The 72,089-nt window shown below is 44.9% G+C and overlaps 1 protein-coding gene and 1 long non-coding RNA gene across 2 annotated transcripts; both read left to right on the top strand.

The window, feature by feature from the left end:
- The first annotated feature begins 9,984 nt into the window (after positions 1 to 9,984).
- On the top strand, positions 9,985 to 10,870 carry LOC122938063. Its single transcript, XR_006389970.1, has 3 exons — positions 9,985 to 9,998; positions 10,380 to 10,504; positions 10,819 to 10,870. It is a non-coding gene; the product is annotated as an uncharacterized LOC122938063 (long non-coding RNA).
- Positions 10,871 to 10,945: 75 nt separating this feature from the next.
- LOC122925088 (oocyte zinc finger protein XlCOF8.4-like) lies at positions 10,946 to 42,649 on the top strand. The gene is made up of 7 exons (XM_044276605.1): positions 10,946 to 10,998; positions 11,082 to 11,205; positions 17,207 to 17,298; positions 17,435 to 17,555; positions 38,136 to 38,227; positions 38,364 to 38,484; positions 41,462 to 42,649. The coding sequence occupies exons 1-7, from the start codon at positions 10,975 to 10,977 to the stop codon at positions 42,397 to 42,399; spliced, it is 1,512 nt and encodes a 503-aa protein (XP_044132540.1). The 5' UTR covers positions 10,946 to 10,974; the 3' UTR covers positions 42,400 to 42,649.
- Positions 42,650 to 72,089: the final 29,440 nt, after the last annotated feature.

Here is a 72,089-nt window from a genome sequence, read left to right on the forward strand (position 1 = left end):
TTTATGTGATGGATCAGAACACAATAGTCTAAGTCGGTGAAGTGAAATGAGAAAAATATATAAATAAAACTATTGTTTAGAAATAGAAAACAGAAAATTGGTATGTGCGTATGTATTCACCCCCTTTGTTAGGAAGCCCATAATAAGCTGTGGTGCAACCAATTACCTTCAGAAGTCACATAATTAGTGAAATGATGACGCCTGTGTGCAATCTAAGTGTCACATGATCTGTCATTACATATACACACCTTTTTTGAAAAGCCCCAGAGGCTGCAACACCTAAGCAAGAGGCATCACTAACCAAACACTGCCATGAAGACCAAGGAACTCTCCAAATAAGTAAGGGACATTGTTGTTGAGAAGTACAAGTCAGGGTTAGGTTATCAAAAAAATAAAAAAATCTTTGATGATCCCCAGGAGCACCATCAAATCTATCATAACCAAATTGAAAGAACAATTCACAACAGCAAACCTGCCAAGAGATGGCCGGCCATCAAAACTCACGGACCGGGCAAGAAGGGCATTAATCAGAGAGGCAGCACAGAGACCTAAGGTAACCCTGGAGGAGCTGCAGAGTTCCACAGCAGAGACTTGAGTATCTGTACATAGGACGACAATAAGTACGCCCCATAGAGTTGGGCTTTATGGCAGAGTGGCCAGAAGAAAGCCCTTACTTTCAGCAAAAAAAAAAAAAAAAAGGCACGTTGTGAGTTTGCGAAAAGGCATGTGGGAGACTCCCAAAATGTATGGAGGAAGGTGCTCTGGTCTGAGGAGCCTAAAATGTAACTTTTCGGACATCAAAGAAAAAGCTATGTCTGGCGCAAACCCAACACATCACATCACCCAAAGAACACCATCCCCACAGTGAAACATGGATGGGACTGGGAAACTGGTCAGAGTTGAGGGAAAGATGGATGGTGCTAAATACAGGGATATTCTTGAGCAAAACCTGTACCAGTCTGTGCGTGATTTGAGGCAGGACAATGACCCCAAACACACTGCTAAAGCAACACTTCCTGTCTTCAGTCGGCGCAGGCGCACTGAGAGGCGGACGCTCGCTTGTCCGCTCCATCCTCAATGCGCCTGTGCCGATGATGTCACATCTACACCCGGCACAGGCGCAATGAGGAAGGAGCGGCCGAGTGATCGTCCTCCTCTCAGTGCCCCTCCGCCAACTGAAGACAGGTACGGCGCAGGCAGAGCCAGCCAGAAGACGAGCGCGTTCGCTGGCCCTGTCAATCAACATGAGGAGGGGGCGTCTTTATGAAAGGAGGATGCGGCTGCTACCAGCAAGTAGCTGCCCTACTTGCTGGTAGAGAGGTCATTTACATATTATAAAAGTCAGTTTTTTGAAGAAACTGCTGAAGGAAAATGAGTAAGAGCATTATATATTGATATATCGCAGTATAAGGAATTTAAGTAGCCAAAAAAAAATATATGACTTTAGCGGGGTGACAGAAGCCCTTTAAGGGGAAACATGTAAATGTGTTGGAATGGCCTAGTCAAAGCCCAGATCTAAATCCAATAGAAAATCTCTGGTCCTATTTGTTGTTTTCTTCACAATAAAAAAAAAAACACATCTTTAAAGTTGTGGGCATGTTCTATATATTAAATTATTCAAATCCTCAAACAATCCATGTTCATTCCATGTTGTGAGGCACCAAAACACGAAAAAAGTCAAGAGGGGTTAATACTTTTGCAAGGCACCGTAGTAAGGGCTTAGAGATCTGTTAGGGATAGGAAAGCGCCAGGAGGGGATGGATTACCATTTGAGATATGTAAGGAGCCCAAATACTCTTACCAAAATTAAGGAAAAGCCTTTGTAAGGCCATGGGGCAGAAAAGTTGCCAGACTCAATGGATGAAGCCATTATTGTCTTGATTCCCAAAGATGGTAAGGATTTATTAAAAACAGAATCATACAGGCCTTCATCTCATTGTTGAATACTGATATAAAACTATTTGTGGAGGTTTTATGAAACATAATCAAAACTATAGTAAGTGAAGATCAAACAGGTTTTATTACTGGGAGATTGATCAATTCTAATATTAGGAAGGTGTTCACTAATATAGAGGGAAATAAACAAAAAGATAGTAAAAAAAGGTATATTGTCTCTGGCTGCAACTAAAGTGTTCAATTGTATAGAATGGGATTATTTATGGGGGGTTCTTTGGGGATCGCTTTATAAACTTGATCAAATTAATATATTCACATCCTAGAGGTAGAGTATCGGTGCATGGGGTTATGTCCCTGCCTTTTGCCCTTTCGAGTGCTAGTGCATTGGAGTCTATGAGAACAGCAATCTAATGATTGCATGTTATAGTTCCCTCAGGGAACTATATAAAAGTGTAAAAAAATAAAATACATAAAAATTCTAATTGCCCCCCTTTTCCCAAAATAAAAAAATGAAATAAATAAAAAAAAATACACATCATGGGTGTTGTGATGTGCGAAAGCGCCTATAGTATAAAACTATAAAACTATATTCCCTATACGGCAAACAGCAAAACAGAAAAATGCGTCCAAATGGCCGATTCGCCATTTGCGGTCGCTGTATTTTCTACAAAAAAATAAATAAAAAGTGATCAAAAAGTCATACACAACCCATAATGGTATCAATGAAAAGTCCAGGTTGCCCCGCAAAAAATGAGCTCCAATACAGCTCCGTACACATAATTACAAAAAAGTTATAGGGGTCAAAATATGGTAACAAAAAAAACTAATTTTTTTCCCCCCACATCAATCGCACATCAAAATTTTAAAACACGTAAAACTGTAGTGGAATAGCTTTTTTTTTTTTTTGCAATTTCACCCCATTTTGAATATTTTTTTTTAATGGCCTCCAAAAAAAAAAAAAAGTTATAAATGTAATTCTAATCCTGACTGTAAACGTACTTGTGAGCTGGCAGATTTCTGTGAAGCAGTAACACACCTGCTGACAACTTCCCACTGTGTAAGGCCTTCATTGTTGAAGCATAGGTGTCTCCAGAAATTGTTGTCTTGTGTGGCCAGAATTCTAGTAATAAAACGTATCCAAAAAAACTGTTGCCATGATATTTCCAGCTGACTGCTGCACACAAACATTCTTTGGAATTGGTGACCCCTGTGCTTCCATTGCATGGACTCTTGTTTGGGCTCTGGATCATGGTGGTGTTTCATCACCCATAATATTTTGTGAATAGAAGTCTCCTGGATTTTCTGTAAGCATGTCTAAATTATCTTGGTTAAATTGCTGACAAGTTTTTTGCTCAACATTTTTTGCATTAGCATTTGTGGCACCCACCGGGAACTGACCTTTGACATGATCAAAACATCATGAATGATACTGGAAACTGTGCCAACTGAAATGCCTAATTTGTAAGCTATAACACCGGCTTTAACCCGATGATCTTCCAAAATCATGGCCTCCACTTTACAGCAAATTTCATGTGAAGATGCTTCGATAGTGTAACGTGCCGGAGGCCCAAGGCAGAGCTCCGGGGCGGCATGCAAACAGGACACAGGCAAAAACAGACCAAGGACCCACAGAGAACTTTATTACAAGTGTAATAAAAGCACATGACAGTCAGCAGGTTAGGCAATAGTGGTAGCACTACCACAGAACCAGGTGCACAGGTAGACCAGAGGCAAAACCCAGAGAGCGGAGAGCCAGTGAACCCCGTTCTTTAACTTTCTTTATTAAATTTCCAATAATAACCGACAAAATTATTTTTTAAACATATATATATATATATGATCCTTATTTTCCAGCCCCATATAACCCAACCCAGACCCCTCCCCATCCCAGCCCCAGATGTGTCCTCCTTCAGCACCAGTCCTCCGTAACCCGACCGAGGAAAGATGTAGAAGGATGGAGAGCGAAGGAAAATCTATCTATTCCAATCTCTCCAAATTTTACTCCATTTTAATTCAATATCTCTTTGTTTATACAGGATATGTTCGTATCTCTTATTGGTATCTACCAATTTTAACCATGTATTAATACTTGGAGCCGGTCACGCAAACCAAGAGCGCGCTATTAGGAGTCTTGCCAGGAACATTATCTTAATCAGAAGATTTTTTTTATATTGATAACAAACCACCCTGGCAAGATCCCCCAATACCCAAACATCCCCCATAAAAGGAATCCGCACGTTCAATTTACTCTGGATATAGTCATGAACAGACCACCAATATTGTTTCAACTTTGGGCATGATCAAAACATATGCAAATAGTCCGCGTCCGGAGCCTCACACCTAGGGCAATTGGCATGACTCCTAATACCACATCTCCTAAGCCATTGCGGAGTAATATACAATCTATGTAGAATATTGAACTGCACCAAAACGTGATTAAAATTATGTGAAACCACTTTAAGATCCTGAGATACCCTCTCTTGATCCTCCACGTGAGTCATTAAGGAATCATTTTGCCAAGCCCTCTGACCAGGAGATAAAATATCACCGAATCGTGCTATAAGTAAACTTTTATACAATTGAGAAATCTTCATCCTTTGCCCCACATTCTCTACCAATTCATTAAATTGTGTAAAAGCGTGAATTTCAAGCCCATGTTTTTCTTTAATAATTCATAGTGCCGACCTTAGCTGTAGGTACCGGAACCATGATAGTTTGCGTACATTTTGTCTTTGTGATAATACCGTGAATGAAACTATATCCCCATTCCCTATTACCTGTGTCAAATACAAAATATTACCTTTTTGCCAATATACATCTCTATTAAATTCAGCTAAATTTTGAAAGTGCTTATTATACCAGAGTCTGATCGAATACCATGACTTCATAAAGAGGTTCCTGGCCGATTTAAACTCTCTATCGGAGTTGGTCAATTGACCAGACTCCAATAGTGTAAAAAAGTTGTCATAAGGAGATCCATTAACGAAATACTTACAGAGTGGGCTATCAGTCCACTCACGAAGAAAGCAGAATTGTGCGGCTAAAAAGTAACCCCTGAAGCAGGGGAGATTAACTCCTCCTCTCTCCAAGGGATTATACCAATGCTCTAGTTTAAGCTTTACGCGTTTTCGCCCCCAGAGTAAATCCCTAATCATTCTTTCTATTATTTTAAAAAATCTATCCCCAATCCAAAAGTGAGCCCCGTTCTTCACAAAGACCCTGGTGGTGGGGATGAACTGGGCCGAGGACTCACTGTTTGCACCTCCAGGAAGGTCCCGGTCAGGGCTTTTTTTTTTCCAGAGAAAAGGTGGTGGAACTCACCCCCGCTCCCCTGGCCACGCCCCTACCCACCCATAGGGCCGCCCCCTAAAACCACCCCTTTAGAGAACAGGGATGCAGGTAAAATTTGGGGGGCTATAAAAGTCCAGGCCAGCAAAGAAACCCCCCAGATGGGGGTGGCACTGTTAATGGGGGATCTGGGGATGGCACTGTTAATGGGGGATCTGGGGATGGCACTGTTAATGGGGGATCTGGGGATGGCACTGTTATGGGGTGGAGGATCTGGGGATGGCACTGTTATGGGGGATCTGTGGATGGCACTTACAGATCCCCCATCCTATAACAGTGCCATCCACAGACCCCCCCCCATCCTATAACAGTGCCATCCACAGACCCCCCCTTTAACAGTGCCATCCACAGACCCCCCACCCCATAACAGTGCCATCCACAGACCCCCCCACCCCATAACAGTGCCATCTACAGACCCCCACCCCTTGAATCATTATTATTTGAATTACACATTTTATAACTGTACTGGAGCGGCAATGGGGGGTCTGTGGATGGCACTTACAGATCCCCCATCCTATAACAGTGCCATCCACAGACCCCCCCATCCTATAACAGTGCCATCCACAGACCCCCCACCCCATAACAGTGCCATCCACAGACCCCCCCCCCCCACCCCATAACAGTGCCATCTACAGACCCCCACTCCTTGAATCATTATTATTTGAATTACACATTTTATAACTGTACTTGAGTGGCAATGGGGGGTCTGTGGATGACACTGTTAAGGGGTGGGGGGGTCTGTGGATGGCACTGTTAAGGGGTGGGGGGTCTGTGTATGGCACTGTTATGGGGTGGGGGGGTCTGTGGATGGCACTGTTATGGGGTGGGGGGGTCTGTGGATGGCACTGTTAAGGGGTGGGGGGGTCTGTGGATGGCACTGTTATGGGGTGGGGGGGTCTGTGGATGGCACTGTTAAGGGGTGCCAACAAGGTCCAGCCAACAAGGTGACATGTGCCACCCCATGCCCAGCAGTGAGGGTCACACGGTACAGACATTGTGCTGCCCCCGTACACAGACTGGCGCACACATGTCGCATCACAGGACACAAGTATCCCCGACACTACGCCCCCCTGCAGGGCCGGACACAGCCCCCCACTTCTCTCGTTCTCACCCATAACCTGCACCCTGCACGTGTCGCACTCCACGTCCCAGCTCCACATCGCCACCGCGTTCCATTTCTTTAGAGAAGAAAACATCTTGACACAAGGCCGGGTGAGCTCCGCCCGCCGATCGGCCATACCGTTAAGAGGCAGGACGTGGTCTGCCCTATGGAGCGGCGTAGTCAGACGAGGTGACCAATCAGCGATGAGAAATGGAAGAACCGGAACACTGGACGGGGAGAGCAACCAATCAGGTGACAGGAGCATGCAGCATTGTTTTATAGGTCCAATGACAGCGAGGGGCCGGAGCACAGTAAACGCACCGGCCCGCAGCTCCTCCTCCCAGTCCCTCCCCACTGATACATCGCAGCCTGCGATGCTGGAGCATGGCAGGCTGCAATGTCAAAAGGTGGCGGAACGCCGTTCCGGTGCATTCCGCCAGAAAAAAAGCCCTGCGGGACACTTGGTCCCTACCTACAGAGAACAACATCATAGACCAGGTAACAACAATTCATTACCAGGCGACACCACACAAAAGGGCAGAAGGCAAAAAAAAACTGGGCCAGCAGCGAGGGGCTACACCCAGTAAGGCACAGGACAGAAGATAGACTGACCTCAAGCCCCACAGCTCACAGGTAGATAAAGCTGGATAACTAGGGCACCTGATAAGCCACAGTAACGGACCAGGGGAAGTTAACCCCATAAGAAACAAACAGGGAGGGGGGCCTACATGAACAGGGAAGTGAACACAACAAAAAAACATCCATACTAAGGCCATGTTCGCACACAAGGCCGCAGCCAGCACGCATCCCAGAACCAGCATGCATGGGGAACCCACAGCCAGTAGACAAAGCGCATGCAGCCAGCCTGCACGGCACCAGAGACATGAGCCACAGAGATGCAGACACAGGAATCCACAAACACAGTGCTATCCTGCCACTTCCAGTGCTTCCATCAGACTGAGCTGCTCCTGTGTGCGCTGCGTGTCCAGACTCAACCTGCACAGACAAGCTCAGCTCTCTGACACTGACAGAACATGCTGGGGTAGATCACTTATTGGACACCCCTCGGATACCAAATTTCAAGGCAATTGGTGCAACTTTGGTTTGGGAAGAACCAAATTGGGTCCGAACTGAACTTTTTGAAAAATTTGGTGAACCTGAAACTAACCGAATGTGAAAAGGCGCACTTATCTCTAATTCACATCTTTCCGATATTTCTTTTAAACAAGGTATTTTTTCTGTTGTAATAATCTGGATTATGTTGTCAGGTTCATTACAGAAAATCTATATTAAAATCCCTTTTAATTCCAGGGTGTAAAGCAACAAAACAGCTAAGGGGGGATGGGGGGGGGGGGGGGGGAACATTAGGCCCTGTATGAGCAGATTCCTGTTGTCTTAACTATGGGCACAATGAAATACTGATGAACCGCATTACAGTGACCGGCGTTCTCCTCTAATCTGCAGTGTTTCAGAGGCCACATAGCAGCAGATTTCCTGATCCTGTCTAATTGTAGAACTGGTAACCTCGCCCCAGACTGACCCCAGCAGCTCATACTGGGAGCTCTGGTGCGGGGGACACACGTTTCTCAGACTTCTACCAACTCCTGGTCGGCTTCTTGTGCTGCGAGCAGGCGCAGGGGGTTTCTATAAAACTGCCCCGAATATGACCGGACGCGGCATCACTGCGGCACATTTCACTACAAAGGCCGATGTGTGGAGCACAAGTCACCGCTGTGCACAGGACTAGAGATGGCTTTGCGGTTTGTCCGGCGGTTGTTTCGAAGTGAACTTTGCTCGTTTGCGATTCCCTGAACATATGGAGATAATTGCACGCGCCATATTGTTTTGCATAGCGCCGAACTTTCACCCATCAGGTGGGACAGGACAGCCAATTGAGACGTTTCAGCACATGGACACATCCCCTACCCTATAAATAAACCTGATCTGGCCGCCATTTTACATTCAGTGTTTTGCCAGTGTAGGGAGAGGTCGCTGTGTGGAGCAGGGACAGACTGTTAGGGACACCAAACGCTAGCTAATAGGGCCACAAAAGTCCCTTTAAGGACTGGTATAGGTGTGCTGTCAATATGTGTGATACACAGAGGGGTGAGATATAATTATAATATACTTTCTAACATAGACTTTATATTATAGTGCATTTGTATTGTGCAGCAGTTGTGTGCGGTTCTGCTGCGATACCGCAGCTATACAGAGGGACAAACGCTATTGGAATAACTAATTGCAATGGGTGTGATATACCTGTTTCCCCAAATAAACTGCTTGAGGGCTGCGATATACCTGGTTCCACAAAATCCTGATTGAGGGGTGCTATATACCGGTTTCCGCCAAATACTAGGGCTGGGTTCACATCCTATTTTTGCCATCCAATTAATGCATACCAAAAATGTCTGCGTTAACAGATGCCTCAGACTGATGCCGAACAGTGGCGTCCGTTCACCATACAGTTCCATAGTAGAAATTTTTTTTACGTTAATGTACAGTATGTATTTTTTTATGGACTCTGCAGGATACAAAAACGTGGAGTGCTGCACATTTGTATACATCAAACCGATAGGAAATAAAAAATGTTCTAGGCTCCGGGAGGGCACATTATTGAGAGTTCCCCTTTAATATTGGCCCCGAATAAAATACATATTTTTTGTGGTAATTTTTGCCAATGATCCCCCCCTGGTCACTGTCCATGTTGTGGGACTATTTGTGCACTTCTAGTAAGTGTTTGCTGCCTGCAAATATGAGCTGAAGGTTTTTCAGGTTCGCCTACCATTAAAGTCAACAAGTGTGATGCGAACGCGCGTTCGCGAATCGTCCCGGCCAATGTTTGTCCATCACTACACAGGACGTCTCGTCTCCTTCTAGAAGATATGAAGAAACCAGAAGGAGCGCACAATCCGATCCTTCTCCTCCGGATCTGACACAACAGACACACATTGTACTAAATACAGAACTTTCCGGGGGCGGAACCTGCACAGGAAGGACAATGTAGTCAGAGAGCGACTCCTGATCTCTGACTGTGACCAGTGACTGAAGGAGCGCTGCAAATGGGAGACATGTCTATGAGAGGCCCATCCATCCCATCACTGAGGAGCTCACACTGCGAGGTCTGCCCCCTACAGGAGACGCCGAGAAGATCCTCCTGAAGTCATGGAAATAGTCACTAGAGATCCTCACTGCTCCACACAGAGCCCAGGAGCTCCGCCCCTCATGTCACATGGTCATTATACAGTACTGAGCTCCGCCCCTCATGTCACATGGTCATCATACAGTACTGAGCTCCGCTCCTCATGTCACATGGTCATCATACAGTACTGAGCTCCGCCCCTCATGTCACATGGTCATCATACAGTACTGAGCTCCGCCCCTCGTGTCACATGATCATTATCCCAGGCCCTTTACCACCTCTTATCCAATCCAGTGCTAAGCCCCGCCCCTGCACTGATCACATGACGGTGACATCATCCCAGGTCCTTCCAAACTTCTCTTCACTGCTAAGCTCCGCCCCCTGCACTGATCACATGACGGTGACATCACCCCAGGTCCTTCAGCTCTGGCAGTGCAGCAGATACTGGGCAGGTCCTGGTCGGTAGTCAGGGCTCTTGTTCTCTCTGGTATCAGCCATTCCTCCAGCCTGCAGGTAAGATGAGCTGTGAGGAGACAGTGTGGTGGAGAGCTCAGACATGTCACCTCTGGAGATTCTCCTCCATTACACACAAGGAATCCTTCTCCGCTCCTCAGCTTAGTATGATGGGGGGGGAGTAGTAGTGTGGATAGTGGGGGTTGTCATCATTCTGTAGTGGATGAGAGAATCATCTGCTCTGTGTGAATTAGGTTTTTACCGCCAGGAGCTTAGATACACACTGCACTGCCATGAGCTTAGATACACACGGAGCTCAGGGTTTTCCCGTCAGTGCAGCTTTATGAGGGTCTGAGTTTTGCGGGATGAGTTGTACTTTTTCTCGGCCTCATTACAGGGGACATGGGACTCACTGATTAACCTTTATTTCTGTTTTTAGAGGCATCATGAAGAAAACCATCAATACGAGCCTTCTCCTGAATGAGCCACCAAGGATGGACAGGAAGGAGATCAGCAGAAGAATATTAGACCTCACCTTGGAGATCATCTCCCTGCTGAGCGGAGAGGTAAACTTTTCTAGATTTCTCTCCTCTTTATTGTATTCTGTAACAAGTCAGACATCGGGAAGGAGAATCCATCACAGGAAGTGATGGGAAGAGTCCAGGGTCCTGGAGAACGGCCTCCAGACCTTCCAAGTGATGGAGAACCTGAAGATCAGCCCCCAGTATGGTGAGTGATGTGTCATGTGACCAGTGACCAATAGTCATGTTGTAGGAGCCATGAGAAGGTAAGTAGGCACTTTGTACCAGGAGGAAAGGGCCGGAGGAGAGCACATGGCCCCTGAAGGGTTTATTCCCTAAGTGTCTCTCTCCATCCACAGGAGTACACAATAGTGAAGAAGACATCGGGGGACTGTGTGACTCCCATCATCCACCTCCAGGAGTCAGGAGGGCAGAGCAGGACCCCTCACCCCATCACAGAGCCTCCCCCTCACCCCTTGATACATGAGCAGAAGATCCTAGAGCTCACCCACAAGATGATGGAGCTGCTGACTGGAGAGGTGACACTGCTGGGAATGCTGGGAAATTCTCCAGTAACAGCACTGGAGGGGTCTGGGTGATGACGGTGTCATTGTGTTGTCAGGTTCCTATAAGGTGTCAGGATGTCACTGTCTATTTCTCCATGGAGGAGTGGGAGTATATAGAAGGCCACCAGGATCTGTACGAGGAGGCCATGATGGTGGAGCACCAGCCTCTTATATCACAAGGTAAGAGCCGTCATGTGCAGTGTATACACGTGTGTGCAGTGACATGTAATGGAGGACCACCAGCCTCTTATATCACAAGGTAAGAGCCGTCATGTGCAGTGTATACACGTGTGTGCAGTGACATGTAATGGAGGAGCACCAGCCTCTTATATCACAAGGTAAGAGCCGTCATGTGCAGTGTATACACGTGTGTGCAGTGACATGTAATGGAGGATCACCAGCCTCTTATATCACAAGGTAAGAGCCGTCATGTGCAGTGTATACACGTGTGTGCAGTGACATGTAATGGAGGAGCACCAGTCTCTTATATCACAAGGTAAGAGCCGCCATGTGCAGTGTATACACGTGTGTGCAGTGACATGTAATGGAGGATAACCAGCCTCTTATATCACAAGGTAAGAGCCGTCATGTGCAGTGTATACACGTGTGTGCAGTGACATGTAATGGAGGAGCACCAGCCTCTTATATCACAAGGTAAGAGCCGTCATGTGCAGTGTATACACGTGTGTGCAGTGACATGTAATGGAGGAGCACCAGCCTCTTATATCACAGGGTAAGAGCCGTCATGTGCAATGTATACACGTGTGTGCAGTGACATGTAATGGAGGAGCACCAGCCTCTCATATCACAAGTAGAGAAGAGCGAATCAAAGTTGACAAAGTGGAAATTGAAATGAATTTCCGTAAAAATTCAATTTGTACCGAAGTCGAATTTCCTCGCGCTTCGTGGTAACAAATCGTAGTTTTTCCTAAAATGGCTGCTGCACATGTTAGAAAAGGGAACTGAGAACTCTGGGAACGAGGGATCGCCCACAATGCCATGCATGCAGCCAGCCTCTGTGATGTCACAGCCCTATAAATAGCCTCAGCCATCTTGGTTTCCGCCATCTTCCAGTGTACTTCGTGCAGGGAGAGATGTGACGGGCGCTGGGACAGGGTTTAGGAAAGACTTTATTCTGAAAAAGAAAAACGATTGCACAGTTCAGGGAAAGATCATTCATAGTGCAGGGAAGGGATAGGGAGGCATTACCCGCACTATAGGGAGAGAGCAGGGGCCAACAGGGGAGTGTAAAGCCTGGGTAATAGGAGCGATTACTATTACACCTTGCTGCACTAATTGGGGATCCACATTGCTCTAATACTACTGCTTTTAGGCTGTTTGCACTATATGATACATCAGTAACTCCAGCAATCCTTGCTTGTTATTGGGGTGAAAGTGCTGTGTGATACAACCAGTTTTGGGATGTATTAATAGGAAATATACAGTTTCAAGAAAAAGTATGTGAACCCTTTGGAATGATTTGGATTTCTGCACAAATTGGTCAAAAAATGTGATCTGATCTTCATCTAAGTCACAACAATAGACAATCACAGTCTGCTTAAACTAATAACACACAAAGAGTTAACTGTTACCATGTTTTTATTGAACACACCATGTAAACATTCACAGTGCAGGTGGAAAAGTATGTGAACCCCTAGACTAATGACATCTCCAATAGTTAATTGGAGTGAGGTGTCAGCCAACTGGAGTCCAATCAATGAGATGAGATTGGAGGTGTTGGTTACAGCTGCCCTGCCCTATAAAAAACACACACCAGTTCTGGGTTTGCTTTTCACAAGAAGAATTGCCTGATGTGAATGATGCCTCACACAAAAGAGCTCTCAGAAGACCTACGATTAAGAATTGTTGACTTGCATAAAGCTGGAAAGGGTTATAAAAGTATCTCCAAAAGCCTTGCTGTTCATCAGTCCACGGTAAGACAAATTGTCTATAAATGGAGAAAGTTCAGCACTGCTGCTACTCTCCCTAGGAGTGGCCGTCCTGTAAAGATGACTGCAAGAGCACAGTGCAGACTGCTCAATGAGGTGAAGAAGAATCCTAAAGTGTCAGCTAAAGACTTACAAAAGTCTCTGGCATATGCTAACATCCCTGTTAGCGAATCTACGATACGTAAAACACTAAACAAGAATGGATTTCATGGGAGGATACCACAGAGGAAGCCACTGCTGTCCAAAAAAAACATTGCTGCACATTTACAGTTTGCACAAGAGCACCTGGATGTTCCACAGCAGTACTGGCAAAATATTCTGTGGACAGATGACACCAAAGTTGAGTTGTTTGGAAGAAACACACAACACTATGTGTGGAGAAAAAAAGGCACAGCACCCCAACATCAAAACCTCATCCCAACTGTGAAGTATGGTGGTGGGGGCATCATGGTTTGGGGCTGCTTTGCTGTGTCAGGGCCTGGACGGATTGCTATCATCAAAGGAAAAATTAATTCTCAAGTTTATCAAGTCATTTTGCAGGAGAACTTAAGGCCATCTGTCCACCAGCTGAAGCTCTACAGAAGATGGGTGTTACAACAGGACAACGACCCAAAGCATAGAAGTAAATCAACAACAGAATGGCTTAAACAGAAGAAAACACGCCTTCTGGAGTGGCCCAGTCAGAGTCCTGACCTCAGCCCGATTGAGATGCTGTGGCAGGACCTCAAGAAAGCGTTTCACACCAGACATCCCAGGAATATTGCTGAACTGAAACAGTTCTGTAAAGAGGAATGGTCAAGAATTACTCCTGACCGTTGTGCCCGTCTGATCTGCAACTACAGGAAACGTTTGGTTGAAGTTATTGGTCCCAAAGGAGGCTCAACCAGTTATTAAATCCAAGGGTTCACATACTTTCTCCACCTGCACTGTGAATGTTTACATGGTGTGTTCAATAAAAACATGGTAACATTTAACTCTTTGTGTGTTATTAGTTTAAGCAGACTGTGATTGTCTATTGTTGTGACTAAGGCCTCTTTCACACTTGCGGTGTCCGGATCCGGCGTGTACTCCACTTGCCGGAATTACACGCCGGATCCGGAAAAACGCAAGTGAACTGAAAGCATTTGAAGACGGATCCGTCTTCAAAATGCGTTCAGTGTTACTATGGCAGCCAGGACGCTATTAAAGTCCTGGTTGCCATAGTAGGAGCGGGGGAGCGGTATACTTACAGTCCGTGCGGCTCCCGGGGCGCTCCAGAATGACGTCAGAGCGCCCCATGCGCATGGATGACGTGCCATGCGATCACATGATCCATGTGCGTGAGGCGCCCTGACGTCACGCTGGAGCGCCCCGGGAGCCGCACGGATGGTAAGTATGCTGCTCCCCGCTCCCCGCTACACTTTACCATGGCTGCCAGGACTTTAGCGTCCCGGCAGCCATGGTAACCATTCAGAAAAAGCTAAACGTCTGATCCGGCAATGCGCCGAAACGACGTTTAGCTTAAGTCCGGATCCGGATCAATGCCTTTCAATGGGCATTAATTCCGGATCCGGCCTTGCGGCAAGTGTTCAGGATTTTTGGCCGGAGCAAAAAGCGCAGCATGCTGCGGTATTTTCTCCGGCCAAAAAGCGTTCCGGTCCGGAACTGAAGACATCCCGATGCATCCTGAACGGATTTCTCTCCATTCAGAATGCATTCGGATAAAACTGATCAGGATTCTTCCGGCAAATTTATGACCAATTTGTGCAGAAATCCATATCATTCCAAAGGGTTAACATACTTTTTATTGTAACTGGTAAGTACATGTATTCGCCCTTGGGGTGGAGTTCTCTGCGTCAATCTGCAGTTCAGGAGGTGGTGGCAATGGGCAGTGTGATGCAGTCCAATTTCTTTTACACGGAATCCGGTGCATCAATCGGTAGTACATCCCTGCTTCTGGGAAGGGCGTACAGTCTAATACAAACCGTTGTGTGGAATATAGTTACCCAAAAAAAAATAAAAAATGTAATTAATAAATAGTAAATGAACACCCCTTCGTCTAACTGTTGTAGGAGTGGAAATTCTTTCAACCAATGGTCCTCTGATAGAGGACGTGTGAGATCCTGAACGGCAAGTACATTCTGATACAACCAGTTTTGGGGTGTATTTAGGTGAAAAATTAACTATTTCCATTCACCCTTGCTTCTGTAAGGAAAGTGCGGTATGATGCAGACAGTTTTGGGTGTATTAATTGCAAATCTTATTGCGTCCACTCACCATTCTGCAGTGAAATTACATTGTGAAACAGCCATTTTTGAGTGTATTTGTTGCAAATATAAGCACATCCATTCGCCCCTGGGGTGGAATTCTCTGTGTCAATCTGCAGTTCAGGAGGTGGTCCCGAAAGAATTACGGGTTCATGGAGGCAGTCAGCTCGGAGTGATGTGTGGGAAAATGCCATATTCTTCGGTGTGTGTAAATTTTTCATCAAGCTGCCGAGGACGTCACGTCAGTGCGACCATTTGTAGAATCAGTGGGCAGAAGGTGCAGCGTGGCCAGGGTGCCAATGTTGGCACAACACCCCTGCGTCATTATAAGCAGCTTCACCGTAACGTAGTCTGGGAAAACTGTTGCTCCAATGTAGTGGTACAGCCTGACAGCAACCGCTGCATCACCCAGTGGCCCGCACCCCTTTTCCTGCAGTCAAGGCTCCACCACCTTAGCAGAAGGGGGCAGTTTCCTTCCCATCATGTACTGGTCCTGATGCTTCTGCTTCTCCTAGTCGCACATTTCGTCAGCAATAGTTCACAGAAGCGATTGCAAAAACACAGCAGTACGCGTGCACTCATAAACTTTTCATTTTCACAGCCAAGTGTTTCCAAATTCCTTAAAACACTTAGAGGGCTAAAGTGCTCAGTACACACCTTTTTAATATATTCTTTGAGGTGTGTAGTTTCCAAAATGGGGTCACTTTTTAGGGGTTTCCACTGTAGGGGGTCTCTTCAAATACAAAATGGTGCCCAAAAACCATTCTACCAAAATCTGTCCCCAAAAACCATATGGCGCTCCTTTCCTTCTGACCACGCCATGTGCCCCGACAGCAGTTTACAGAAATACCCCATATGTGGTAGTAAACTGCAGAATCGGGGTAATATATACGTTAATTCTTGTGGAACACCTCAAGAGTTAACAACGTTTTTAACATCAGTTTTGAATAATTTGAGGGGTGGAGTTTATAAAATGGGGTCATGAAGTACAATGTGTCATGAGAAAACTGTCTCTGAATGGCTTGGATAAGTAAAAGCGTTCCAAAGTTCTTACCACATTAATTAATTTGCAAAAATCGGCCTGGGATTTAAGGTGAAAAGTGGCTCCGTACTTAAAAGGTTATGTGACGCGCACACAACTGTCCACATGATGTAACGTGACACCGGCTGTATTCTTCAGTTGCTCCTTTTCTGATGCTCAGGTCACATTTTAGGCACATTTAGTAGTGGACAGGGTTCAAATCAATGAGCCTTTTGCACATAGACCTGTCACTGGTCAACTGGTTGTCCTGCCTTGGGACACTTTTGGTAGACAGTATTAACCAGCCCATATCTAGAACACTCCAAAGACAGGCCGCTCTGGAGATGATCTGACCCAGTCATCTGCACATTACACTTCAGCCCTAAAGTCGCTCAGATACTTACTCTTACAGTCTCCAGATAATTAGTGGTATCAATGTTGTGGTTGATAGGTGTATATACTGAGAAGGGAGTAACTGTCCTTGGAATTAATCTTCCTACAGAGGACAATGGGGGTTTAAGTGATCTCACAGGTTCCTGTTCCTGTCCAGCAGGACGACAGTCTCTCTCATGGTGCCATCATGGGCTCACAGAAAATATCCAGTAAATATCATCTGATATTTTTCTTTATTCCCCATAACGGCTCCTTAGGATAAAGGAATAGTCTTCCCAGGGAAAGGAGATTTGGAGGAGGAGATAAATGTAGAGCTTTCTCCAACTCCTCAGTGCCTGGGGAGAGGAGACTGGGAGTAGTTGTTTTACTTCCTCCATGTACTTTGACTGATAAAGGTTTTCCCTGTGAGCTACTTCATAAGCAGGGTGTCATTTGCTTCTGTAAGGTGCTCCTAAAAGGACCCCTTTCCCCTTCCCTGCCATATCTAATTGTATCCTCATCCCCACAATGTAGGAGCTGACCTATATACAGGAGGCCATGTATTCAGTCACTGTGTGCTTGTGTCTCCACAGATGGATCCAGGAGGAGAAATCCACAAGAGAGATGTCCCCGTCCTCTGTATTCCCAGGACTGTCCAGAGGAGAAGGTCCCGGAGAACCCTCAGGTAGATGGAGCTGAGCCCTATACACATCTATATAGGGGGGTCCTGCAGTCATAGAGGGGTCATAGATTGTGGGTGTCTCTTATGTGGCTCAGTTAGATTTCCCACCTGTCTGCTGTATCATAATGAATTGTTACAGATGACAAATCGTGGGAAAAATCCAACTGAAATTAAAGTGGAGGATGAAGAAGAGAGGATGATGGGCGATCCCCCATGTCGGACCGAGGTGGAGGAGGACATTCCAGGGGATGTTACCACAGGTATGGAATCATGAATGAAGAAAGTGACTTCAGATTCTGTCCTTGGTGCCTTCAGGGCAGGAGGAGAATCTGATCACCGGCTGGTGTGTTGCTCTCTGATTGGAGATGTCCCCATCACATCATGAAGTGTTCCCCTTATCCAGCTGACGGCGATCTCTGATCAGATTCTTCTCTGATCCCGGCTGTTCCTGCAGGACATGACGGTCAGTCACATCCACACACCCACTGGGGATTATGCGGGCACAGCTTTTGTGCCTGTGCGGTTATGATGGACTACATGTACACTCAGGGCCGGTTTTAGACAAAATCAAAAGTGGGGCTCCAAATCTTGTAATAATGTACTAATAACACAGTTGCATTCTCTCGCTTCTGGCCCTCCCTCACAGATTTACACCCCATAAAGCTCCTCACACAGATTTGTACCCTCATGGCCCCAAAATATGCAGCATCCCCTTACAGCAATGAGTTCCCCTCATTCATTGCATCTGAGAGTGTTAAAGGCCGGAAGCAGGGGCTTTCTCTTCAGGTACACTTTCCCCCAGAGGAGATCGGGGAAAGCACCCTGTTCTAAAAATGAGCCACAGCCTGTACTAGGCTTCCAGGCTCATTGCTATTATATCCCAGTTCAAGCCACTAGGTGGCAGCACTGAACTGTGATACAATGATTTTTATACAGAATAATGGAGCAATTTCCATTGATTGCAAGTTGTGGTCCACTTGGGGACCTAATAAAAAATAAAAACTGTGAAATTATAAAAAAAAATTAAAAGTAAAATCACCCCACTCTCCCAAAAATAAACAACAAAATAAAATAACATTATGGCATCGCCGCATGCGAAAACGCTGTACTATTAAAATCAAAAAAAAAATTTGCCCATATGGTGAATTGCGGGACAGAAAAAAAATAAAAAAACGGCTGATTTTTCATGACTTTATCGCCCAAGAAAATGTAATAAAAAGTGATCATCATACACAACCAAAAATTGTATTTTCAAAATCTACAGATTGTCCCTGCAAAAAATTTGCCCCCACTCATCTCCGTAGATATAACTATAAAAAAGTTATGAGGGTCAGAATATGGCAGGGCTAAGAAAAAAAATATTTTTTTTACAAAGTGAGTCCTGATAAGGCTTACTGAGGCTGGGCTTGCTGCAGTGTGTGGGGCCTATAGAGATCCTGAGCGGGGGTGCTGCTGGGTTGCCACCTTTCCCAACAAAAAAATACTGGATTATTACGGGTGTTATTTGATAATATTTAACATTTTGTATCATTTTATATATTTTTCTAGTAATTACATATTTATTTTGTTCTATATATTTATTTTTTACAATTACTTGACTACTACAAAATATAAAATAAAATACTTCTTGCCTTTAATGTAGATGGTTGTGAGTTCGAACCCCAACAGAAACATAAAAAAATGTTCATAGCACTGACTCCATATATGGACACAGCCATATATGGAGTCAGAGCAGGGACTCCCGAACTCTGGAGTCCCGACTGTGATCTGAAGCAGGGGGCCCCTTAGAGGATCTTGTCCCTGGGTAATTGCCCAGTTTGCCCTCCCCTTAACGCCGGCCCTGTCTACACCAACTTTTCCCATTTTTTTTATACAAAGTTGGCATTTGACCAAGATATTTATCTCACCCAGCATGGGTATATGTAAAATGACACCCCAAAACACATTGCCCAACTTCTCCTGAGTACGGCGATACCAGATCTGTGACACTTTTCTGAAGCCTAGTTGGGCAAAGGGGCACACATTCCAAAGAGCACCTTTAGGATTTCACCGGCCATTTTTTACAGATTTTTATTTCAAACTACTTCGCACACATTAGGGCCCCTAAATTGCCAGGGCAGTATAACTACCCCACAAGTGACCCCATTTTGGAAAGAAGACACCCCAAGGTATTCCGTGAGGGGCATGGCGAGTTCCTAGAATTTTAAATTTTTTGTCACAAGTTAGTGGAATATGAGACTGTTAGAAAAAAAAATAAAAAATAAAAAATCATCATTTTCCGCTAACTTGTGACAAAAAAAAAAATTCTAGGAACTCGCCATGCCCCTCATGGAATACCTTGGAGTGTCTTCTTTCCAAAATGGGGTCACTTGTGGGGTAGTTATACTGCCCTGGAATTCTAGGGGCCCAAATGTGTGAGAAGTAGTTTGAAATCAAAATGTGTAAAAAAATGACCTGTGAAATCCTAAAGGTGCTCTTTGGAATGTGTGCCCCTTTGCCCACCTAGGCTGCAAAAATGTGTCACACATCTGGTATCGCCGTACTCAGGAGAAGTTGGGGAATGTGTTTTGGGGTGTCATTTTACATATACCCATGCTGGGTGAGAGAAATATCTTGGCAAAAGACAACTTTTCCCATTTTATTATACAAAGTTGGCATTTGACCAAGATATTTCTCTCACCCAGCATGGGTATATGTAAAATGACACCCCAAAACACATTCCCCAACTTCTCCTGAGTACGGCGATTCCACATGTGTGACACTTTTTTGCAGCCTAGATGCGCAAAGCGGCCCAAATTCCTTTTAGGAGGGCATTTTTAGACATTTGGATCCCAGACTTCTTCTCACGCTTTCGGGCCCCTAAAATGCCAGGGCAGTATAAATACCCCACATGTGACCCCATTTTGGAAAGAAGACAACCCAAGGTATTCCGTGAGGGGCATGGCGAGTTCCTAGAATTTATTTTTTTTTTGTCACAAGTTAGCGGAAATTTTTTTTTTTGTATTTTCTCACAAAGTCTCCCTTTCTGCTAACTTGGGACAAAAATTTCAATCTTTCATGGACTCGATATGCCCCTCACGGAATACCTTGGGGTGTCTTCTTTCCGAAATGGGGTCACATGTGGGGTATTTATACTGCCCTGACATTTTAGGGGCCCTAAAGCGTGAGAAGAAGTCTGGAATATAAATGTCAAAAAAAATTTACGCATTTGGATTCCGTGAGGGGTATGGTGAGTTCATGGGAGATTTTATTTTTTGACACAAGTTAGTGGAATATGAGACTTAATAAGAAAAAAAATAAAATAAATAAAAATAATAATTTCTGCTAACTTGGGCCAAAAAAAATGTCTGAATGGAGCCTTACAGGGGGTGATCAGGGAGTCTATATGGGTGATCACCCCCGTGTCATTGATCACCCCCCTGTAAGGTTCCATTCAGACGTCCGTATGCGTTTTGCAGATCCGTATCCGTGGATCCTTAAAAATTATACGGACGTCTGAATGGAGCCTTACAGGGGGGTGATCAATGACAGGGGGGTGATCAGGAAGTCTATATGCGTGATCACCCCCTTGTCATTGATCACCCCCCTGTAAGGCTCCATTCAGACGTCCGTATGTGTTTTGCGGATCCGATCCATGTATCCATGGATCCGTAAAAATCATATGGACGTCTGAATGGAACCTTACAGGGGGACGATCAATGACAGGGGGGAGATCAATGACGGGGGGGGGGGGGGAGATCAGAGAGTGTATATGAAGTGATCAGGGGTTCATAAGGGGTTAATAAGTGACAGGGGGGGTGTAGTGTGGTGTTTGGTGCTACTTTACACAGCTACCTGTGTCCTCTGGTGGTTGATCCAAACAAAAGGGACCACCAGAGGACCAGGTAGCAGGTATATTAGACGCTGTTATCAAAACAGCGTCTAATATACCTGTTAGGGGTTAAAAAAAATCACATCTCCAGCCTGCCAGCGAGCGATCGCGGCTGGCAGGCTGGAGATCCACTCTCTTACCTTCCGTTCCTGTGAACACGCGCGCCTGTGTGCGCGCGTTCACAGGAAATCTCGCGTCTCGCGAGATGACGCGTATATGCGTGACTGTGCGCAGCGCTGCCACCTCCGGAACGCGAATCTGCGTTAGGCGGTCCGGAGGTGGTTAAAGGGAATGTGTGACCGAAATATTTTTCTGTCAGTTAAAATCAGATATTGACCTATGTCCTTTTATTCTAATCAGTTTTTTTGTGATTGAAGTTTTATTTAATTTTATTTCTTGAACATGATTATGGAGGCCACAAACCTGCCGGAGCTGTTCTTAACAGCCTCTAGAGAGATGCTACAGCAGCCACCATGGGCCATATTACATATAACAGTCAGAAGGGCAGGGGCTTCTTCAGGGTCCTGTATAGGGTTGTCACGATACCAAAATTTTGATTCGATTTCGATACCATAAAAAAGTATTGTGATACTCGATACCATTCGATACCACGCGAAAAAAATAAAATGCCGAAAAAGCTGCATGCATTCCACATTTTATGGAACGTCCGGCCCATAACAGAAGAGTTCTATACTATTTTTCGAGGGACAAGGTGACAAAAAATGGCAAATCGCTGTTTTTTTTTTTTACGGAGTTCAGGCGTGGTGATATATAATATGTTTATTTTTTTATTGTTCATATATTTTGTATGTAAATTGGCAAAGGGTGTGATTATATTTTGGTGTTTTTATTTTATATATTTTTTTAACTTTTTATTTAAAGGGTATTCCAGTTAACATAAATATAACTTATGTTTTAGACTAATTCATCATCGATAATTGCCTAATATAATGTAAATTTCACATATTTACCGTTCAGTAGTTATAAAAGTAGTTTCCTTCCTCTCCAACCCACTATGTTTCCTCATGGCACTGACCTGTAGCTCTGAGCCTTTGTTAGGTTGCGCATGCTCAGTGTGTTCCTATCAGTTCTTGATGCAAATATCTCAGAGATGGTGATTCTCTGGGACTGGGGCCTGATTTCTGCAAGCAGGTAGCACAGGTAGCTCCCCTCTCTTCCTCAGCAAATACTAACATAAACTAGATGCGGGCCTAAGTCCATCTCCCAGCTTCCTACAAGCGCAGAGTCAGGATTGTTAACCCTGAATTATCCATACAAAACTATGGAGGAACAGTAGAAGATATCAAGAAACAATTTAACAGGTACCCTATTTTTGGGTACTGCAATTGTATCTTGAGGGATGTCTAAAGGTGATAAATAGAGATGAGCGAATTTCAGGTTATGAAATTCGTTCATGCTTCGTTTACTGGTAAAAGGTGAAATGCATTATGGATTCCGTTACCACGGACCATAACGCAATTCTTAACCTTTTACCAGTAAACGAAGCATGAACAAATTTCAAAATATGAAATTCGCTCATCTCCAGTGATAAATGTCATTCTAATCTTCTAATCCTGACTGTAAACGTCAGTAGATAACTGCAGTAAAGTGATCTGTACAGAGAAAAAAGAGGCGCCTATTACTAGGCTTAGTCGCCATTGTGAATACCGCAGGATTTTACCATTTTTTTAAAATATAGATATTGACATGGAAAATTAAAAAATTGCACCAAAAATTCTTAAAAAAGACATTTAACATAGACATGATTTAAGCAACAGTTCATTTTCTGATGACACATTCCCTTGATTTGGTGGAGGTCCCAGCTCTGAGACCCGCACCGATTGCTAGCTGTGTGGTCAGAAGCGCTCAGCCGAGCACTGCTTCACAGAAACTGTAGATGGTCTCAGCTTTTCTATTGATACCGTCTACAGTCTTGCGCTCTGCAGCAAAGGGGGAGGCAGCGCTCGGCTAAGTGCTTCTGACCCCTCGTTCTAGCAATTGATTCCTGGTCTCAAAGTTGGGACCCCACCGATCAACACTTTTGATATGTCCCTATGACATATCAAAAATTACTTGCTATATCATTGTGAAGCCCACTTGGCATTAAAGGGCCAAATGTATTGGTAGAAGGCAGGCTTGTTTGGCAGAGGTTTTTCTAAATTTTGTTTGTTAAATATGTATTAAAAGTGGTGACCGGGTGTACAGCAGAATTCTGAACTTTATCAGAGAATTATACAAACCCTTCTAAGGCTGGAATCACACGTTTGGTTTTTGGTGCAGTCTCTTTTACTTCCCATTTCAGCTGGATCCACTTCCAGCCTAAGGCCTTATGCACACAACTGTGTCCTTCTTGCGGCCCACAATTTTGGGAATCCTCAAAACACTGCTGCCGTTTATGTGCGATGCGCATTTTGTGGAACAGAATGTTCTGCCCTCAATAGAGAAGTCCTATCCTTATCCACAGGCCATGTTCTATTTTGTTTTTTGTGGGGCCTCGGAGTGGATGTTACAGAGTACTGTCCGTATTTTTTGTGGCTCTATTGAAGTGAATGGGTCCGCATCCGACCCGCAAAAAATGTGGCTCAGATGCGGACCCAAACCATGGTTGTGTGCATGAGGCCTAATAGGAATGTTAGAAGTTTGTCTACTCTGTAGATTAAAAAAAATACAAATTTCTATTTTTAACAGAAAATCCCAGTAACAATTCAGAGGGAAACCTCATGTTATCACTAAATTATAAAGCAGAAGATGAAGATATCATGCAGTGCTCTTCAGGAGAAAATGTACATCCAGGACTTCACAGTACAGATCTATCAAGTAATCTCCCTAATAATGAGGGACCTTCTCCTGACCAATCATGGACTGTTACAAGTATAGGTCAGAAAGGGTGTAAAATGTTTCACTGTGATAAAGCGTTCACAAAGCGGTCAAGACTTCACACAGGAGGGAAGCGATATTCATGTTCAGAATGTGGGAAATGTTTTACACTGAAATCACACCTTGTTACACATGAGAAAATTCACACAGGAGTGAAGCCATATTCATGTTCAGAATGTGGGAAATGTTTTACACTGAAATCAAACCTTGTTACACATGAGAAAATTCACAAAGGAGTGAAGCCATATTCATGTTCAGAATGTGAGAAATGTTTTACCCGGAAATCAAACCTTGTTACACATGAGAAAATTCACAAAGGAGTGAAGCCATATTCATGTTCAGAATGTGGGAAATGTTTTACACTAAAATCACACCTTGTTTGCCATGTGAGAATTCACACAGGCGAGAAGCCATATTCATGTTCAGAATGTGGAAAATGTTTTACAGAGAAAACAAGTCTTGTTTGCCATGAGAGAAGTCACACAGGAGAGAAGCCATACTCATGTTCAGAATGTGGGAAATGTTTTAAAAGAAGAAAACAACTCGTTACACATATGAGAATTCACACAGGAGAGAAGCCTTATTCATGTTCAGAATGTGGGGAATGTTTTACAAATAAATCAATTCTTGTTTGCCATGAGAGAAGTCACACAGGAGAGAAGCCATACTCCTGTTCAGAATGTGGGAAATGTTTTACACGGAAATCACAGCTTGTTAGACATGAGAAAATTCACAGAGGAGAGAAGCCATATTCATGTTCAGAATGTGGAAAATGTTTTACAGAGAAATCAAGTCTGCTTTGCCATGAGAGAATTCACACAGGAGAGAAGCCGTTTTTATGTTCAGAATGTGGGAGACGTTTTACACAAAAGCCAAGTCTTGTTGCACATCAGAGAAGTCACACACGAGAAAAATAGAGAAGAGAAAATTACTTGAAATATGTTTTACCGTGTTTTACGATTTATAAGACGCACCTGATGATAAAACACACCTAGGTTTTTGAGGAGGAAAATAGGAAAAAATATATTTTGAACCAAAAGATATGCTTTTGGTGGATTTTGAACTAATGGTGGTCTGTGGATGACGCACTGTTATGGGAGATCTGTGGATGACGCACTGTTATGGGGGATCTGTGGATGACGCACTGTTATGGGGGATCTGTGGATGACGCACTGTTATGGGGGATCTGTGGATGACGCACTGTTATGGGGGATCTGTGGATGACGCACTGTTATGGGGGATCTGTGGATGACGCACTGTTATGGGGGATCTGTGGATGACGCACTGTTATGGGGGATCTGTGGGTGACGCACTGTTATGGGGGATCTGTGGGTGACGCACTGTTATGTGATTATAACCCCCATCATCCTAAAGAATACACTGATGTACTATTCATTGGTGTATTCTTAAGGGTACACTGTACCAATATTACCGTAGCTTACTGTAACTGATATGACTACCGTATAACCCCCCCACCCCTCATCCATAGGAATGAACCCATATACTGCAGTACATGGGTGCATTCCTATGGGTGAGGGGGGGTTATAGTCATATTTAATATAGACACATGCCAATTAGAGAAAAGTGTTTATTTTAAATATGACTATAACCCCCCACATCCATAGGAATCCACCCATATACTGCAGTACATGGGTGGATTCCTATAGATGAGGAGGGTTATAGTCATTTTAATATAGACATATATGTATATAGCTGATTCGTGGAGGCGATGGGGGGGGGGAGCAGGATGCGCTCCCCACCAATCAGCTGGATGGCCAGGCAGCACAGAGGATAAGGTGATCCTCCTGCTGCGCTGTGGTGTGCATATAGAGAAGCCGCCAGTCCGCCCAACTGAAAGCGCGGGCCGACGGCATCATTCAGCATTTAGTGAAGCCGCCCGTCAGGTGCTGTTTAGTGCCGCAATGTATGCGCCGGCTGCCAGCCTGCACTACTGTAATTCCCGCCCGCCCGCACTAAGTCCCGTCCGCCCTCCCACCCACAGTTGCATGGCAGCTTAGGAGCCGTTAGTGAGAGCTTCTGAGCTGCCGCAGCCTGCACGTTTGGGGTCATCTTTCGTTTATAAGACGCACTGACTTTTTCCCTCCACATTGAAGGGAAAAAAATGTGCGTCTTTATAAAGCGAAAAATACAGTAATTAGGGTACAAATAAATTCAACCCAAATGGAAAGTGCTAAGATTGCGTGTTCACAAAGACATGATTAAACGTTTGACCGTGCGCATCCGCCAGAATGGAGGACACATCGAACACGTCTTGTAAAGACTTTTTAGGACACCTTAAACTGTCTTATATGTAGATATATATCACAAACTGTAAATTTCAGTGTGTTTTGGTAACTCTAGCCAAGGTTGACATAGCACATGACCTCCTTCCCACTGGAAAAGCCTGAGCTGAATTCAGTATAATACATTTCAAAATAGTGGTCGAACACCAAATAACGCAGCCTTTCTACCAACTAATACTTTTATAGATTGGAAGTCAATTTTCAATAAATTGCACCATGGACTGGGTAGACATTTGTCTCACCCTGTACTTAAAAAAAAATAAAAAAAAATAATACCTTTTGGGTGGGGGAAGTCTTTGGCGGTGTTTATGCACGCATGGTGGTGTCAGAAGAAGCAATGTCTTGTTTTGAACAAACATTCAAAAAATTCTTTTTTTGGGGAGAAAAAGCTGTATTGACCTCGATAGACAAGGTAGGAGATGTGCGTGTGGGGGTAGTACTAAAGGCAGCAGTATAATATGGATGAACAAGGCAGGAGATGTGTGGATATATAGGGGTAGTAATAAAGGCAGCAGGGGCAGTAGTAGCTGCAGGGGCAGCAGTACAGTATAACACCTGATTAACAAGGCAGGAGATCTGACGCTGTGTAAGGGTAATAGTAGCCACAGCAGTACAGCATAGAACCTGAGGTACAAGGCAGGAGATGTGCGGTTATATAAAGGTAGACATAAAGGCAGCAGGGGCAGTAGTAGCGGCAGCAACACAGTATGAAACATGACAAACAACGCAGGAAATATGCACCTGTGTAGGGGTAGTAGTAGTGGCAGGGGCAGTACTAGCTGCGGCGGCAGCACTGTATGGAAAATGGAAAGGCAGACAGTGGCAGTGGTGCCAGTGATAAATAGCCACTAACAGCAATGGCAGATGTAGGCAGTAGCAGCAGCCAAAGGTGTATGATAATCCTTATGGATTTTCACAAGTGTAATGTTTTCCACACTTTTGGGGGATAATTTTGTCAGCTTTGGTGCGATACTGCCATCTGGGGAGCTGAATACCCTCTATGACAGCAAACTGGGTGCTGGACAAGACAGTACACCAATAACAAACTGGGTCCATTCCTGCCACCCAGAAGTCTATGGGGCCAGGGTAGGTGCTTAAAAAAAGAGCACAGCCCAGGAACAATGGACCCTGGTTGTTTAGGTGATGCCAGTCAGTTTGCTGATGTGTGCTAGGTTGGTGCAGCGGTTGAAAAAACGGTTTCATCCTATTCAGCAAATGATATTGGCTTCTTCAGGGCAAGGTGGTCAGCGACATATGGACTGGTATATACTAGCTGACCCTGTGTGCTGGAGAACTGCACCTCCCTGACTATATTTACACTGACTGCAGTGAGCGCTGACAGCACTTCTCTCCTCTGTGTGCCCGCTGGCTGGTTGGTTAGTGAGCGCACCAGGGAGGTAGATGACAGCAGCTTTACATTATATAGGGGCAGTGTAATGGATGGATGCAGTAAGGAGAGCACCTCACAGTGAGCCGTCTTCTGGGTAAACTGGTGAATGAAGTACCACTGCACACTCAGAGTTAGATGCAATTAAAATATCTTTTATTTTTACAGTATATCCTCCAAATAAATTGTTATATTAAGACAATAATACCTTTTTAGCATAGGTGACTTCGGTCTATATCCAGACCTTGTTCACAGAGTTACTGTGAGAGATAGAGAACATATAAAGAGAACAAAATGCACAATATGATTTGCAAGTTGATAAGTAAATAAAGACAATGGGTAATAGGGAAAGGGGGCAATGTAGGTAGAGACATAATCAATGTCAGGAGGGCATATATGCGACATAAATGAGGCCAAGGTGGGTGACACAATGCTAGAACATGCACTTACAAAGCTAAGTAGTACAACAGTAGCTGAAAACCGCAGAGGAGCTGGATATAGCATCAGAGTAGATATAGGCATTATGCATCTGGGGAAATGATCTCAACATAGAGATGGTAATGGTGAAGAAGGAGACCATGGTGTCTGGAGGGATAGTGATAGTAGCATACTGGTCTAGGGAGGGGAGCAGCCCCAGGGCCGGCATAAGAACTTACCAAACAGAGGAGGCAGAAGTCATGGGGGATCCCCCGTGCTGCGGGGGAGACTGTGTGTCATGCACGCTATGTGTAGGGATTAGTGTTGATCGAGCACTAAAGTGCTCTTGTGCTCTGGCTGAACACATCGGTATGCTCGTGTGTTCTAATGAGCACAATGGGAGAACCCCAGGCACCCCCTGCTCAGAAGAGAAGAGGGTGTCTAGTTCACAAAAAAAAGGTTAGAAATTGATGGAAACCCCATTAAAATGGTTTGGAGACAGCATTAAGAGGATAGCTGGATGTGTCTTGGACTCCTATTATTTATGACATACAATAAACAACCACACAAAGGCTATATGCCCAAAGCCAGGTATATTCAATCCATGAATCTATCCATGAGACAGATAACAGTCAGCATACCTTACAATGGCAGCCTTGTGCACTTTGAGACATTTAAAACCAGCTCTCATCTGACTAAGAGCCAGTAAGCCTCAAAGTTACTTCAGATCTGTTGGATGGCTTGAGTGGACCTGCGCACCTCGATCAATATCATTAGGGAGACAACGTTTTCTGATTGTCCTAACATAATATTCAATAACCTTTCTATACAGTTTTGTCATGTAAAAACTAATTTGCACAAACATGGGCATAAGGGAAAGACATGCAATTCAGCTGAATCTGTCTTGTTTTTCAGCTGAAAAACCATTTGCATGGAAAATTTGTGATCTGCACTACTCATGAAGAGCGCCATCTATTGGTTTCATAGTCTTATGATGAGTAATAGTAGAAGAAACGCCATGTGGAGGGGGCAGAACATAGGATACAAATGGTAGAAGCTCAGGAGAGAGTTGAATAAGCAAATGAAGAATGGAAATGTTAGTAGAGGAAGAATAGGATGTATGTTCCAGAGAGAGAATGAGCAATAGAGGATTCAAGGGCAGATGGAGAATTTGTGTGAAGAAGATTATGACTAGAAAAGGAGAGAGAGAGGGGGATGATGTATGTGGAAGTGGGGATTGTATGGTGTAAGAAGAGAAACTGGTGAGGAGGGGAGAAGGAGAAGAGGACAGTGAAGAAAGCATAAAAGAAGGAAAAAAGTGTGTGATGTTAGGGATAAATGAATAATAAAAAAAATATATAATAATGACAAACTACAGTGCGCTGAACACAGGTTTTCCTTAGCAAGACTCATTCAGATTACTCTTACAACTTCTAAGCCATTTTTTTTGTTTGTTTTTTCATATAAAAAAAGGGACCTATATTAATTAAAGGGAATCTGTCCTTAGGTACCTGTTACTAAAACCAGCTGCATGTTTCCATGTGCACCAGCCATATACAGCGCATGTGCCGAATGCACTGAAGGACTTTAGGGCCAGGTATGAGTATGTCTACACTGCCTGGTCCTGTCAGGACATCAAGGCAAGTGAGCGAAGCTTCCGGTGCAACACTGACACCTTTGTTTCACCCATGGGCTAATCTGCAAACAATGTAGAGCATTATTTCTCTGAACTGGGGGTATGGAGATGGATGGGACATGAGTATTACACTCACCGGTAATCCGATTCCCTGGAATACTCATTTCCCCGGTCGTCTCCATGACGGCACATCCTGAGAATTAACAGAGAACCAAAAATTTGGGAGAGGTTACAGCACAGAGAACCTTGCGCACAAATTGAGCTTTGGGCTGCAGAACTGGATAAATAAGTTTTTGTTAACTCTCCAACTTTTTGTTGCCTCTAAATGTTGTGGGACTGTTTGTCTGACATGTAGGTTATGGAATCAGACTTCTTGTTCACTACTAGGATTGGCACAAAAAGAAGGTATTATGATGTCTTGAGATCTATGAAAGGAGGTAACTTCCTCCGGTCTAGTTTGAAAATTTATTTTTAGTCAAAAACTCTCAAGAAGGGCTCCTAAATGGAAAGGGCTTGGAGCTCAGACACGTCTGGCTGAATATATTGGCTATTAATTTGGCCTTAAAAGTAAGCCACCCAATGGAAATAGCATGTAAGGGCTCAAAGGGAGTTGAAGTTAAACCTAACAATACCATATTGATGTTCCACAGGGCTACAATGTTTTTTATTCTAGGTCTTAGCCTATCTGCTGCTTTTAAAAATCTGGACACCCAAGATATATCAGAGAAGCAGGTATTCTACAGAGCACTCGGAGCCGAGACCTGAACTCTAAGCGGGTTTAGGGCAATTCCCAGGTCTAAGCCTTCCTAAAGGAAATCCAGAATGAAGGGAATATTAGGAGATGATTGGTTAAAACTCCCACCACACCAGGATGCAAACTTTTCCCATACTTTTATGTAGGTTTTAGATGTGTTTGATTTTCCGCTGAGTGACAATGTTTGTACCACTCTCTCAGACAGACCTAATCTAAGTAGGATGTATTCTTCATAGTCCACACTGATTCCTTGAACATGCTGAGATTGGGGTGGTAAATTGGTCCCTGACATAATAGGTCTGATCTTTGGTTCAGAAAAATAGGGTCCTCCCAACTGATGGATCTCAAAAGGGGGCCACTAGAATCAGAAACTACTAGACCAGTTTAAAGGTCCAGTTGTGACTAAAAGCATCTACTGCCGCAGGAGAATCCCTGGGATTGAGAGAGAAGGTAGGAACATGGAGAACATCCACCATTAGGGTGCGACTCCGGGGACAGGGTTTATGATGAGGGTTAGATAGGGACAAATATATACAAACCCTCTCTCCCCCCTCCCTGCCCAGTTCTCTATGGTTTTATCACCATTTTTTTGTATCATCAGGGCTCTTCTTGCTGTGCTTTAGAAGCTCTTATAACTTGTTTGGCCTCTCTCTGCCTAATCTTATAAATTTGCCTGTCATCCTCGTGTGTTTTTTTTTATAATTCCTAAATGCTTTCTTTTTGTTTTTAATGATTTTGGCCACTTCTGCTGAGTACCACAGTGGTCTCTTCCTTTTTTTGCTTTTACTGACAAGCCTAATGCAATTTTCTGTTGCCTTCAATAGTGCCACTTTTAAGTAGTCCCATTTCTCTTGGACTCCAATGAAACTGTTCCAGTCTGATAGGGACTCGTATACCACTAATCTAATTTTAGAAAAGTCAGTTTTTCTAAAATCTAAAACTTGTTTTTGTGTGGTGTGACTCAGTCACTGGACTTATAGTAAACCACACTGACTGGTGATCACTAGATCCCAAGCTTTCCCCTACAGTAATATAAGATACCAAATTCCCATTTGTGAATACTAAATCTAAAATGGCCTCCTTCCGGGTTGGCTCCTCCACTACTTGCTGTAGAGATAATCCCAGTAGGGAATTTAGAATATCTGTACTCCTGGCAGAACTAGCTATTTTGGTTTTCCAGTTTACATCTGGAAGATTGAAGTCTCCCATAATGATAACTTCCCCCTTCAATGTCATTTTAGATATTTCCTCAACTAGTAGATCATCTAATTCTTTGACTTGGCTAGGTGGTCTATATATCACACCTACACTAGTTACCTTATGATTATCAAGCTGCTAGGTAACCCAAACTGACTCTGAATTGTTCTCGCTAACTTGTATCAAATTAGATTTTATGCTATTTTTCACATACAGGGCCACCCCTCCCCCTTCTTGCCTTCTCTGTCTTTCCTGTATAGAGAGAACCCTGATATTGATATATCCCAGTCATTACTCCCCTTGAACCACGTCTCAGTAACAGACACTACATCTATATTCTCAGATGCCATTATAGCCTCAAGTTCATTGATCTTATTCCCTAGCTTGAATTAAGATGTGACAATATCTTGTTTATTCTTTGGTTGCTTTCAAGGCTTCCCAAATAGTTTGTAATTTCTTGTAACCAGGTCCCCTGAAAGGCCTCTCGAACTGTATGGGCTCCCCAGCCCATAGAAATGGCATCTATTGCCAATGAAAATATATTTTCTTGTTTCCAGAAGATTCCATTTTATTTATTTTATGCACTTATATTGAGCTACTATATTCCGCAGAGCTTTACAGACATTAGCATCACTCTGTACCCAACGGGGGTCATAATCTAAGCTCCCTATCAGTATCTCTTTGGAGTGTCGGAGGAAGCCCACGCAAACATGGGGAGAAAATACAAACTCCATGCAGATGTTCTTGGTCAGCTTTGAACTTAGGACCCCAGCGCTGCAAGGCACCAGTGCTAATCACTGAGATTCTCCAGATTTCTTTTCAGGAGCCACCAACTCTGTGATCTCTTGACATCTCTGCTTAGGACAATCTTCTAATCCAGAGTTGTGTGAGATCTGTTCCATCTTTTGAGAACAAAATACTGTAGAGGTCTCATGTAAAATTGAGCCCAGGTCTTAGCAGGAATACATAAATAGAGATTCCCTAAAATCTTCATACCTTCCCTGATTGGTAAATATTGGCCTGCTTTGGAATTGGCTTATTCTACTCTTTAGGTCCTGAATCTTCTGAGGAGGCAGAAACAAACTCTGGAGAGTGGAGTCTAGCAGAATACCCAGACAAATCTTCCAGCTGTCTGGAAAGAGATTGGACCTCCTAGTTTATTATTCAACCTAAAGACTGTATGTAAGATAAAATAGTCTGCAGATGATTGTGGAGAAGATTTTTGTTGTCTGCCGCTATCACAAAGTCATCTAGGTATGGGATAACTAGTATCCTTTTTTGCCTAAGGGTTGCTACTACCTCTACCATAATATCCGATATATACCCCAACCAGGGGATGATTACTTATACAAGTAATTAGCTTAAGCCTATGGCATACCACTGTAACATATAACCTACATAGAAAACGCCAGACCGCTTATAATGAATCGATACTTTATTACAAAAATCACAAATAAGTTGACAAACCTGATTAAAAGACAATGGTGCAGGAGATAAAAAGCGACATCACTGGAGGAAACATACAGAGGATATAAGTCCATGTACAGTCCATCATGGTATTGCAAGAATCAATAAAGTGCAAATGCAAACAGTTCATTAAAGTCAGAGGACATCGGACAATTACCCATACTGTGTCTCCTCCAGGATGGCGCCAACCCCAACCTCTACCATAATCTCGATGAAGATTCTGAGTGCAGATGAGATCCTGAACAGAAGACAAATGAATTGAAAATGATGAGTGTGACCCTGCATCTGAACTGCAAACCTAAGAAAACGCCTTGACTGAGGATGGATTGGGATGTGATAATACGCATCCTTTAGATCAAAGGTGGCCATTACTGCCCCCTTTTGGATTTATTTGACTGCAAACTTCACTGTCTCCATTTTGAATTTGTGATATGAGATGAATTTGTTTGGCGGCTTCCGATTCATAATACTCTTGAACTTGCCATTCTTCTTCTTGATTATGAAAATATGATAGTAGTAAAACGCTATTATCAGCGTAACCATCCCACTGCTATGTCTACTCAAACGATCGCTGCTCACAATTAAGGACGACGCTCTGAATGTAGCAGATGAGGAAATGGGGGATAACATTACACAGGGTGATAGCCAGATCACCCACAGTTCGTATTCTCAGCGCGAATTGGACCATGAAGATGAGGAGTGGGAGCTGGAGACAGTTGCCTCTGTTACAGAGGGTAGTACCAATGGAACTTTAATTCCATCTGTTCAGAGTGGATGGGTAGAAGAGGAGGAGATGGAGAGTCATCCTGATGTCGACATCAACGTTTTGCCTGTTGGTACTTTGGCACACATGGCTGACTTCATGTCAGACTGCCTTTCCTGCGACCCTCGCTTTATATGCATTTTAGATAGCACGGATTACTGGGTGTTCGATCCCCGCTACAAAGAGAACTTCTTATCTCTCATTCCTGTGGTGGAGAGGACGAGTAAAACTGTGCAATACCAGAAGGTACTTGTTGAGCGATTGCTCCAAAATTTTCCATCTGACAACGCGGCCAGCAGGGTCCATACTTCCTTAGGCAACCGAGGAAGGGAGACAAGGGGAACAGCAGTTCCAACAAAGGCAGGGCAACACTCTTCAAGGCATGGGACACTTTCATGACACCCCGCCAGCAACCTCACCCTGAAGCGCGGCCTAGTGGTACAAGGAGGGAAAAGTTTTGGAAGATGTGAAGGAATACAAAGCAGACAGTGTCAGGGTCCTAAATGATCCCTCAGTGCCTTAAAACTACTGGGTAGTAGGCACGTTGTACCTAGGAGGAAAGGCCGGAGGAGAGCACATGGCCCCTGAAGGGTTTATTCCCTAAGTGTCTCTCTCCATCCACAGGAGTACACAATAGTGAAGAAGACATTCGGGGGACTGTGTGACTCCCATCATCCATCTCCAGGAATCAGGAAGGTGGAGCAGGACCCCTCACCCCCTGATACACGAGCAGAAGATCCTAGAACTCACCTACAAGATTATAGAGCTGCTGACTGGAGAGGTGACACTGCTGGGAATGCTGGGAAATTCTCCAGTAACAGCACTGGAGGGGTCTGGGTGATGACGGTGTCATTGTGTTGTCAGGTTCCTCTAAGGTGTCAGAATGTCACTGTCTATTTCTCCATGGAGGAGTGGGAGTATATAGAAGGACACAAGGATCTGTACAAGGAGGCCATGATGGAGGAGCACCAGCCTCTTATATCACAAGGTAAGAGCCGTCATGTGCAGTGTATACACGTGTGTGCAGTGACATGTAATGGAGGAGCTCCAGCCTATTATATCACAAGTAGAGAAGAGCGAATCGAAGTTGACAAAGTGGAAATTGAAATGAATTTCAGGAAAAATTCAATTTGTACCAAAGTCGAAATTCCTCGTGCTTCGTGGTAATGAATCATATTTTTTTCTAAAATGTCTTCTGCACATGTTAGAACAGGGAACTGAGAACTCTGGGAACAAGGGATCACCCACAATGCCATGCATGCAGCCAGCATCTGTGATGTCATAGCCCTATAAATAGCCTCAGCCATCTTGGTTTCCGCCATCTTCCAGTGTACTTCGTGCAGGGAGAGATGTGACAGGCGCTGGGACAGTGTTTAGGAAAGACTTTATTCTGAAAAAGAAAAACAATTGAGCAGTTCAGGGAAAGATGATTCATAGTGCAGGGAAGGGATAGGGAGGCATTATCCGCACTATAGGGAGAGAGCAGGGGCCAATAGGGGAGTGTAAAGCCTGGGTAATAGGAGCGAGTACTATTACACCTTGCTGCACTAATTGGGAATCCACATTGTTCTAATACTACTGCTTTTAGGTTGTTTGCACTATATAATACATCACTAATTCTAGCAATCCTTGCTTGTTATTGGGGTGATTTATAGGGTGTATTAATAGGAAATATAAGCACATCCATTCGCCCTTGGGGTGGAATTCTGTGTGTCAATCTGCAGTTCAGGAGGTGGTGGCAATGGGCAGTGTGATGCAGTTCAATTTCTTTTACACGGAATCCGGTGCATCAATCGGTAGTCCATCCCTGCTTCTGGGAAGGAAGTACAGTCTGATACAACCCGTTATGTGGAATATAGTTACCCAAAAAGAAAAAAAAAGTGTAATTAATAAATTGTAAATGAACACCCCTTCGTCTAACTGTTGTAGGAGTGGAAACTCTTTCAACCAATTGTCACTATTCGGCAGAGGGATGACTACTCGCTTTCCACCATGTCAGACCCTCTCTACTTGTCCAAAATGGGGGCCTTTTTTTCACTAGCTGACAGGGAGGATAAACTGAACTACTATCAAGACATCCTATGCAGTCAGTTGGCCCCTGCCTATCTGTGCCATCTCCCATGCTCATGAAGGTCTGACCAGGGAGGCCCTCTGCGCTCACTTTCCACTGCCATGGCTGCTGGAGGAAGGGGGGGGGGGAGCAGTACCAGCTCCATCAGCAGCAACTTAAGTCTAGAGTCTGACTGATGAGCAGTTTTCTTCACCTGCCTAGTGAAGAAACTACTCGCTAGCAGAAGCAGCTAGACATGGAGCAGAACCTGAACCAGCAGACAATTGGGCAGACAATTGCTCGAAAAAAATAAAAGAAAAGTATGGCTCTCAGAACATGGCAACACAAAAACAAGACTTTATGCTATTCAAAAATGCTTTCACTGTGTAAAACTTAACAAAAATAAAAATGATAGACATATTCAGTATCGCCACATCCATAACAACCTGCTCTATAAAATTATTACATTATATGTCTCCTCAGGTTAATGCTATAAAAAAAAAGTTAAAACTGCCAAAACAGACATTTTTTTTTCACCTCTCATTACAAAATGCATACTATTGAGTGATCAAAAAGTCATATATACCCCAAAATGGTACCAATGAAAACGTTGCCTCATCCCACAAATGAACTCCCACATAAAACAAACTTTTAATTTTCACAGCCAAGTGTTTCCAAATTCCATAAAACACTTAGGGGGCCAAAGTGCTCAGTACACACCTTCATATATTCTTTGAGGTGTGTAGTTTCCAAAATGGGGTCACTTTTTGAGGGTTTCCACTGTTGGGGTACGTAGGGGTCTCATCAAATACAAAATGGTGCCCAAAAAAAACATTCTACCAAAATCTGCCCCCAAAAACCATATGGCGCTCCTTTCCTTCTGACCACGCCATGTGCCCCGACAGCAGTTTACTACCACATATGGGGTATTTCTGTAAACTGCAGAATCGGAGTAATATATACGTTAATTCTTGTGGAACACCTCAAGAGTTAATGTTTTTAACATCAGTTTTGAATAATTTGAGGGGTGGAGCTTATTAAATGGGGTCATGAAGTACAATGTGTAATGAGAAAACAGTCTCTGAATGGCTTGGATAAGTAAAAGCGTTCCAAAGTTATTACCACATAAAGTGAAATGTCAGATTTGCAAAAATCGGCCTGGGATTTAAGGTGAAAAGTGGCTCTGTGCCTAAAAGGTTATGTGACACGCACACAACTGTCCACATGATATAACGTGACACTGGCTGTATTCTTCAGTTGCTCCTTTTCTGATGCTCAGGTCACATTTTAGGCACATTTAGTAGTGGACAGGGTTTACATCAATGAGCCTTTTGCACATAGACCTGTCACTGGTTAACTGGTTGTCCTGCATTGGGACACTTTTGGTAGACAGTATTAACCAGCCCATATCTAGAACACTCCAAAGACAGGCCGCTCTGGAGATGATCTGACCCAGTCATCTGCACATTACACTTCAGCCCTAAAGTCGCTCAGATACTTACTCTTACAGTCTCCAGATAATTAGTGGTATCAATGTTGTGGTTGATGGGTGTATATACTGAGAAGGGAGTAACTGTCCTTGGAATGAATCTTCCTACAGAGGACGATGGGGGTTTAAGTGATCTCACAGGTTCCTGTTCCTGTCCAGCAGGACGACAGTCTCTCTCATGGTGCCATCATGGGCTTACAGAAAATATCCAGTATTCTTTATTCCCCATAACAGCTCCTTAGGATAAAGGAATAGTCTTCCCAGGGAAAGGAGATTTTGAGGAGGATATAAATTTAGAGCTTTCTCCAACTCCTCAGTGCCTGGGGAGAGGAGACTGGGAGTAGTTGTTTTACTTCCTCCATGTACTTTGACTGATAAAGGTTTTCACTGTGAGCTACTTCATAAGCAGGGTGTCATTTGCTTCTGTAAGGTGCTCCAAAAAGGACCCCTTCCCTGCCATATCTAATTGTATCCTCATCCCCAAAATGTACTATGATGGAGAAGGAGCCATCTGCCCACTGCCTGCCATTAGCTCTCATAGACCAGAGGTTACTGGTCACTGAAGTGAAGGAGCTGACCTATATACAGGAGGCCATGTATTCAGTCACTGTGTGCTTGTGTCTCCACAGATGGATGCCAGAGGAGAAATCCAGTAGAGAGATGTCCCCGTCCTCTGTATTCCCAGGACTGTCCAGAGGAGAAGGTCCCGGAGAACCCTCAGGTAGATGGAGCTGAGTCCTGTACACATCTATATAGGGGGGTCCTGCAGTCATAGAGGGCTCATAGATTGTGGGGGTCTCTTATGTGGCTCTGTTAGATCTCCCACCTGTCCGCTGTATTGTACTGAATTGTTACAGATGACAAATCGTGGGAAAGATCCAACTGAAATTAAAGTGGAGGATGAAGAAGAGAGGATGATGGGCGATCCCCCATGTCGGACCGAGGTGGAGGAGGACATTCCAGGGGATGTCACCACAGGTATGGAATCATGAATGAAGAAAATGACTTCAGATTCTGTCCTTGGTGGACACAGCTTTTGTGCCTGTGCGGTTATGATGGACTACATGTACACTCGGGGCCGGTTTTAGACAAAATCAAAAGTGGGGCTCCAAATCTTGTAATAATGTACTAATAACACAGTTGCATTCTCTCGCTTCTGGCCCTCCCTCACAGATTTACACCCCATAAAGCTCCTCACACAGATTTGCACCCTCATGGCCCCAAAATATGCAGCATCCCCTCATAGCAATGAGTTCCCCTCATTCACTGCATCTGAGAGTGTTAAAAGCCGGAAGCAGGGGCTTTCTCTTCAGGTACACTTTCCCCCAGAGGAGATCGGGGAAAGCACCCTGTTCTAAAAATGAGCCACAGCCTGTTCTAGGCTTCCAGGCTCATTGCTATTATATCCCAGTTCAGGCCTCTAGGTGGCAGCACTGAACTGTGATACAATGATTTTTATGCAGAATAATGGAGCAAATTCCATTGATTTCAAGTTGTGGTCCACTTGGGGACCTAAAAAAAAAAGTTAAAATAAAAACTGTGAAATTATAAAAAAAAAACTTAAAAAGAAAAGAAAATAACATTATGGCATCGCTACATGCGAAAACGCCCGTACTATTAAAATATTAAAAAAAGTTAGCCCAAATGGTGAATTGCGGGACAGAAAAAAAATAAAAACTGCAAATTTTTCATGACTTTATCGCCCAAGAAAATTGAATAAAAAATGATCATCATACACAACCAAAAATGGTATTTTAAAAATCTACAGATTGTCCTGCAAAAAATGAGCACCCACTCATCTCCGTAGATATAACTATATAAAAGTTATGGGGGTCAGAATATGGCAGTGCTAAGAAAAAAAATAATTTTTTACAAAGTGAGTCCTGATGAGGCTTACTGAGGCTGGCCTTGCTGCAGTGTGTGGGGCCTATAGAGATCCTGAGCTGGGGGTGCTTCTGGGTTGCCACCTTTCCCAACAAAAAATACTGGTTAACGTTAAAAAGATTGGCATGGATTATTACGGGTGTTATTTGATAATATTTAACATTTTGCTCCATTTTATATATATTTTTTTAAATAAAATCAAACTTTATATATATTTTAGATGTATCATTTTATATATTTTTCTGGTAATTACATATTTATTTTGTGCCATACATTTTTTTTTTACAATTACTTGACTTGATTACTACAAAATATAAAATAAAATACTTCTTGCCTTTAATGTAGATGGTTGTGAGTTCGAACCCCAACAGAAACATAAAAAATAAAATAAAGAGGCTAAATTAGACACAGGGTGTCCCCAAGCATACTGACAATGTTCATAGCACTGACTCCATATATGGACACTGCCATATATGGAGTCAGAGCAGGGACTCCTTAGTCCCGAACTCTGGAGTCCCGACAGTGATCTGAAGCAGGCAGAGAGTCCCGTCTGTTCAGCGATCTGAAGCAGGGGGCCCCTTAGAGGATCGGGGCCCTGGGCAGTTGCCCAGTTTGCACCCCCTTCTCCCCACGCCGGCCCTGTCTACACCATTGTCCAGGAAAGGGTTAAGCATCATTTTGGGATAGTAAAGAGATATTAAAAATAATCCATACATTTTGTGTTTTTCTTCAAAATGGTTAAAGGTGTTTCTGCAGTTAAATTTCTTAAACATGATTATGGAGGCCACAAACCTGCCGGAGCTGTTCTTAACAGCCTTTAGAGAGATGCTACAGCAGCCACCATGCGCCATATTATATATAACAGTCAGAAGGGCAGGGGCTTCTTCAGGGTCCTGTATAGGGTTGTCACGATACCAACATTTTGATTCGATTTCGATACCATAAAAAAGTATTGTGATACTCGATACCATTCGATACCACGCGAAAAAAATAAAATGCCAAAAAAGCCGCATGCATTCCACATTTTATGGAACGTCCAGGCCATACCAGAAGAGTCCTATACTATTTTTCGAGGGACAAGGTGACAAAAAAAATTGCAAATCGCAGGTGTGGTGATATATAATATGTTTATTTTTTATTGTTTATATATTTTGTATGTAAATTGGCAAAGGGGGTGATTATATTTTAGTGTTTTTATTTTATTTTTTTACTTTTTTTAGGGGTATTACAGTTAACATGAATATAACTTATGTTTTAGACTAATTCATCATTAATAATTGCCTAATATAATGTAAATTTCACATATTTACCGTTCAGTAGTTATAAAAGTAGTTTCCTTCCTCTCCTACCCACTATGTTTCCTCATGGCATCGACCTGTAGCTCTGAGCCTTTGTTAGGTTGCGCATGCTCAGTGTGTTCCTATCAATTCTTGATGCAAATATCTCAAAGATGGTGATTCTCTGGGACTCAGGCCTAAATTTCTGCAAGCAATGAGCACAGGTAGCTCCCCTCTCTTCCTCAGCAAAACCTAACATAAACTAGAAGCGGGCCTAAGTCTGATTGTTAACCCTGAATTATCCATACAAAACTATTGAGGAACAGTAGAAGATATCAAGAAACAATTTAACAGGTACCCTATTTTGTGGAACAGAATGTTCTGCCCTTAATAGAGAAGTGTCTGTGAAGGTTCTCATTTATCCAGGTCATGGTATAGCTGTAGAGAATAAATCAAGGCAACTGGATTTACTGTAGTTTTCTTGAAAACGTTTCACAATATTACCAATATCAATAGAGAAGTCCTATCTTTATCCATAGTCCTTATCCATGATATGGACAACAGGCTATGTTCTATTTTGTTTTTTGTGGGGCTGCGGAGTGGATGTTACAGAGTACTGTCCGCATCTTTTGTGGCCCCATTGAAGCGAATGGGTCCGCATCCGACCCGCAAAAAATGTGGCTCAGATGCGGACCCAAACCATGGTTGTGTGCATGAGGCCTAATAGGAATGTTAGAAGTTTGTCTACTCTGTAGATGAAAAAAAAAACTAATTTCTATTTCTATTTTTAACAGAAAATCCCAGTAAGAATTCCGAGGTAAACCTCATGTTATCACTAAATTATAAAGCAGAAGATGAAGATATCATGCTGTGCTCTGCAGGAGAAAATGTACATCCAGGACTTCACAGTACAGATCTATCAAGTAATCTCCCTAATCATGAGGGACCTTCTACTGATCAATCATGGAATGTTACAAGTATAGGTCAGAAAGGGGGTAAAATGTTTCACTGTGATAAAGCCTTCACAAAGAGATCAAGACTTCACACAGGCGTGAAGCCATATTCATGTTCAGAATGTGGGAAGTGTTTTACCCGAAAATCACACCTTGTTTGCCATGTGAGAATTCACACAGGCGAGAAGCCATATTCATGTTCAGAATGTGGAAAATGTTTTACAGAGAAAACAAATCTTGTTTACCATGAGAGAACTCACACAGGAGAGAAGCCATATTCATGTTCGGAATGTGGGAAATGTTTTAAAAGAAGAAAACAACTCGTTACACATCTGATAATTCACACAGAAGAGAAGCCTTATTCATGTTCAGAAAGTGGGAAATGTTTTGCAGATAAATCAATTCTTGTTTGCCATGAGAGAAGTTACACAGGAGAGAAGCCATATTCATGTTCAGAATGTGGGAAATGTTTTACCCGGAAATCACACCGTGATAGACATGAGACAATTCACATAGGATTGAAGCCGTATTCATGTTCAGAATGTGGGAAATGTTTTACACTAAAATCAAACCTTGTTTGCCATGTGAGAATTCACACAGGCGAGAAGCCATATTCATGTTCAGAATGTGGAAAATGTTTTACAGCGAAAACAAGTCTTGTTTGCCATGAGAGAATTCACACAGGAGAGAAGCCGTTTTTATGTTTAGAATGTGGGAGACGTTTTACACAAAAGCCAGGTCTTGTTGCACATCAGAGAAGTCACACACGAGAGAAATAGAGAAGAGCAAATTACTTGAAATATGTTTTACCGTGTTTTTCGATTTATAAGACACACCTGATGATAAGACGCACCTAGGTTTTTGAGGGGGAAAATAAGAAAAAAAAAATTTTGAACCCAAAAATATGCTTTTGGTAGTTTTAAACTATTGGTGGTCTGTGGGTGACGCATTGTTATAGGGCATCTTTGGATGACGCACGGTTATGGAGGATCTGTGGATGACGCATTGTTATAGGGCATCTTTGGATGACGCACGGTTATGGAGGATCTGTGGATGACGCACTGTAATGGGGGGATCTGTGGATGATGCACTGTTATGGGGTATCTGTGGATGACGCACTGTAATGGGGGATCTGTGGATGACGCACTGTAATGGGGGATCTGTGGATGACGCACTGTAATGGGGGATCTGTGGATGACGCACTGTAATGGGGGATCTGTGGACGACACTGTTATTTGATTATAACCTCCATCATCCTAAAGAATACACTGATGTATTGTACATTGGTGTATTCTTAAGGATACACTGTAGCTTACAGTAACTGATATGACTGCCGTATAACCCCCCTCATCCATAGGAATGCACCCATGTACTGCAGTATATGGGTAGATTGCTATAGATGAGGGGAGTTATAGTCATATTTAAAATAAACACTGTCCAGGGACTGTTTTGTAATTGCTATGTGTCTATATGAAATATGACTATAACCCCCTCATCCATAGGAATCCACCCATATACTTCAGTACATGGGTGCATTCCTATGGATAAGGGGATTATAGTCATATTTAATATAGACACATGCCAATTAGAGAAAAGTGTTTATTTTAAATTTGACTATAACCCCCCACATCCATAGGAATCCACCCATATACTGCAGTACATGGGTGGATTACTATAGATGAGGAGGGTTATAGTTATTTTAATATAGACATATAGGTATATAGCTGATTCGTGGAGGCGGCGGGGGGAGGGGGAAGCAGGATGCGCTCCCCACCAATCAGCTGGATGGGCAGGCAGCAGAGGAGAAGGGGAACCTCCTGCTGCGCTGTGGTGTGTGAAGGATGTGCGGGCTGGCGACAGCACAGCTCATACAGAGAAGCCGCCAGTCCGCCCACCCAACTGAAAGCGCGGGCCGACGGCATCATTCAGCATTTAGTGAAGTCGCCATCCCGCCTGCCAGGTTCGGTTTAGTGCCGCAATGTATGCGCCGGCTGCCAGCCTGCGCTACTGTAATTCCCGCCCGCACTAAGTCCAGCCCGCCCGCACTAAGCCCATCCGCCCTCCCACCCACAGTTCCATGGCAGCTTAGGAGCCGTTAGTGAGAGCTCCTGAGCTGCCACAGCCTGCACATTTGGGGTCATATTTTGTTTATAAGACGCACTGACTTTTTCACTCAACATTGAAGGGAAAAAAGTGCGTCTTATAAAGCAAAAAATATACGGTAATTAGGGTACAAATAAATTCAACCCAAATGAAAAGTGCTAAGATTGCGTGTTCACAAAGACATGATTAAACGTTTGACCGTGCGCATCCGCCAGTATGGTGGACACATCGCACACGTCATGTAAAGACTTTTTAGGAAACCTTGAACTCGCTTATATTTAGATATATATCACAAACTGAAAATTCCAGTGTGTTTTAGTAAATCTAGCCATAGTTGACATAGCACATCACCTCCTTCCCACTGGAAAAGCCTGAGCTGAATTCAATATGATAAATTTCAAAATGGTGGTCGAACACCAAATAACGCAGCCTCTCTACCAATTAATACTTTTATAGATTGGAAGTCAATTTTCAATAAATTGCACCAGTGAAAACTTTGTGTCTAGACTTTTGCCTCACCCTGTACTTAAAAAAATAAAATAAAATAAATTCTCCCTTTTTTGGGAGCAAAAGCAGTATAGTATTGACGCTGATAGACAATATAGGAGATGTGCGTGTAGGGGTAGTACTAAAGGCAGCAGTACAGTATGAATGAACAAGGCAGGAGATGTGGGGATATACAGTATAGGGGTAGTAATAAAGGCAGCAGGGGCAGCAGTACAGTATTAAACCTAATAAACCAGGCAGAAGATCTGAGGCTGTGTAAGGGTAGTAGTAGCCACAGCAGTACAGCATAAAACCTGAGGTACAAGGCAGGAGATGTGTGGTTATATAAAAGGTAGACATAAAGCCAGCAGGGGCAGTAGTAGCGGCAGCAACACAGTATGAAACATGACAAACAACGCAGGAAATATGCACCTATGTAGGGGTAGTAGTAGTGGCAGGGGCAGTACTAGCTGTGGCAGCAGCACTGTATGGAAAATGGAAAGGCAGACAGTGGCAGTGCTGCCAGTGATAAATAGCCACTAACAGCAATGGCAGATGTAGGCAGTAGCAGCAGCTAAAGGTGTGTGATAATCCTCAGGGATTTTCACAAATGTAATGTTTTCCACACTTTTGGGGGGATAATTTGTCAGCTTTGGTGTAAAACTGTGAGCTGTCTTCTGGGTACAGTGGTGAATGAAGTACCACTGTACACTGTAAGAAGGAACAAGGAGCCGTCATTGACGAAAAATACGTGTCACCGAGGTTCCTGGACTCGGTGAGGTAAGAACCCGATTTTTCCCTGAAGTGTCAGTTTTGCAGTTGCAGGCTGACATTTCAGCTATTAGTATGGCTGTAAAGCCGATCCGGGCCGGTTCTTATTGGGAGCAGCCAAAGAGCAGGGTGGGTGGCTGTTCCCCACGGTTCCAGGCCGGGTTTTGGTTTGGGATAAAACCCCAGCCAGCGGTCTCAGCTGGGTGGATTATCCTCCAACTGTTAGTGGAGCTCTGTCAGTCTCGGTGTTGGAGCCTGAGCGTTTGGGCCGGGACTAGGCCTGCTATATTGTTTGGGGACAAAGCACGTGGACAAACACCAGACTCAAGGTGACTGTGTTTTTCTTTGAAACTTTTTTTTTTTCTCCGACACAAGTGCATGTCCTACATTAAGCCGTCAAGGTTACGACCCGTGTCCCCAGACAAAATGGAGGCGGTCGCGACGGCCCTCGTGGAGGCTAACTTGCAGCAACAAGAAACTAACCAGCTGCTATTGCAACATGTAATGGCCTTGCAGGTGGCAGGAGCTTCCCAGAATGTCCGGGATGCCCGGAAAGCTGTTCGCGCGGCGATTCCGATAATGACCCCCTCGGATGATGTTGAGACCTATCAGGCGGTCTTCGAAAAAGTGGCCGTGAGGGAAAAGTTACCCCGAGACCAGTGGGCTGAGGTCGTTGCTCCGTTCCTGGCGTCTGGTCCCCAGCAATTATTGTTTGATTTCCCCGATGATCAGGCGGCCGACTATCCGACAGTAAAAGGTGAGATCCTGGCGAGACTCGGGGTGAACGTATTGGTCCGGGCCCAGAGGATGCATCAGTGGGAATTTAACCCGGCTGAACCCGCCAGACCACAATATCATGATCTGCTGCACCGTTTGCAAAAATGGCTGCAGCCTGACATATTGACTCCCACTGCTATGTTGGATCGGCTGTTGGTGGATGTGTTTTGGAGGGCTTTGCCGTACCCTCTCAGCACTGGATCGGCCAGGTGTCTCCGAATAATGCCCTGGAGATTGTCGACCTGGTGGAGTGCTATGAGGCCACCAGAAATCTACAGGGTGGTTCTTTTGGGAGGGGGCCAGTTAAACCCTGGAAATCTCCACTCCACACCCGGCGGCTGATGCCAGCCAAACCCGCCCTGGATGTACCCCCTGCAGACCCAGCCCCGGTGGTCTGCCGGCGGTGTCGCGAACCTGGACATATAAGAGCTGACTATCCCCATCGGGGTGAACCTATGGATACACACTATGGCTACCGTCACTTATTGTATGCCAGAAAGCTATGTGCCACAGGTACCTCCGAGACAATAGTCACCTGTGCCAGGTGGAAGTGGGGGACACTATAGCGGTGGCACTGTTGGATTCAGGGAGCCTCGTGTCCCTGGTAAGAGCTGCCCTGGTGCGGCCGGCCGAGTATACTGGCCGAAGAGTCGGCCTTGTCTGCATTCATGGGGACTTAAAGGAGTATCCCACCGCCCAGGTCTCTCTGTCAATGGAGGCCGGCAGGTGGATGCATGAGGTGGCTGTCACCACAAAGTTACCGTATGAGCTGATAATTGGGAGAGACTTCCCCGGTTTCCCAGCACTCTGGCCGGATATGAAAGTTACTGATACCTGGGAGACACATGTAACCCTAGCAGAGTGGCCTGGCTCAGGGGGGAGTCAGAAGGGCCAGCAGTAGGGGTGACCGCCACTTCGGTGGAAGAGGGTGAGACAACCCCGTTAAGTGTGATGTGGGAGACGTGAGGACTTGCCGTCGGGTCCTGAGCTGGCAGACCTCAATGTCTCTGGGGATAATTTTGGTACAGCACAACACCAGGACCCGACTCTATCCCGAGCCTGGGAGAATGTGGTAGTAGTTGAGGGTGAGCCGCAACAACCGGGGGCCGAGTCTATGTTCCCCTGTTTTGTGGTTCAACAGGAGATGCTGTACTGGGTAAATAAACTACGGGGTAAGCATATTGAACAGCTGGTGGTGCCCAAGGCATATCGCAAGCTCGTGTTGGTGTTAGCCCACCAACATTTTCTTGGGGAAACCTGGGCCAGCAGAAAACGCAGGACCGGATTTTATAGCGGTTCTACTAGCCCAGTGTGTTCAGAGAGGTAGAAGAGTATTGCAAGTCTTGCCTAACCAGCCCCCAGCCACATTTCCGTAGTCCTCTGGTCCCTCTCCCGATTTATTGAGGTTCCATTCGAGCGGATCGCTATGGATCTCATAGGCCCAGTACCGAAGTCAGCTAGAGGGCACCAGCACATCCTGGTCATTCTCGACTATGCCACGCGTTACCCGGAGGCGGTGCCGCTGCGTCATACATCAACCAAACTCATAACTAAGGAGTTAATGAAGATGTTTTCTAGAGTGGTTCTGCCTAATGAGGGTCTAACTGACCAAGGTACCCCGTTTATGTCCAAGATCATGAGGGAACTCTGTAAGTTGCGCCACATAAAACAGTTACGGACATCCGCCTATCATCCGCAAAAGGATGGCCTGGTAGAGAGGTTTAACCAGACGTTAGAAAATATGTTGAAAAGAGTGGTGTCTAAGGATGGGAGGGACTGGGACCTCCTTCTGCCCTATCTCATGTTCGCAGTGCGAGAAGTGCCCCAGGCCTCTACCGGGTTCTCGCCCTTCAAACTGCAATACGGCAGACACCCTCGCGGTTTATTGGACGTCGCCAAAGAGGCGTGGGAACACCAACCCACACCACACAAAAGTGTTGTTGAGCACGTCACCCAGATGCAGGGATGGATGGAAACAGTGTTACCTCTGGTTAGGGAGCATATGGAGGCAGCGCAGCGAGCCCAGAGTAGGGTCTATAATCGGCAGGCTCGGGTCCGAAACTTGAAACCGGGTGATCGGGTGTTGGTTCTGGTACCGACTGTAGACAGTAAGTTCCTAGCTAGGTGGCAGGGGCCCTAGGAGGTACTTGAAAAAATTGGAGAGGTAGATTACAAAGTACACCAGCCAGCGAGGCGAAAGCCGTAGCAGGTGTACAATGTGAATCTGCTCAAGCCATGGAAGGAAAGGGAAACCTGTACGGAAGACAGCCCACAACCAGGGTTCCTAGGGGAAGCGGTTTCGGCCCCTCAGTTTGAAGCAGGGGAAGCAGCTGCCACAGTGAAAATTGCTATAGCCTCTCCTCTAAGCAGGCTCAGGAAGCCAGGGAGTTCATTAGTCGGAACAGATGTGTTCTCGGACCTCCCTGGACGCACGTCCGTAATCCGGCATGACATTATCACTGAGCCTAAGGCGAAAGTCCGGTTAAAACCATACCGGGTACCCGAGGCTTGGCGACAAGCCATCACAGGGGAAGTGCAGCTAATGCTCCAGCTGGGTGTCATTGAGGAGTCAAAAAGTGAGTGGGCCAGTCCGATAGTATTAATACCTAAGCCAGACGGGACATTGCGGTTCTGTAATGACTTCCGCAAACTTAATGAGGTGTCCAAGTTTGACGCGAATCCTATGCCCCGAGTAGATGAGCTTATTGAAAAGTTGGGCCAAGCCTGGTATTTTTCTGTGTTGGACCTCTCCAAAGGGTACTGGCAGGTACCCTTGACGGAGGCTGCCAAAGAAAAAACGGCTTTCGTCACGCCAGAGGGGCTTCATCAGTACAATGTATTACCCTTTGGTCTACATGGCGCTCCCGCCACGTTTCAAAGGCTAATGAATATTGTACTCCGTCCACATCGTCGATACGCTTCGGCGTACCTGGACGATATCGCTGTCCATAGCACCGACTGGGAAAGTCACCTACCTAAAGTACAGGCTGTAGTGGACTCCCTTAGGAAGGCTGGCTTAACCGCTAACCCAAAAAAGTGTGCGATAGGGTTAGAAGAGACCAAGTACCTGGGGTATGTAATTGGGCACGGAATGATCAAACCTCAGGTGAACAAAATTGAGGCAATTAGGAATTGGCCCCGACCTGTCACTACTCGGCAAGTAAAGTCATTCCTGGGTATGGTGGGGTACTATATGAGGTTTGTCCCCAATTTTGCTACAGTCGCCGCACCATTGGTAGGCCTTTTGAAGGGACTTAAGTCAGTGACGGTCCACTGGAATGAGCAGGCGGAAAAGGCTTTCTCCGCTTTGAAGTCAGCCCTGTGTGGGTCCCCGGTATTGTTGACACCTGACTTCAAAAGGGAGTTTATAGTGCAGACCGATGCCTCCGAGGTAGGTCTCGGTGCTGTACTGTCTCAAGATGTTGTCCAATGAATGATGATGGAGGCAGCATGTCCGGTACAAAAATCCCTTTATTGGGAACCGCTTAGGTGAACAAACGTGTAAAAGGTTGTTATGTTTCGGCTAACACATAGCCTTTATCAAACACCAAGTGTTATCCAAAAGATCCTGTTTAAAAACCCTAAGCCACTCCCACACTCACGGCTGTGGCCAATTACAGATTCATTTACTATCTCATTATGTCTCAGGTGTGCAGATATGTGCGTATTTATGATATCATGGTGGTCACCCATATAAAACATAAGATCCAGCCACACACATACCTTCATGATGCACGCTTCCAGCGCGTCCCTCGGCAGCCATCGCGCATGTCCGGGGAGGAGGGGCCATGTGCTCACGTGTCCATCGCTAGTCACATGATCACAAACAGGGGGGCGGAATCTAGGTTTTTAATCTGCTGTACCCTATTGAGCTATTGCTGCGATCTATGTGCTTGATACAATAACACACATTGCCATTAGGCTTATCTGACATTGGTGTTTATACCCCAGTTACGGGGGCCAAGTAGATATTAGGCACAGCATAGAACTCTGTTCATACAGCTGGGATGGTGGTGTGCGGTTGAGCGGTGTTAGTGCACTCCCGCCAACCTATACACCTTACGACCCCGTATTTACAGCATCTCTCATGGGGCACAGTGTTGTTAACCCTTTAGGTAGCTCACAAAATATCCTTTCACCAGTTTTAACCTCCTCCCGTCACACTAACGCCGAAAGGCGTCATCTCTGCGGCGCTCCCAGGTCACACTAACGCCGATTGGCGTCATCTCGCGTGAGCCGAGATTTCCTGTGAACGCGCGCTCACAGGAGCGTGCGTTCACAGGATTGCGCAGTTCACAAGTTCATCTGCAGCCTGCCGGCCGCGATCATTGGCTGGCAGGCTGTGGATTTTTGAATCGGCCAATGAAATGGTTATGTCAGACGCTATTTTGAAAATAGCGTCTGATATAACTCCTGCCTGGTCCTCTGGTGGTCCCTTTTGCTTGGATCGACCACCAGAGGATACAGGCAGCTCAGTAAGTAGCACCAAACACCACACTACACATTAGATATTACCCTGTCATTTATTTAACCCCTTATTTAGCTCCTGATCACCCATATTAGACACCCTGATCACCCCCTTATCCACCCCCCTGTCATTGATCACCCCCCCTGTTAGGGTCCCTTATCACCGCCAGGTAGTTAGCTACTTGTTAGGTAGTTAGCGCCCACCGCACCGCACCGCAGTCACCGATTAGTCGCTGATTAGCGTCATCGCTGTCGCTAATCAGCACTAGTACTATATAGTATCTGTAAGTGATCAATACTGATCGCAATCAGATCTATATAAGTACATTAGGGTCACCTTAGGTTCTACAAAAAACGCAGTGTTCGCCCGATCAGGCCTGATCTTGTGCGCACACTTGCGTTCAGTCCGCCCCACCGCAGTGACAGAATTTTTTTTTTCTGATCACTGCAAAAACCGTAAAATCGCTGCGCCGCTATAAAAGATCACTTTTGAGCTTTTTGGATCTTTATTAGCGATCGCAGCTTTACTTCGCAAGCACTCCTTTCTACTAGGCAGATTTGCTCTTTTCCCTGGGTAGTCTCAGAGGAATACCCCCTAAATTTAGTGAACCCAAAATGTCAAACAAGGGGTATTCCGCTGAAGAGGCCTACAGGATTCTGACCGTGATGGATGAAAGCGATGGGGACGCCTTATCCGCTGAATCCAGTGGTTCAGAATATGAACCTGTAGACAGCAGTGGCACTCTAACGGCTAGTGAGGATGACGAGGTAGAGGTCCCTGCTACGGCCAGACGTACCCGATCCCATGTAAGAGTTCTGCCTACCCCGCGTGATGAGCCTCATTTGCAGCAGAGTGGTGCTAGCGCTGATCTTGTTTATGGTGCGGCATACACCAGCAGCGCAGCACAGCCTGGACCTTCTACCAGCACTGCCGTAGTCCCTGGTGAAGTGGCGAGCACCAGAAGGGCAGTTCCAGCTGGTACGGTGGCACGTGCAATAACTCCCCCGTCACAGCCACCGCGTTCACAGGTCCGTAGAACCCTTAGTCTCCCAGAGGTGCTGGCAAATCCTAATTGGCAATCCCCTGATTCCGCCGCACCCGTACTGCCCCCTTTCACCGCCCAGTCTGGAGTTCGCGTGGAGACGGCTCATTTAGGATCGGCCCTTTAGTTTTTTGAGCTGTTCTTCACCGCGGATCTCTATGACCTAGTTGTGGCTGAAACCAACCGCTACGCCACACAGTTTATTACCGCCAATCCGGAAAGCTTCTATGCCCAGCCTTACCGGTGGAAACCAGTCACAGTTTCCGAGTTTAAAATTTTTTTGGGCCTTATCCTCAGCATGGGTCTAACAAAAAAAAATGTATTGCGGTCATATTGGTCTAAAGACCCAATACATTTCATGCCCATGTTCTCTGCTGCAATGTCTAGGGCACGTTTTGAGGTCATCATGTGCTTTATGCATTTCGCGGACAATAGCACCTGTCATCCAAGAGGCCACCCTGCTTATGACCGGCTCCACAAAATTCGGCCCCTCATAGACCATTTGTCATCCAGATTTGCAGATGCGTATACCCCTAATCAAAACATCTGCATAGACGAGTCCCTAGTACATTTTACCGGGCGCCTTGGCATAAAACAGTACATCCCCAGCAAGCGCGCCCGGTATGGGGTCAAACTGTATAAGCTCTGTGAAAGGGCCACAGGCTATACATATCGTTTTAGGGTCTATGAGGGAAAAGACTCAAAACTGGAGCCGTTCGGATGTCCTGACTACCTGGGGAGCAGTGGCAAGATTGTCTGGGACTTGGTGTCACCCTTATTCCACAAGGGGTACCACTTATACGTGGACAATTTTTACTCAAGCGTGGCCCTCTTTCGGCACTTACATATAGTCGGAATTCAATGCTGTGGTACCGCGCGACCTAGTCGCCGGGGCTTCCCCCAACGGCTCGTTAGTACCCGACTTGCACGGGGGGAGAGGGCTGCCTTGTGTGACCAAGAACTGCTCGCGGTGAAGTGGAGGGACAAGAGGGACGTTTACCTTCTGTCCACCATTCACGCAGACACGACTGTCCAAATTGAACGGGCAACTGGAGTCATTGTGAAACCCCTCTCTGTCCACGACTATAACCTTCACATGGGAGGGGTGGACTTCAATGACCAGATGTTGGCTCCCTATTTAGTTTCCCGCAGAACCAGACGCTGGTATAAGAAGGTGTCTGTTTATTTGATCCAATTGGCGATGTACAATAGTTTTGTTCTCTACAGTAAGGCTGGGAGAACAGGATCCTTCCTAAAATTCCAGGAAGAGATCATTTCGGAAATCCTGTATCCAGGAGGGTCCGTGCCCCAAGGCCCTGATGTAGTGAGCCGGCTACATGGCAGACACTTCCCGTCTGTCTATCCTGGTACCCCAACTCAACGTTCCACAAGAAAAAGATGTCGTGTCTGTAGCAGGGGTGGAATAAGGCGTGACACCACCTTTTTTTGTCCTGACTGTCCTGACCAGCCTGCCCTATGCATAGGGGAGTGTTTCCGCAAGTTCCACACTCAGGTACACTATTAGCATAGGGATTGCGTACACAGGACAGGCACATAGGGGTCTTAGGCCCCTTTCACACAGAGCTGCCACAAACCTCTCCTTTCACCTGGGACAAAGTGCATAATGCACTTCGCCACATGTTTGGGCGATTTGCGCTTTGCACATTGTCCCATGGGGAAGGAGAGGTTTGTCCAATAAAGGTAAAAAAAAACAAAACAAAAAAATCACCGGTAAGCAAAAAAGTTATTGTTCTGTTTCAAAAGTTTAGAAAAGTTAATGTTCTCTAAAGTTATTGTTAATAAAATTATTGCGTTGCGGCCTGGTTTTTTCTTTTTTGTTTTTTTGTTTTTTTACCTTCCAGGTGGACCAAGCGATCAAGCAGCTGCAGCACTGATGTGCATTCTGACAGAAGCATTGCGCTGCTGTCAGATTACACGCAAGTCGGTGTATGCGGCGCTGCAAGACGAGATTTCTACTCTGCAGTAACAGATACGTTTGCCGAGGCATACGAGCTGAGGAGGAGGCGGCGTTCCTATGCTTTGGCAAACACTTTGTATGTAAAAAAAAAATAATCCCGGCAATGATTTATTCATCCACATCGATTGATGTGAATGGAGAAATCGGGTTTGCCAGGGCATACGAGCTAAGTGGGTATGGATGTAGGGCGGAGCTCCTATGTCCTGGCAGACGCCTTTCCCCTCCTTTTTTTTTTTGGGCAGAGATTTTTTCATCCACATTGATCGATGCGAATGAAGAAATCTGTGCCGTTCATTTTTTTCTTTCAGCCCAGAGGCTGAACGGAAAAAAAAATCTCATTACCTGTATGCTCAATATAAGGAGAATAGCAGAAACTCCTAACGCTGGCCATACATGTAATGATTGCGGAGACCCTCAAATGCCAGGGCAGTACAAACACCCCACAAATGACCCAATTTTGGAAAGAAGACACCCCAAGGTATTTGCTGAGGGGCATATTGAGTCCATGAAAGATTTAAATTTTTGTCCTAAGTTAGCGGAAAGTGACACTTTGTGAGAAAAAAAACAAAAAAATAATAATTTTTGCTAAATTATGCCCAAAAAAAAATTTCGATGAACTCGCCAGGCCCCTCATTGAATACCTTGGGGTGTCTTCTTTCCAAAGTGGGGTCACATGTGGGGTATTTATACTGCCCTGGCTTTTTAGGGGCCCTAAAGAGCCAGAAGAAGTCTGGGATCCAAATGTCTAAAAATGCCCTCCTAAAAGGAATTTGGGCCGCTTTGCGCATCTAGGCTGCAAAAAAGTGTCACACATCTGGTATCGCCGTACTCAGGAGAAGTTGGGGAATGTGTTTTGGGGTGTCATTTTACATATACCCATGCTGGGTGAGATAAATATATTGGTCAAATGCCAACTTTGTATAAAACAAATGGGAAAAGTTGTCTTTTGCCAAGATATTTCTCTCACCCAGCATGGGTATATGTAAAATGACACCACAAAACACATTCCCCAACTTCTCCTGAGTACGTTGATACCAGATGTGTGACACTTTTTTGATGCCAAGGTGGGCAAAGGGGCACACATTCCAAAGTGCACCTTTCGGATTTCACCAGTCATTTTTTACACACATTTGGGCCCCTAAATTGCCAGGGCAGTATAACTACGCCACAAGTGACCCCATTTTGGAAAGAAGACATCCCAAGGTATTCTGTGAGGGGCATGGCGAGTTCCTAGAATTTTTTATTTTTTGTCGCAAGTTAGTGGAATATGAGACTTTGAAAGAAAAAAAAGAAAAAAAGAAAAAAAGAAAAAAATCATCATTTTCCGCTAACTTGTGACAAAAAATAAAAAATTCTAGGAACTCGCCGTGCCCCTCACGGAATACCTTGGGGTGTCTTCTTTCCAAAATGGGGTCACTTGTGGCGTAGTTATGCTGCCCTGGCAATTTAGGGGCCCAAATGTGTGAGAAGTAGTTTGCAATCAAAATGTGTAAAAAATGGCCTGCGAAATCCGAAAGGTGCACTTTGGAATATGTGCCCCTTTGCCCACCTTGGCTGCAAAAAAGTGTCACACATCTGGTATTGCCGTACTCAGGGGAAGTAGGGCAATGTGTTTTGGGGTGTCATTTTACATATACCCATGCTGGGTGAGAGAAATATCTTGGTCAAATGCCAACTTTGTATAAAAAAAATTGAAAAGTTGTCTTTTGCCAAGATATTTCTCTCACCCAGCATGGTTATATGTAAAATGACCCGACAAAACACATTCCCCAACTTCTCCTGAGTACGGTGATACCAGATGTGTGACACTTTTTTGCAGCCAAGGTGGGCAAAGGGGCACATATTCCAAAGTGCACCTTTCGGATTTCGCAGGCCATTTTTTACACATTTTGATTGCAAAGTACTTCTCACACATTTGGGCCCCTAAATTGCCAGGGCAGTATAACTACGCCACAAGTGACCCCATTTTGGAAAGAAGACACCCCAAGGTATTCCGTGAGGGGCATGGTGAGTTCCTAGAATGTTTTATTTTTTGTCGCAAGTTAGTGGAATATGAGACTTTGAAAGAAAAAAAAAAAAAAGAAAAAAAATCATCATTTTCCGCTAACTTGTGACAAAAAATAAAAAATTCTAGGAACTCGCCGTGCCCCTCACGGAATACCTTGGGGTGTCTTCTTTCCAAAATGGGGTCACTTGTGGCGTAGTTATGCTGCCCTGGCAATTTAGGGGCCCAAATGTGTGAGAAGTAGTTTGCAATCAAAATGTGTAAAAAATGGCCTGCGAAATCCGAAAGGTGCACTTTGGAATATGTGCCCCTTTGCCCACCTTGGCTGCAAAAAAGTGTCACACATCTGGTATTGCCGTACTCAGGGGAAGTAGGGCAATGTGTTTTGGGGTGTCATTTTACATATACCCATGCTGGGTGAGAGAAATATCTTGGTCAAATGCCAACTTTGTATAAAAAAAATTGAAAAGTTGTCTTTTGCCAAGATATTTCTCTCACCCAGCATGGTTATATGTAAAATGACCCGACAAAACACATTCCCCAACTTCTCCTGAGTACGGTGATACCAGATGTGTGACACTTTTTTGCAGCCAAGGTGGGCAAAGGGGCACATATTCCAAAGTGCACCTTTCGGATTTCGCAGGCCATTTTTTACACATTTTGATTGCAAAGTTCTTCTCACACATTTGGGCCCCTAAATTGCCAGGGCAGTATAACTACGCCACAAGTGACCCCATTTTGGAAAGAAGACACCCCAAGGTATTCCGTGAGGGGCATGGCGAGTTCCTAGAATTTTTTATTTTTTGTCGCAAGTTAGTGGAATATGAGACATAGTAAGAAAAAAAAAAATTTAAAAAAAAATCATCATTTTCCGCTAACTTGTGACAAAAAATAAAAAGTTCTATGAACTCACTATGCCCATCAGCGAATAACTTAGGGTGTCTACTTTCCGAAATGGGGTCATTTGTGGGGTTTTTCTACTGTTTGGGCATTGTAGAACCTCAGGAAACATGACAGGTGCTCAGAAAGTCAGAGCTGCTTCAAAAAGCGGAAATTCACATTTTTGTACCATAGTTTGTAAACGCTATAACTTTGACCCAAACCATTTTTTTTTTACCCAAACATTTTTTTTTTATCAAAGACATGTAGAACAATAAATTTAGTGAAAAATGGATATATGGATGTTGTTTTTTTTGCAAAATTTTACAACTGAAAGTGAAAAATGTCATTTTTTTGCAAAAAAATCGTTAAATTTCGATTAATAACAAAAAAAGTAAAAATGTCAGCAGCAATGAAATACCACCAAATGAAAGCTCTATTAGTGAGAAGAAAAGGAGGTAAAATTCATTTGGGTGGTAAGTTGCATGACCGAGCAATAAACCGCTAAAGTTGTGGAGTGCCGATTTGTAAAAAAGGGCCTGGTCACTAGGGGGGTATAAACCTGTGGTCCTTAAGTGGTTAAAGACGAAAAAGTAAAAGTTATGTTTTATTAGTCTGGGACAAGAGTGGTTAGTAGCCGTTTAGGCAGTAGTGTTTGATGATCACAAGCTAACACGCCCCAGTGATCACAGTGACGTCGGAGCTCCTCACAATCCCCACCCAGTCAGCGCATCGTTGTCAGGGACGCGCAGAAGGCCGCCCGCCCTCGTCTATGCCGCCTGTGTTGTTATCCCATGCAAACTCGCCAGCTATCATAGCAGAGGGGGGCCTGTTCTTCAATCAAGTAGATCATGAAGCAGTGTTAACTGGAATAAAAGCCAGTGAATATTAGTGCATATAAGATCGGTGAAAAAAACTGTTATCAATTAAAAACACTATATAGATTACAGATTCCTTTAAACATCACTAGGATCTCCTACAAATTCCCCACATGGAAATCCAAATTCATCCCAAAGGGCTGGAGCGCCCTCAATTCGAAGATCCACTGCAGCTCCTTTTTGCGCAGGATCCGATCCCTATCACCCCTACGTCTCATTTTACCAACTGAATCTATGATTCGGAACCGAAGCTGGTTGACCAAGTGTCCACGTTCCAAGAAATGTTTTGCCACCGGCTTGTCTACTTGGGCCCTTCTAATATTGCTTTTGTGGGAATTGATCCGTTCCCGGGCTTCCATTGTGGTCTCACCTATGTAGATGAGACCACATGGGCACGTGATTATATACACTACATCACGCGACCTACATGTGAAGAAATCCTTGATTTTGTAAGTTTTGCCACTATAGGGATGGGCAAAGGTATCTCCCTTCACCATGCTGCTGCAGTTGCAACAGCCAAGGCAAGGATAGCATCCTAACTTCCTTGGCGCCAGATACCTTTGTCCATCACCCCGGGCCTCCCCAGCCTCAGTCTTAACCAGCTTGTCACGTAGGTTGGCACCTCTTTTGTACGCCATCATGGGGAAACTCTCAAATTCAACTATCTTGGGTAACCCTTTCTGTAGAATATGCCACTCCTTGCGTATGATGCGTGCTATATCTCCACTATTGGCTAAAAGGGATCCGTTTCAGGTCCCTACCTCTCTTCTTCCCTTGGAACGTGGACTCGCGGTCAACAGCCCCCACCCTCTGTGATATCCTCTCCACTAGTTTACGCGGATAACCCCTGTCCAGGAATTTCTTCCCCATCTCATCCACTCTCATCTCAAACAGCTCCTCTCCAGACACCACCCGTCTCACTCTCAACAGTTGGCTCCAGGGCAGTGACTCCACCATCTGTCGTGGATGGTTACTGTCAAACTTCAGTAAACTATTCCTGTCTGTGGGTTTATGAAAAATATCTGTCTCAATTACCCCATCCCTGAGGTGTACCATCACATCTAAGAATTGCAATTCGACTGGGGAGACTGTCATGGGGAATTCTAGACCTGGTACCATACTGTTGAGGTGCTGAAAAAATAGCTGCAACTCATCAGGAGATCCACCTCAAATCCCAAAGATGTCGTCGATGTAGCGCCACCAACACCAAGCCCCCCCCCCCCCCAAACAAGGTCGACCTATAGATAAGTTTGTCCTCCACCTCCGCCATGAACATGTTGGCATACGTGGGTGCCACTTTCGAGATGTTGACGGGGAGGAGCAGAGGCGTAGCTAGAGTTCTATGGGCCCCGGGGCAAACTTTGAATTGGGCCCCCCCCCCACCAGTCATACACAGGGGACTGGCATGGCATCAAATCCTTCATAGAGGCCCGGCCTCGGGGGCAAAATCATGAAATATATACAGAGCGGGCAAAAAATGTAATATATACACAGGAGACAAATGTAATATATACAGCGGGGGCAAAATGTATATATATATATACCCTCTGCGCCTGCGATCGTTACGCCCCTGCCTTTATATAAATCCATTTTGCCCCCTCTGTATATATTACATTTGTCCCCTGTGTATATATTACATTTTTTGCCCGCTCTGTATATATTTCAATTTTTTTCACTTTGCCCCTATATATGTCATTATTTTGTCCCCCAGGCTGGGCCCCTATGAAGGATTTGCTGCCATGCCAGTCCCCTGTGTATTACCACTGTGCCATGCTGCCAGGTGCCCCTCTGTGAGTTATGAAGCCAGCGGTGTGTGCACATTTACACACCTTCTCTGAGGAGACTTCTCCACTCCCGTCATCCGGCGTGCGCCGCGGGCCCGAGGGATCCGGCGAGATTACAGCAAGAAAGCAGCGCCGGATTGGTGGAGGCGGCGCCGGATTGGTGGAGGCGGGGCCGGGGGTGGGGCGGGATGTAATTCACTGTGAGAGCGCATCGCTGTGCCGCCGGTCAGGCATGACCTGACTGGCCATTATTAAAGTAAGATTAAAAAATGTTAAATCACTTGCGTGCGGGGCTGTGGAGACCGCGATCATTAGGACTTGCAAGGGGGGCCCTCTGGCCCCCCCTGGCTTAGGGGCCCGGTCGCAACTGCGACCGCTGCGACCCCTATAGTTACGCCACTGGGGAGGAGCATCCCGTTGTCTTCCTCAGCCGGAAGCTCACCTCAGCCGAGACTAGGTACAGTATAGTGGAGAGAGAGTGCCAGGCCATCAAATGGGCACTCGAGTCTCTCCTGCACTACTCATGAACAGCGCCATCTATTGGTTTTATAGTCTTATGACAAGAGTAATAGTAGAAGAAATGCAAGTGTAGGGGGCAGAGCATAGAATACAAATAGTAGAAGCGCAGGAGAGAGTTGAATAAGCAAATGAAGAATGGAAATGTTAATAGAGGAAGAATAGGATGGATGTGCCAGAGAGAGAATGAGCAATAGAGGATTCAAGGGCAGATGGAGAATTTGTGTGAAAAAGAATATGACTAGAAAAGGAGAGAGAGAGAGAGAGAGAGAGAGAGAGAAGGGGATGATGTATGTGGAAGTGGGGATTGTATGGTGTAAGAAGAGAAAGTGGTGAGGAGGGGAGAAGGAGAAGAGGACAGTGGAAAGTAAAGAAAGCATAAAAGAAGGAAAAAAAGTGTGATGTTAGGGATAAATAGTGTAATGTGTATAAAAATGTGTGTGCGAGAGAGAGAGAAATTAGACAAAGGTGGAGAGAGGATGAAATAAAAAGTCTGAAAAAGTGGAAGATGTGAAAACAGTGAAAGAATGAAAAAAAAAATAAAAAAAAATAATTACAAACTACAGTGCACTGAACACCGAAGACAGGTTTCACTTAGCAACACTCATTCAGATTACTCTTACAACTTCTGAGCCTGTTTTTTTTTTTTCCATATAAAAAGGGGACCTATATTAATTAAAGGGAATCTGTCCTTAGGTACCTGTAACTAAAACCAGCTGCATGTTTCCATGTGCACCAGCCATATACAGCGCATGTGCCGAATGCACTGCAAGACTTCAGGGCCAGGTATGAGTAGGTCTACACTGCCTGGTCCTGTCAGGACATCAAGGCAAGTGAGCGAAGCTTCCGGTGAAACACTGACACCTTTGTTGCACCAAGGGGCTAATCTGCATACAATGTAGAGCATTATTTCTCGAAAGTGGGAGTATGGAGAAGGATGGGACATGAGTATTACACTCATTTCCCTAGTCGTCTCCGTGACAGCACATCCTTAGAATTAACAGAGAACCAAAAATTTGGGAGAGGCTACAGCACAGAGAACCTTGCGCACAAATTGAGCTTTTTGCTGCCTTTCTTTCTTTGGGCTGCAGAACTGGATAAATAAGTTTTTGTCAATTCTCCAACTTTTTGTTGCCTCTAAATGTTGTAGGACTGTTTGTCTGACATGTAGGTTATGGAATCAGACTTCTTGTTCACTACTAGGATTGGCACAAAAAGAAGGTATTATGATGTCTTGAGATCTATGAAAGGAGGTAACTACCTCGGGTCTAGTTTGAAAATTAATTTTTCGTCAAAAAACTCTCAAGAAGGGCTTCTGAATGGAAAGGGCTTGGAGCTCACAGACACGTCTGGCTGAATATATTGGCTATTAATATGGCCTTAAAAGTAAGCACCTAATGAAAATAGCATGTAAGGGCTCAAAGGGAGTTGAAGTTAAACCTAACAATACCATATTGAGGTTCCACCCGGCTACAATGTTTTTTATTCTAGGTCTTAGCCTATCTGCTGCTTTTAAAAATCTGGACACCCAAGATATATCAGAGAAGCAGGTATTCTACAGAGCACTCGGAGCCGAGACCTGAACTCTAAGCGGGTTTAGGGCAATTCCCAGGTCTAAGCCTTCCTAAAGGAAATCCAGAATGAAGGGAATATTAGGAGATGATTGGTTAAAACTCCCACCACACCAGGATGCAAACTTTTCCCATACTTTTATGTAGGTTTTAGACGTGTTTGATTTTCCGCTGAGTGACAATGTTTGTACCACTCTCTCAGACAGACCTAATCTAAGTAGGATGTATTCTTCATGGTCCACACTGATTCCGTGAACATGTTGGGATTGGGGTGGTAAATTGGTCCCTGACATAATAGGTCTGATCTTTGGTTCAGAAGAATAGGGTCCCCCCAACTGAGTGATCTCAAAAGGGGGCCACTAGAATCAGAAACCACTAGACCAGTTTAGAGGTCCAGTTGTGACTAAAAGCATCTACTGCCGCAGGAGAATCCCAGGGATTGAGAGAGAAGGTAGGAGCATGGAGAACATCCACCATTAGGGTGCGACTCCGGGGACAGGGTTTATGATGAGGGTTAGATAGGGACAAATATATACAAACCGTCTCCCCCCCCCCCCCCCCCCCCCCCTGCCCAGCTCTCTATGGTTTTATCACCATTTTTTTTGTATCATCAGGGCTCATGTTTGTTAATACTTTGAATTATATTTTAGATGTAAATTCATTAATAAAGATTCATTTTTATGGCACTATGAATCCAGAACAGGAGTTCCCGACAGATCCTTGATCATCGGGAAAGCTTCCCAAAAAAGGGACTATTTGCCCGGATCTAGTAATTGCCGACTTAGAAAGTCTGCTTTTACATTGAGCCACCCTTTTAGGAGCATCGCAGCTAAGGATGTTACGTTCTTCTCTGCCCAGCTGAAGATTTGCTGAGACAGGTTTTGCAGGTGGCTGTGTCTTAGCCCTCCTTGGTTTTTGAACAAATGCCACTGCTGTCAAGTTCTCTGCATGAATTAAGACGTGACAATATCTTGTTTATTCTTTGTCTGAGCGTGTATTTAGTGATGCTGGTGGCATTATAACAGATAAGCGTATCCGCTTGTACTGGCAATGCTGACAGGTTGACTCAGGTAAAAAATAAACAAGGCCTGGATTGCCCTTGACTTCTTAACGCCACCAGAGGAGAGCTGAGCTAATGATGAACATAAAGGCAATTTCAATCTATCATTTATAATGTACTCAATCTACTGTAGTGTATTCCCATGCACCTTTTCCACCACAAAAGAAAGAGTGTATGGTTTAATCTTGTTTTCTTCTCCTCCTCCTCATCCAGATTGTATATATTGCCTCCACTCAAATTTTTTTTATAGGGTCAGCTGAACAGCATGCACTCTCATATAATGTTTTAGAGCGTCAGCTTACCTGAAGGCACTCGCAAATAATGTTTTAGAGCATCAGCTGAAAAACATGAACTCGCATATAATGTTTTAGAGCGTCATTTGAACAGCAAGAACTCGCATATAATGTTTTTGAGCAGCAGCTCACCAGCAGGCACTCGCATATAATGTTTTAGAACTTACAGGGTTCCTTCATGACCTTGGACATAAATGGGGTCCCTTGGTCAGGCAGAACCTCCTTAGGCAGACCCACTCGAGAAAACATCTCCATTAACTCCTTAGCTATGAGTTTGGCTGATGTATGACGCAGTGGCACCGAGAGGATGACCAAGATGTATTGGTGCCCTCTAGCGGACTTCGGTACTGGACCTATGAGATCCATAGCGACCCGCTCGAATGGAACCTTAATCGGGAGAGGGACCAGAGGACTACGGAAATGTGGCTGGGAGCTGGTTATCTGGCAGGTTGGGCAAGACTTGCAATACTCTTCCACCTCTCTGAACACATGGCCAGTAGAAACGATGTAGAATCCAGTTCTGCGTTTTCTGCTGCCCCAGGTGTCCCCCAAGAACATGTTGGCGGGCTAACGCCAACACGAGCTTGCGATATGCCTTAGGCACCACCAGCTGTTCAATATGCTCACCCTGTAGTTGATTTACCTGGTACAGCATCTCCTGTTGAACCACAAAGTGGGGGGACATAGACTCGGCCCCCGGTTGTTGCGGCTCACCCTCAACTACTACCACATTCTCTCAGGCTCAGGATAGAGTCTGGTCCTTGTGCTGTGCTGTACCAAAATTATCTCTGGAGACGTTGAGGTCTGCCTACTCCGGACTCGGCGGCAAGTCCTCCACATCTCCCACCATCACACTTAGCGGGGCTGTCTCCCCCTCTTCAACCGAAGTGGTGGTCATCCCTACCGCTGGCCCTTCGGACTCAGGTTCCCAGGGTTCTGGTCTCCCCCCTGACCCGGGCCACTCTGCTGGGGTTACGTCTGTCTCCCGAGTATCGGTAACTTCTGTATCCAGCTATAGTGCCGGGAAACCGGGGAAGTCTCTCCCAATTATGAGTTCATACTGTAATTTTGTGGCGACGGCCACCTCATGAGTCCAACTGCTGGCCACAGTTGATAGAGAGACCAGGGCGGTGGGATAGTCCTTTAAGTCTCCATGAATACACACTACGCCGACCTTTCGGCCAGTATACTTGGCGGACCGTACCAGGGCAGCTCTTACCAGGGACATCAGGCTCCCTGAATCCAGCAGAGCCACCGCCAGAGTGTCCCCCACTTCCACCTGGCACAAGTGGCTATTGTCTATAGTCTCGTAGGTTCCTGTGGCACACAACTTCCAGGCAGCCCTTGTGTCCAGGCTCCTGACATTGCCAGCAGTCCACCGGGGCTGGGTCTACAGGGGGCACGTCCCGGGCGGGCTTGGCTAGCACCGGCCGCCGGGTCTGGGGTGGATATTTATGGGGTTTAACTGGCCTCCTCAGGATTTCCGGTGGCCTAGTAGCGCTTCACCAGGTCGACCATCTCATTACCAGGAGACACCTGGAGATCCAGTGCAGGAGGGGGTACAGAAAAGCCTTCCAGAACACATCCGCCAAGAGATGGTCCAGCATAGCAGTGGGGGTCAGTATGTCAGGCTGCAGCCATTTTTGCCAACTGTGTAACAGGTCATAATACTGCGGTCTGGCGGGTTCAGCCAGATTAAATTCCCACTGATGCACTCGCTGGGCCCGGACCAACACATTTACCCCCAATCTCGACAGGATCTCACCTTTTACGGCCGCTTGATCATCGGGGTGATTGAAAAAAACTTGATGGCGTCCAGATGCCAGGAATGGACCGACAAACTCAGCCCACTGGTCTCGGGGTAACTTTTCCCTCACGGCCACCTTTTCGAACAACGCCAGATAGGTCTCGACGTCATCAGAGGGGGTCATCTTAGGGATCGCCGCACGGACAGCTTTCCAGGCATCATGGACGTTCAGGGATGCTCCTGCCGCTTGCAATGCCATCACATGTTGCAATAGCAGCTGGTTAGTTTCCTACTGCTGCTTGTTAGCCTCCCGCTGCTGCAAGTTAGCCTCCACGAGGGCCTTCACGACCGCCTCCATTTTGTCAGGGGGCCTTCAGGCCTGACTCACTGCATTTGCCCGCATCCGACACAAATTGTGAGAATTTGCTCTGGTAGACAGGCTTGCGGACGCAGTATAGAGGCAACGACAACGTCTTTAACTTAAACAGCTCAGTGTTTATTTACACATAAGGATAAGCAAAACAAAAAGTCAGTTTCAAGGAAAACAGTCACCTTGAGTCTGGTGTTTGTTCACACCATGCAGCAATGGAGAAGTCCTTGGACATAGCAGAAACTGCCTGCTCTCACGCCAACAAGGTAGCAGGCCTATACCCAGGCCCAAACTCCCATGTCCCAACACAGAGACTGACAGCGCTTCACTGTCAGAGAGGAGTAAATTCTCACCACCTGACAGCGCTGCCTGTGTTTTATAGCCCAAACCAAGACCCGGCCTGGAACATGGGGAGAAGCCACCCACCCTGCACTTTGGCTGCTCCCAGTAAGAGCCGGCCCGGATTGGCTTTACAGACATACTTGGGCTACTTTCACACTTCCATTTGTGAGTTCCGTTTGAAGGCTCTCACAAGCGGCCCAGAACGGATCCGTACAGCCCCAATGCATTCTGAGTGGATGCGGATCCGCTCAGAATGCATCACTTTGGCTCCGCTTGGCCTCCGTTCCACTCAGCAGGCGGACACCCGAATGCAGCTTGCAGCGTTTTCGTGTCCGCCTGGCCGCGCGGAGCCAAACGGATCAGTCCAGACTTACAATGCAAGTCAATGGGGACGGATCCGTTTGACATTGACACAATATGGTGCAATTGCAAACGGATCCGTCCCCCATTGACTTTCAATGTAAAGTCATGAGTCCCTATTAATATACCATCGGATCGGAGTTTTCTCCAATCCGATGGTATATTTTAACTTGAAGCGTCTCCATCACCATAGTGATGGGGACGCTTCAAGTTAGAATATACTGAGAACTGTGTAATAACTGCCCCCTGCTGCCTGGCAGCACCTGATCTCTTACAGGGGGCTGTGATCCCCATAATTAACCCCTCAGGTGCGGAACCTGAGGGGTTAATTGTGCGTATCATAGCCCCCTGTAAGAGATCAGGTGCTGTCAGGCAGGAGAGGGCATACCCCCTCCCTCCCCTGTATTTAACTAATTGGTGGCCAGTGCGGCCCACCCCTCCCTTCCCTGTATTTAACTCATTGGTGGCCAGTGCGGCCCCCCTCCCCTGTATTTAACTCATTGGTGGCCAATGCGGCCCCCCCTCCCTACCCTGTATTTAACTCATTAGTGGCCAGTGCGGCCCCCCTCCCTCCCCTGTATTTAACTCATTGGTGGCCAATGCGGCCCCCCCTCCCTACCCTGTATTTAACTCATTGGTGGCCAGTGCGGCCCCCCTCCCTCCCCTGTATTTAACTCATTGGTGGCCAGTGAGGGGCCACAAGATGGACATACCTACAGTGAGGGGCCACAAGGAGAGCATGACTACAGTGAGAGGCCACAAGAAGGACAGAACTACAGTGAGGGGCTACACGAAGGACATATCTACAGTGAGGGGCCACAAGATGGACATACCTACAGTGAGGGGCCACAAGGAGAGCATGACTACAGTGAGAGGCCACAAGAAGGACAGAACTACAGTGAGGGGCCACAAGAAGGACAGAACTACAGTGAGGGGCCACAATGAGGCATTAGTACTGTGTGGTAGCACATTAGGGGAAATGATCCTGTTATACATGGGGATGGCTCGGTCTTCCAGGCCAGCACAGCGCCCCCTGCTGGGGATTTCACAGGGGCAGTCACCTTTCTTATGTGATTGTGCTTTTTTCACCACAGGGACCTTGTTCTGGATCCAGTGGACGTCACACTGACGGCAGCGACACCTGGATGAGGGAGGACCAGTTGGTTCTTTCCTTTATTGCAGGGGGTATTGGTGCCGCTGTGTACCCGGTGATAGGTTGTATTAGGTAAGTGGGACTGGGTGAGTAGAGCCGTGCACTGGGCGGAGTTAGAGGCGTGGAAGCCACACCTCTCCTCAGAGGTCTCACATTACACTATGGCCGAATGCACACGGCCGTTTTTCACGGCCGTGAGCGGTCCGTGGAACCGCGGCCTGGATTTCTGCTGAGAGCAGGAGCGCACGGCGTCATTGGTTGCTATGACGCCGTGCGCTCCCTGCTGCCGCCGCAATACAATAATTCACTGGTATGATCTATATCACTTATCTGTTTCACAGCTAAGCTCCGCCCCCTGCACTGATCACATGACGGTGACATCACCCCAGGTCCTTCACAATCACTTATCTGCTCCACAGCTGAGCTCCACCCCTACAGTGATCACATGATGGTGACGTCACCCCAGGTCCTTCAGCTCTGGCAGTGCAGCAGATACTGGGCAGGTCCTGGTCGGTAGTCAGGGCTCTTGTTCTCTCTGGTATCAGCCATTCCTCCAGCCTGCAGGTAAGAGGAGCTGTGAGGAGACAGTGTGGTGAGGAGCTCAGACATGTCACCTCTGGAGAGTCTCCTCCATTACACACAAGGAATCCTTCTCCGCTCCTCAGCTTAGTATGATGGGGGGAGTAGTAGTAGGGATAGTGGGGGTTGTCATCATTCGGTGCTGGATGAAAGAATCTGCTCCGTATAAGTGAGAAAAACACTGCCAGGAGCTTAGATACACACTGCACTGCCAGGAGCTTAGATACATACTGCACTGCCAGGAGCTTAGATACACCAGGAGCTCAGGGTTTTCCCGTCAGTGCAGCTTTATGAGGGTCTGAGTTTTGCGGGATGAGTTGTACTTTTTCTCGGCCTCATTATCGGGGACATGGGACTCACTGATTAACCTTTATTTATTTTATTTTTTTGGAGGAGGGATGAAGAAAACCAGCAATACGAGCCTTCTCCTGAATGAGCCACCAAGGATGGACAGGAAGGAGATCAGCAGAAGAATATTAGACCTCACCTTGGAGATCATCTCCCTGCTGAGCGGAGAGGTAAACTTTTCTAGATTTCTCTCCTCTTTATTGTATTATGTAACAAGTCAGACATCGGGAAGGAGAATCCATCACAGGAAGTGATAGGAAGAGTCCAGGGTCCTGGAGAACGGTCTCCAGACCTTCCAAGTGATGAGAACCTGAAGATCAGCCCCCAGTATGGTGAGTGATGTATAATGTGACCAGTGACCAATAGTCATGTTGTAGGAGCCATGAGAAGGTAAGTAGGCACGTTGTACCAGGAGGAAAGGGCTGAAGGAGAGCACATGGCCCCTGAAGGGTTTATTCCCTAAGTGTCTCTCTCCATCCACAGGAGTACACAATAGTGAAGAAGACATCGGGGGACTGTGTGACTCCCATCATCCATCTCCAGGAGTCAGAAGGGCGGAGCAGGACCCCTCACCCCATCACAGAGCCTTACCCCCTGATAAATGAGCAGAAGATCCTAGAACTCACCCACAAGATGATGGAGCTGCTGACTGGAGAGGTGACACTGCTGGGAATGCTGGGAAATTCTCCAGTAACAGCACTGGGGGGGTCTGGGTGATGATGGTGTCATTGTGTTGTCAGGTTCCTATAAGGTGTCAGGATGTCACTGTCTATTTCTCCATGGAGGAGTGGGAGTATATAGAAGGACACAAGGATCTGTACAAGGAGGCCATGATGGAGGAGCACCGGCCTCTTATATCACAAGGTAAGACCTGTTATGTACAGTTAAGGAGCTGAGAGAAGAGTCTGATCTATAGACAGATCTACAGGAGGCCATGTATTCAGTCACTGTGTGCTTGTGTCTCCACAGATGGATCCAGGAGGAGAAATCCACCAGACAGATGTCCCAGTCCTCTGTATTCCCAGGACTGTCCAGAGGAGAAGGTCCCAGAGAATCCTCAGGTAGATGGCTCTAAGCCCTATACACATCTATATAGGAGGGTCCTGCAGTCATAGAGGGGTCATAGATTGTGGGGGTCTCTTATGTGGATCTGTTACATTTCCCACCTGTCTGCTGTATTGTACTGAATTGTTACAGATGACAAATCAGGGAGAAGATCTGACTAATATTAAAGTGGAGGATGAAGAAGAGAGGATGATGGGCGATCACTCGTGTAAGAGTGAGGTGGAGGAGGACATTCCAGGAGATGTCACCACAGGTATGGAATAATGAATGGAGAAAGTGACCTCAGATTCTGTCCTTGGTGCCTTCAGGGCAGGAGGAAAATCTGATAACCGGCTGCTGCGCTGCTCTTTGATTGGAGATGTCCCCATCACATCATGAAGTGTTCTCCTTATCCAGCTGAAGGCGATCTCTGATCAGGTTCTTCTGATTCTGACTTACTAATTACCCTCCCCTTTCACTTTGAGCTGTGACTCCCCTTTTCGAGCGGCGGTCACTTGACATAAAGATTAAACCTTTTAACGCTGTGGGAAGACATCTTGTATGTAGATTATGTGACTTCCCTTCTTTGTTGTCCCCCCCCCCCCTTACAGCATGTCAGTTATTTCTTTATACTCCTTTTATAAGAGCAGACCAAAGATCAAACCCACCTACAGGTACATAAATAAAATATTCTACATATATGACATCTCCAAACTTGTACTGTGCTGCAGAATAAAATGAATATGGTGTACTTACTGTAAAAAAAAAAACATGTACTTCAAAATTATGCTGTTAACCCATTAAGGACGAAGCTTTATTGTAAATATAATGTAGCTTTATTCAATGATTAAAATCAATTAAAATAATACTACACGGTGGTGTATGACATACATGGAAGCAGCAGCCTAAGCAGGGAACAATCAAGTTTGGAATAACCAATTGGATATATTAATAATATAAATAGCACAAAACTCCACAAAGTTAATTAGCAGCTACTAATATAACGTACAAGTGCCTATAGTACCTTTAAATATAAATAATATTTGTAAAGCAGCCCACCAAAGGTATGCCAACACAAATCAAATAATAAATACCAACCAAGAGGAATCAGTTTTTTGTAACCAAAATCAAGAGTGGATTTAAAGTGGATGCCTGGTACTTGTAGTTCCTTCTGGATCAGTTTCCAGCCTAATAGGAATGTTATAGGTTTGTCTATTCTGTAGTTTTTTCAATTACAATTTTTATCTTCACAGAAAATCCCAGTAAAAATTGTGATGGAAATGTGATATACTCGCTAAATTATAAAGCAGAAGATGAGGATACCATGCAGCGTTCTTCAGGAGAAACTCTCATTACCCTTAATGTACATCCAGGACTTCACAGAACAGATGTATCTTATAATCTCCCTAAACATGAGGAACCTCAAGAGGGTAAAAGATTTCAGTGTGGTAAAGAGTTCAGTAAAAGATCAAGACTTTCTACACACAGAAGAATTCTCACAGGGGAAAAGCCATACTCCTCTGCAGAAAGTGGGAAGCACTTCACAAAGAAATCACATCTTGTTAGACATGAGCCAATTCACACAGGAGAGAAGCGATATTTTGTTACACATGAAATAAGTCACACAGGAGAGAAGCCGTACTTCTGTACAGAATGTGGGAAGCACTTCACAGAAAGATCAAGTCTTGTTACACATGAGAACATTCACACAGGAGAGAAGCCATATTCCTGTTCAGAATGTTTTAAGTGCTTCTCTATAAAATCAAGTTTTGTTAGACATGGGAAAATTCACAAAGCAGAGAAGCCATACTCCTGCTCAGAATGTGGTAAATGGTTTATAGAGAAATCAAAACTTGTGAGACATGAGAAAAATCACACAGGAGAGAAACGATATTCATGTTCAGAATGTGGGAAATATTTTACAAGGAAATCAGATCTTGTTAGACATGAGAGAATTCACACAGGCGAAAAAATGTTTTTATGTTCAGAATGTGGGAAATGTTTTACAGATAAATCAAATCTTGTTTCACATTGGAGAACTCACACAGGAGAGAAGCCATATTCATGTCCAGAATGTGGGAAATGTTTTACAAAAAAATCAAATCTTGTTGAACATGTGAGAAGTCACACAGGAGAGAAGCCATTTTCGTGCTCAGAATGTGAGAAATGTTTTACTACTAAAACCAAACTTACGGATCATCAGAGATGTCACACAGGAGAGAAGCCATTTTCGTGCTCAGAATGCGGGAAATGTTTTACAAAAAAATCACATCTTGTTGAACATATGCGAAATCACACAGGAGAGAAGCCATATTCGTGCTCACAATGTGAGAAATTTTTTACTACTAAAAACAAACTTAGGTATCATCAGAGATGTCACACAGGAGAGAAGCCATTTTCTTGCTCAGAATGCGGGAAATGTTATACTACTAAAACCAAACTTGGGGATCATCAGAGATGTCACACAGGAGAGAAGCCATTATAATGTTATATAGTTTCAAAAGGTGTTTATTTGCTTTTAAAGCCAGGAGTGACGGCAACATACTGCCAGTGTACCCCTCATTTGATGTTCTATATATTGAAAATGTTTTGTAAGGAAAACAAATTCTATAACTCATCAGCTCAGAAGAAACCTTATTATTTTTGGGAATATAGGAAATACTATAAGAGCAATAAGAAATGTTAACCCTGGTTATTCACAGACAGGTAAGTAACTGGGGATACATAGTAACATGTGTTCTGCAACCGGAAATCTCAGAATAGTAGCACAACGTGTCTACAGCTTGCCAGATCAGTAAAAAATCGGCCAAATTGCAAAAATGTTGCTGTCAAGTTGCAAGCTACGTGACTTCTATTGTGTTTTACAGCAGCCTATGACCTGTAACCATATCCAAGTGTTGGATTTTTTGTGAATGTTGTGGCATATAGTGTGTCACATTGTGACATATTGACATTATGATTTTCATATCACATAACATGTTACTGTGTAGCTCCAGCCTAAAAGCCAGTACGAATATTTATTTTTTGGGATTTGTGATCCTGGATCTGCCAAACAACCAAATTCTATTTCTTTGAGGTCAACTGTAACCAGGATCTACAGAGGAAATGTATTGTGGATATAGAGAAGAGAAGAAGAGCCTTGTTTACTTCCAGAGCAGTTTAGATGAATTGTCCCCATGAACCTTGCTTCTTATCTCTGTATTCAAACCTATCTAGATACTGGAGCTGAGTGATATATCGGTGGTGGGAATCGCTTGTAAGGTCACATCTGTTAATTAACCCCTGAATAATGGGAACATGAATTCAGTGACCAAGTGATGCTCATATACGTTTTTCATATGTATCCTGGGTCCTGCTTTATTACCCTCAGAGCATGAATGGAGACATACTGGTGAATTATTAGTATTTTGCACACTCATTGACAAAAAAAATGATGCACCAAGAAGGAGTTGTAGAATGGGATGATGATATATGTGAGTGATCACAGTTTTAAAACGGATACATTTCTTGGGGAAGGCTGTACAAATAAAAGGAGCCTCTAGGACCCTGTTGGTACCCCTCTAGCATAGACTCAAGATGAGATAAGGTTGGGCATAGAGGCATACAGGTTCTGTATGATATTCTGTGGCACATTTGTCCTCTGATGTTACAGCTGGGCCTGTAGATCCAGCACACTTGTAGGTTAGTGAAGCTGGCATCCCAGATGGCAATATAATAATTGCAAAGACAGGTGCCCATGTCTTTGCAAATATTATTATATTGCTATATTGGTTATTACATCCACATAAGTGCTATCTTGTGTAGGATGTTTATTGTGGTCCGCTGCGGGCATCCTCCACTGTATGCATTTTTGCTGGGGATTGCCATTAGCAACGGGCCGCAAGTGCAGGATTTGCTCCCCTGTATATACATGCA

Source organism: Bufo gargarizans, chromosome 1, assembly GCF_014858855.1.
Source record: "Bufo gargarizans isolate SCDJY-AF-19 chromosome 1, ASM1485885v1, whole genome shotgun sequence".
In the NCBI taxonomy this organism is placed as follows: domain Eukaryota; kingdom Metazoa; phylum Chordata; class Amphibia; order Anura; family Bufonidae; genus Bufo; species Bufo gargarizans.

What these genes read in the sequence shown, in the direction of transcription:
- LOC122925088 (XM_044276605.1), top strand. Translation starts at nt 10,975, where the DNA reads ATGATGGAGCTGCTGACTGGAGAG. An exon ending in CCAGCCTCTTATATCACAAG is followed by an intron (nt 11,206 to 17,206) that starts GTAAGAGCCGTC and finishes GTGTCTCCACAG; the next exon opens with ATGGATCCAGGAGGAGAAAT. An exon ending in AGGTCCCGGAGAACCCTCAG is followed by an intron (nt 17,299 to 17,434) that starts GTAGATGGAGCT and finishes GAATTGTTACAG; the next exon opens with ATGACAAATCGTGGGAAAAA.